The 72,089-nt window shown below is 36.7% G+C and overlaps 2 pseudogenes; both read right to left on the minus strand.

The window, feature by feature from the left end:
• Positions 1-31,621: 31,621 nt before the first annotated feature.
• Positions 31,622-32,353, minus strand: LOC131076448 (ferrochelatase-2, chloroplastic-like; annotated as a pseudogene).
• A 295-nt stretch (positions 32,354-32,648) lies between these two features.
• LOC131076449 (ferrochelatase-2, chloroplastic-like) lies at positions 32,649-40,084 on the minus strand (annotated as a pseudogene).
• Between the last annotated feature and the right edge of the window lie 32,005 nt (positions 40,085-72,089).

Genomic DNA, 72,089 nt, shown 5'->3' on the forward strand with positions numbered 1-72,089 from the left:
ACAAATGCCAATCCTTCCCAGATTTGTTCACTGTTCTGTGTAAGATAGTCAATAGGTATTTGTTAGATGCCTCTGCTTGTCCATTACCTTGTGGGTAATATACTGATGACCAGTGTTGTTTTATTTTGAACTTCTCACAAAGTTTATTTAGATCTTTGTTCTTGAACTATCCTCCATTGTTAGTGATAATGGATGAAGGTATACCATACCTGCAGATGGTATAATTAAGAATAAACAGAGCTACTTGTTTATCAGTTGCCTTGATGAGAAGAACCACTTCTACCCACTTAGTGAAGTACTCAGTGGAAGTGATAATAAATTTGTGTCCATTAGATGATGCAGGATATATTTGGCCAATTAGATCAAACACCCACTATTGAAAGGGCCAGTGTGTCACAAAGGGTATGAGATCCCTTATTGGAGCATGGATAAGGTGCCCATGGAGTTGGCACTTTTCATAGGTTTTAACAAATTTTATAGCTTCTTTCTCTATATCTAGCTAGTAGTAGCCAACCCTTAGTAGTTTTCGTGCTAAAGTTAGACCGTTCAAATGGGATCCACAAACACCTTCATGAACTTCAGATAATGTGTGTTGGGACTCCTCGGTCTCTAGACATCTAAGCAAAGTATTATCTAAACCTCGCCTAAATAGGTCGTTAGCAATGATGACGTACCGTGACACATTTCGAATTAGGTTCCCTTTTTCATTTCAGGAAAAATTAGTAGGGACAACTTGGTCACGCAGGTAAGAGTAAATGTGGCTATAACAAGATGAGTCATGTCCAATAATAGAACAGACCATCTGAGACTTGAGGGAATCATAGGTAGGATAATGTAACTCTTCCACCAGGAATTCAAAGAAAAAATTAGATTCATGTAGCTGTGGTATAGATGCCAAGGTGGCCATTGCATCCGCTGCTCTATTTGATGTTTTGGGGATCTGCTGAAATGATACGAAGTTAAAGTATTTCTTGAGATCATCCACCATTCTCTTATAAGGCATCAGTTTCTCATCTCTTGTCTGATATAAGTCATTGATTTGAATGATGGTGAGTTGAGAATCTCCATAGATGTGTATTTCAATAATCTTCCACTTGATGGCCAGCTTGATCCCGTTTACCAAAGCTTCATATTCTGCAATGTTGTTTGTGCAAGGGAAGATAATCTTGTAAGATTTCGGAATTGAATATTTTTGAGAAGAAATAAAAAGTATTCCAGCACTAGAACCATGTTGAGTGAAAGACCCATCAAAGAACATATTCCATGATTGTTCAGTAAGGTGCATGATTGATTCATCTGGCAATTCTATATGTAGAGGTTGACTGTCTTCAAGTGGAGCATCAACAAGTTGGTCTACAATAACCTATCCTTTGATGGCTTTATGTTCCACATATTTGATATCAAATTTTGTAAGAACCATAACCCATTTGGCTAGTCTCCCTATAAGCGTTGCTTTACTAAGAAGATATTTGAGCGGATCAATCTTAGCTACTAGCTTAATAGAGTGTGCCAACATATAGTGCCTTAATTTTTGTGATGCAAAGACTAATGCCAAGAATGCTTTCTCTATTATAGTGTAGTTTATTTCATATGACACCAATGTTCTGCTGATATAATAGATAGCTTGTTCCTTTTTATTGTCATCATGTTGTGCCAGAAGTGCCCCTAGTGAAGTATCTATAGCTGATATGTCTAGGATCAGTGACTTACCTTGAATCGGTGGCATTAATATGGGTGGATTAGAAAGATATTCTTTGATTTTTTGTAGATGTTGTTCACAATATTTATCTCAATTGTATTGAACTCCTTTCCTTAATACCTTTATGAAGGGTTGCACTTTGTCTGCTAGTTGGGATATAAAATGCCTTATTGACTGAAGATGGCCCTATAAACTTCTCATTTGACTGATATTCTTGGGTGGAGGCATTTCCATTATAGCTTGGACCTTTTCAGGGTCAACCTCAATTCCTTTTTTTTGAAATTATGTAACCAAGCAATTTTCCTCATGTTACCCCAAATGCACACTTTTTAGGATTTAATTGGAGCTTGAATCTTTCCATTCTATCTAGTATGAGGCCTAGTTCTTGAATATGCATAGATCTCTTCATGGTTTTTACCAAGGTGTCATCAACATAATCTTCCATGTTTTTATGCATCATATCATGGAGATAGTGGTTATTGCTCTTTGGTAAGTTGCTCCAGCGTTCTTTAGCCCAAACGGCATAACATTCCAACAGAAGGTTCCCCATGCACACGTGAAAGTTGTATTTTCTTGATATTTAGGTGCTATCTTGATCTGATTGTAACCTGAGAATCCATCCATTAATAAATACATCTCATATCCAATAGTCTTATCTACTATCATGTCAATGTTGGGCAATGGAAAATCATCTTTCAGACATGCCTTGTTGAGATCCCTGAAGTCTGTGCAAACTCTAATAGATTTGTTTTCCTTTGATACAAGTACAATATTTGATATCCATTCTACGTATTCTATAGCTCTGATAAATCCAACTTTTAGCAATTTCTCTAATTCATCTTTGACTAGCAGTGCCACATGAGGATGCATCTTATGGAGTTTTTGCTTGACTAGGTTAACTCTTGGCGTAATAGAGAGATGATGCATGATGAGATCAGGATCTAGTCCTGACATATCTGAGTATGTCCATGCAAAGTTGTTCTTCTTTTCTAAAAAAAGGTTGCTGAAATCTTTTAACTCTTTTGTTGATAGTGATTGGGCTAAATGAATGATGTGTGGTGTCTCTTGACTCCCAATGTTCACTGACTGAGTTGGTTCAATCAATATGGAAGATCTCTCCTAGAAATGATTTGGTAGTATATCAAGTATCTCACCTTTGGGTGCCTCAGAGAGGTTTTCACCTCTACGTACGTCCTTTAGTTTCTCTTTTTTAGATTCTGATACCACCACAATATGGTTCTCACCATCAGGTCTTTTATTTTTTATTTTTCTTATTTTTGTGACTAAGATACTTGATATCTATTTCAATCCTATTTTCACTTTGTTCACTAGTGGAAGAGTTCATGGGTTCAACTGCATTGAGATAATAGGCTAATGTATAGTCATTGGCAAAAGCAGGTACATTCAAGGGTTGGTTATAAAGAGTACAATAAATCAGTTCAGGATTTATTATGGATAAGGTTGGAATAGGCTCAAGGAAGTTCACAGTACTATCATCATGGCTTCAGACTGACACTCAAGTTCCAGAAGACTACCTTGCATGTGTGTCTCGAGACCAGGAAGAGTTATGACATGATTATCAAAATTTATGTTAGTATTTATTGGACCTAACCTAACCAACCTACTTCTTGTGTCGTCACCTACTTCAGAATGGACTACATACCGCGGTGTGACAGTAACAGGGTCAACGGACAACATCTCAACATTCATAATAGAGTAGTCATAATGTGTTGTTGAATAATTATTGTTATAAATAGAGATCCTGTCTGAGTTATCAGAGTCATAAGATGAAGTTTTTGACTTGTCTTCAAGTGGCTTAGTAAAAGTATATATAGTATCAATACCCACATCTTTGATGCTACAAGTTCCTTCATGATTTGGTTCATTGATTGCTTGTATTTGACACACTTGTGGAAATAACTTTGATGGTTCTCTTAATCCCTATCATCTGTTCCATTCAGCTTCCTCTGGACTGATGACTCGTTCTGTTTCTATAGCTTCTAATTCTTCTTTCATAGTTCTGTACCTAATTTGTCCTATCTCATTAGAGAGAGTTAGTAGGTGAAGAAATTGCTTGTGTCCTTTCTTCCTCCAACTGTCATTTATATTCTTCTTGTCTTTTTAGTCTGATTTCTTTCATTTCCTTTTGCATTTTTAGGCGTATCAGCTCTTGTGTATCATCTGTGATATCACTGGATTCTTTAGGGGTTTCTGTAGTAGATGTATCTGAGAGATGGTCAGGACCCCATTCATATTCATTTGAATCAGTTTCTGAATCATCTACTTCTTGTCTGCCAGTATATGTGACCAGAATGTGTAGTGGTGCAAACAATTCTTCGATTTTGTATACTTCGTCTCTCATATCCTCTGGGACTTCTACTTCCTATGGTATTATAGCTGATATAATTGGAATTTGATTACCATCTGTTTCCTCTCTCTGGGTGGGCAATTCTTTTTGTTCATCGTCACACTCTTCTTGAGTTTGTTGAGTATTAATTTCTTGTGTTGTTAAAGGTAGTAACTTTTTCTTCCACTTAAATTTATGGTGGGACATGTGCTTCTGATCTGATGTCTTTCTTGGATCATATTCCAGTCCAGCTTTATCATTGACAGACATAGTTTGTAACTGAATAGGTTCAACAATACCTTTTTGACGTTTCCCTAGAGGACCGGTACCTGAATATCCCATGCGTTGAAGAATCTTATAGCCTGGACCATACTGTGTCGGGGAAATCTCATAATGTTGTATTTCTTTATTTTCACTATCTTCTTTGAAAAGCGATTTGAGAACATCATCCTCTTCTATTTCACCTACAAGAGAAGTAGAGGACTGTATAAAGAGACCATCATACATGACTTTTGGAGTTGAAGTTTATGGCTTCATAACCTCTGATAGTTTTCTCGACTGTCTTGGTGATGGAGGAAGAGACATTAGTTTTAGTATAGGCTCTATTTTGTAGCCATCTATGCCAGTGTTTGTGATTTTCAATTTCTTTTGTAAATATTTCAGCAAAGATTCCAAACTTTTAGCTGTTGGGGCTGCCCTATTATGAGGAACAAAAGCATTAGCACTTTGTGTTAATGCATTGCAGGTATAACTTGTATCAACAAGAATACTAACTTCAACTCCATTATAAGGAAATTTCAAGCATTGATGATACGTAGATGGTACTGCTTTCATTTCATGAATCCATGGCCTACTCAGTAAGATGTTGTATGAAAGATGAAGATCCAGGACCTAAAAAAATGTCATGTCTTTCTACAGGTCCTACCTTGATTGGTAATAGTACCAGACCCTTAGAAGTTCTTTCTTCTTCATTATAAACCTTGATTGTTATCTTCTTTGTTGGATCAATAATGTTTGTAGAAAATTCCAACTCTGTCAGTAGATTGTAGGTACAAATATTCAACCCAGCGCTTCCATCTATCAAAGCACATTTAACTCATCATTTATGGATCATGTCTTCAATGTCTAATGACTGGTTATGTGGGTGACTCAGTGAGTTATCATCTTCTTTAGAGAAAGTGAGGTAATGGGGTGAGGTCAGGTGACCTACCATAGATTGAAACCAATCTATGTCTAAATCTTTAGGGACACTAGTGGTAAGTAGAGCCTTGTCTAGGACCTCTCTATGAGCATAAGAGATCTTAAGTAGTTCCAAAATGGAGATTTGAGCATTGGTTCTCTTTAATTGTTTGACAATACTATAACCAGGAGAAGATGATGAATCCAGTTGTTTTGACTTGGACATGATTGTGTCTATTTGTCTATTTGGTAGATTTGATGTTGTTTGATCGAAAGTTGAGGAACTAGCTTCTAGGAGAGTGATCTTCCTTTGAGCACGAGTCACGGCATTAGCAGTTTGTGCTTGACTTTGGTGATCCTGGACTTTGATCAAATTACAATATTCAAGTTGAGCAGATTCAATCATGTTGATCACATTATCATTGTTACTATAGGTATAATTGACTCTAGTTCCTCCCTTGGATTTTGAGGAATCTCCTTGTTCATAAGTCAGTAAGGGATCTTTAAAGGCCTTATGATCAGCATTTGTCACGTGATTTTCAACAACAATCTTGCTTGCGTCAATGAGATCTTCGATTTCATGTTGGAGTTTCATGCAGTTGTTTATGTTATGTCCCTTGTTCCGATGGTAGTCACAGTATTCGTTTTCTCTCCACCATTTGGGTCTAATTTCTGGGTCATATGGTCTAGAATTGTCTAGCAATGTTATTAGATTATTTTCCAATAAAGTTTTAAAAGCCAATTCATATGATTCATCTAGAGGAGTAAAATCACGCTTAGGTTTTGAAATCCAAGGCTTTTCTTTAAACCATTCTCTTGTTTTCTTTGGAGGATTTTCTGCAACAATTTTAGCTACCTTGAGTGCTTGCGTGCCATTGGCCAAGTTAAATATTGTGGATTTTGTTTTTGCTTGGACAGTATCTACCACTCCATCACTAACAATGTTCATGTTGTTATCTTTTCCGTATTTCTAGTACTTTCTCTTTTCTTTAGAGCTAGAACCTTGCAATGTTTCTTTCCAAAGCGATATATCACCATTTTTTATAAGCACATCTTCCATTCTGAGGGCATTATCTACCATTTTGTTGAATGAAGGATGTACTTGCATTTGGACACTGTATTTTAATTCAGGGACTAGGTTATTGACAAAGATAGTCATTTTCTCAAGATCTAGGATAGTTCATGAATATCTAGAGAACATCTTTCTCCATCATTGGAGAAAAGTGAGAAAGGGTTCTCCTATCTTTTGTTTGGTATTGCAAAGCTCTATCATGGTGATCGGGTGATGAACATTGTAGGAGAATTGTTGTAGGAGGAGTTGGATTAATTCTTTGAAAGTTTTTATTCCCATGGGTAGACTTGAGAACCATTCCATAACTTGCCCCCCTAAACTTCTCGAGAAAAGGTGCATGAGATACGTTTGGTTATGCATGAACTCCATACATAAAGCACAAAATTCTCTAATATGATCTTGGGGGTCTATATTCCCATCATATTTGTCAAACTTAGGAATTTCTACTCTTGAGGGAAATGGAGGCATGTAAAGGTTTTTGTCAAATGGGAATGGACATATTGTGTCCAGAGAATATTGTTTTGGTGTTTTATCTTTGTTTTTTAGTTTTGTGACCTCTCTTTCTAATGTTTGCATTTGTTTTCTTATCTTTTCCCATGGTGTCTCTTCCTCTTTAGTGACGAGGCCCTCCACATTATAACCAGTAGGGAGTTTGGCGCCTTGCTTTGCTAATTCTAGGAAATAGTCTTTTTTTTCCCTAGCCATGATGACCTTCATCATTTTTCAGAACTCTTTATCATTCTGACATCTATGTACATTGGCCTCAAGAGGTTTAGGAAGCTCAGATTCAGTTGATGAGGAATCACTGTCAGTAGCATGATTGCTGAAGTCATCGTGAGTGTCTCATTTACTAGCTTCTCTTTCTTGTCTTTCCCCAGACATGGTGGGAGATAGGAGCTAAGCAAAGATTGGTAGATCATAAACTGGTATTTGTGATGAGGATGGTTTATTTGGAAAGAGATTTTCTACGAAGAATGGATTGTCGTTTGACAAAAAAGGTGTTTCTTTTCCTTTGTCTATTTTGTTGTGAGAGTTTCTGGTTTGAGCAGGCATTTTCAACCGATAGGACTGAGAGCTAGATGTGTTGCAGAAGTCAAGATCAAATTGTAGCTAGTAATTTGTTTAACGTAGTGATTGAGAGAAGTTACTAAGATCTGGTCTGGTTTTAGCAATGATATATCCTTTGTAAGACGTTATCTAAGTTAACTTAGGTTTGATAAGATGTTGTTTGAACTAGGTGAGAGATAATCGACAAAATCATGCAATGCAATGGCAAGGGTACACTATCAAGGTTGTTTATGCTCATGAGGATGATAACTAGTTTTAGGCTTGTTGTAGACTGTTTTAGACAAGTTTGACTATTCTGGACTGGCAAAATCAAAGACTTGTATGATAGAATTTCTAAGACCGTACGACATTATAATAGCTTTAGGATGAAAACAGTTCTATTTCATACGAGTTGCTACCTAGTACTGTACGACAAATGGATAGGTCCCGAATGACAAAGGATTCAATGTAGTTTTGTCTCGTATGACATAGGATTTAGCTTAAAGGATAGACTGTCGGGTCTCGTACGACAGAGGATTGAGCTTAGGATGACTAATTAGTAGACTCATACGACATAGGATATGGTGTAGGATGACAAATGATAAGGTTCGTACGACTGTTAATAGGACAAAGACAAAAATTTTGAGTTTTTCAATAGTTGAGTATGACAACTGGGTATGACCAATTTTGAGGTGGACTGATTTTTGACCAGGATAGACTAGTTTTGACATAGATAGAGTTTTATCACTGAGTTGTTGATTTGTTTGATTTGTTTTCTCTAGTTTCAGTATTTCAATTTCAGTTTCAAGGATGAAAACACAAAAAACATGCAGTATAAATAATGACTCTAATCACAGCATGCAAACCCTATGGAAGTTGGCTTAGAGAAGAAAACCTTTGCTTGTTGACCTAGGTACACACCCAATAGCTAATCAGAGTACGTCCGTTGAGTCTCATGCAATGGATTCTTAATGCCATATTATCCGACTCCAAACGCTAATGGGGGCATGATATGGCAAGTGTCATTGGAGAGTTACTATCTCTCTTGCACAAAGGTTATCAACCTTTCAGAGGTGAACTGGGTAGCTTCTAATTTTAATTGGATCTAGTAAGGGTTCCATTTGGCACGTCAAGGTATAAACTCAATTAAGAGGTCTCCTAGCCTTGAAAACCAAGGTTCAATATACCCGAAGGTACTGAGGAGAGCTATTCCCGAGCACTGTCGTTGACTTGATTTTCATCAAATCATGTTTATTTTACAGTGGGTTGGAGTACTTGGCGTTTAGTTGTTCCCACTTAGGTCGTTCCCCTCACACTAGCTGTAACAGATTTAAGAGTTTTTCAACCCCTCGGGAGGGCAAGCCTGCTAAAGATGTACAAATCTCAAATAAAGAAAATGCCTCAAGGGTCTAGATTTCTGATTATCTGAAAAAAGATAAGAGCATACTCTCCTACCTCTCAGAATTTTCTAAAAACACGAAAGATAGATTTGTTCATTAACCAGATAGCAAGTTAAGTGCCTAAAAAATTAAAGAATACACAATGTTTGATTGATTCTCTTTAGGCAACCTACAAAAACAACGTATCAGTAATCATGTTGTTTTTATTCTTTGACAAGTGTATGTTTGATTGATAGATTCTTTAACAAGCATCCTGCAAGAAACTGGTTAGGCTATTAAAATACTAGGCAGACAGAAGACAATTCAGGGTTAGCGTTAGCGTAATCAAAATTTAATTCAAGAAAAACCCTGAAAAGTGAAATTTGCTTTAATCCAATAGAAAAAAAAATCATATGACAATTCTCATAGAATGAAATGACAAAAGGATTTTGTCATACGAGTTAGAACTAGGCATAGGATGACAGAAGACAAAATCAAATTTTCAAAAACAAAATGTCGTATGACACCATCCTCTGATTTGTACGACAAATAACATAATTCAATATAATGTCATACGATGTAGTGAAATTACTCGTACGATATTTCGTAGAGATTGTACAGACGAAACCTGTAGGATAAAAAAAATGATTTTGAGCCCGAAAAAGTAGTCTTCTGCCCCACAGTGGGTGCCAAAAATGTGTGTGTGAAAAGTGGACCTAGGATCTGTATCCGCAAGACACAACACTTCAATTAAGTCATTACATATATGGTTAGACAGATATAAGTATGAATATGAAAACCATAACAAATCAACCCATTGCCTTCTAAAAGATGCGAGTATAAGATTGCTCTCAGATTTGTATAAGCAATACTAGTGACTAGACTACACCAAGATGAAGGATTTTAATCTATATGAGCATGATATTAAGCTAGATGGATGCAAGATTAATCTAACAAGATTTAAGCAATATTAAGCTAAATGATTTAAATATGTATGCAATAACTTAATATGTGAATATCTAAATGCACAAATATCAATTAACCTAGAGCAAAAATAGCATGATAACAATATATTCTCCAGGATTTTTTGGATGAGAGATGAGAGCCTGAATTTATAGAAAATTCATAAAGAAACCAAAGGCTGAGATCAAATGATGATGTGCAGTCAAGATTTTCCAAGAGGAAGCACAATCTAGGTGAATTGATGTGATTGGATGCTTTTTCCAGTTTTAAAGGAAATTGAACTAAAAATAAGATAAAATCAGAAAAAAACTGATTTATTCTTTATTTCATTCAATTTTAATATTTAATTGTTTTAATTCCTTTCTTTGAGATTATTTATCAAACTTTAATTTGTTTTTCAAGATTATCTCTGATTGATTTCTTTTCTCAAATTTTTAATTCTTTTTTGGTCAATTAATTCCTTTTTTGATTTATTTCCTTTTTTGAAGATTTGTGCTCATAATTTCCAATTCCTCTTTCTTGATTTGTTTCCATTTTTGAAGATTTATGGAAAATTGATTTATTTAATTAAATATGCTAGGATATTTAATAAAATAAATAAGATAATTGTTTGAAAATGATTTACTTGGAATGATTTAATTAATTAAATAAATATTTAATTAATATTGGTTGATTAATTTTGCCATGTGACATTGATGACTAAAGAAGTAATTGTGTGCTCAAGATTTATTTAATTGCCTTTGGTTAGGACCTTGGTGACGTTGTCGAGATTAGGGGATCATGGTTTAGATGACCATTTTTAGGGTATTAAATGAAGTACTTTTGGATTCAATAAAGAAAATAATAGACTGTAATGCATTGGCGTATAAGGCAATTGATGACACAATTTCTATTCTTAATTTTATTGCACCCAAATGCAATGTAGACAATAAGGATTATTTGAGTCAGTTAGACACATTGTCTAAATATATTACTGGCAATATACTGACTGTTGATCAAATAAATGAGGAAACATTTAAGGAGAAAATGGAAAAGGAAAAAAAGAAATTCTTTGAGGAAACAATAAAGAAGTGCACAGAACACATCAATACACTTTTACTGACATTGAGCACTGTGTGGGGGAAAAAGTGACACTAAGCAAACATGCCCTAATCTCACTTTCAACCACACACACTTGTGGAATACGAAAGAGCCTAGAGGTATCACACAATTGGCTACTTCTTTCTGTGGAAGAGAGAGCCACGGGCTACCTATTAGGATTTCTATTCCTTTGTTGTAATTGAAAGATAAAGTGATGCAAGTTCAATTCCTAACCCCAAAGTGCAAGTACGAACTAATAACAAGATTGCAGAATTGAACTTAAGCAATGGAAAGCTGTAAACACAAGGACAAGACAAGAATGCAAATGCATACCCGGAGTTAAAATATGAGTGACAATGTTCGGGACGGGGGTGTGGGCGCCACTGTCCTGATTCTGCACCTGAAACTGCTCTGGAAACTGCTATTTTGCAACCTGGAAAGCTGTCAAAAATGCTGAAAACTGCTGTCTGTCAGGAGGACCAGGGTGCCCAGCACCCCTGTCCCAGAGACCAGGGCGCCCAACGCCCCTGTCCTGGCAGGACCAGGGCGCCCCACGCCCCTGTCCTGGTCTTTTGCTCTGAAACTTGGTGTGAAGTTCTGTCTCGGTCTGCTTCTCCCGGATCTGCAACCTGCGACGTCGTCCGAGTCTCGAAACCTACACTTATATCTGAAAAGGTGTTTGGGTGGCTATATAGGGTTTTGCCTTAGTCAAACCCCCACTTCGGTGATTTCCACCTCCATGAATAGCCAAGTTGTATTGTAAAAGTAATGTGTGTGCAGACCTTGTGTGTGTGCAAGATCCTAAAATGCAAGTAAGCAAACTAGAGCAACCTAGAAAGTAAACCCTAATTGCTTGTAAATGATAATGTAAATGCTCTAAATCAAGATGCAAAGTGATCTAAAGCATGAATACAAATGATATAATGAAGCTCATGCAAAGACATGAAAACAACATGAAATCATACCCAACCCCAAGGGAGGGGTACAAGCCAATCTTCAGTCGGTAATCTCCTATTGTTCTTCAATGTCTTCAAAGCCCTGAATGGATGAATGAAATTGATAAATACTTGATAGATGGATGTTGAATGTTGTTGAAGTCTTCAAAGATCTACTCTTTCACTACATATGAGGTCCTTGAAAGCTAAAATTCCTGGATCCTTTCAAATGAAGAAAGAGAGCTCTTATATATGAAACCCTAGGTCTTAATTTCAACTTTTGGCCGACCTAGAGATTGAATCTCCCGCCAATTTCTTGGGGTTAAGCTTTATTTTATGATTGGATCGCGCTCCTAAAATTTTGGGAAAAATGTCCAGGACCATGTGCATGCCGGGCGCCATGGTCCCAACAACTTTTCACCAAATTTTCAGGGCCGTCGGATATGATGATTTTAGAGCGAATCCCGAAGTTACAGCTGATTTCAAGATGTTTTGACCCCCGAAATCAAGCCCCCAAGTTCAAAATGGGACCTAATCAGGGTTTTTGATTAAATGATGTATTGGAGGAATAAAATGAAAGGGGCACACTTTAATGAAAGGGCCCAACTTTATGATGTGGACGATGATGAAATAGAACCTTAGACCTAATTAATTTAATTAATTAAGTGCTAAAGGGGAAATGTAATGCAAAATGCAAAATGCGCCAAGGTGGGTGCTAAACTAGGTGTGAAATTGTATCACCCTAGCAAGTGCGTACAATTTACGACGCTACATTTAGCCCCCACTTTAGCGGTCATATGAACACTACGTGCATATGCAAGCTAAAGTACAGAAAAGTAAACATTATTTGAAAAAGGATATATCCATAAGTCTGTCGAACGAAGCCCCCAGCGGTATCTATAGTACACAGTTAGGAACCGCACCCTACAAAACACACGTTAGATCACAAAATCACCTAATGCTTACTAAGGAAGGTGATGAAAATTCAAGGGTAGCTATATGCCCCCCCCCCTGTTTCAGCTTGCTAATTTTAGTGAGTTGAAACAGGGTATCATGTTTACCACTTCGAATTGTTAAAGAATATTGATGACAAATGCTCACAAGAAGATTTGATATGAGATCAAAAACTAATGGAGAATCATTTGGTAAGAAAGAGGACTAAATCTGAATTCCAACACAACAAAGAGTGTGAGGATTTGAGAGTTCTCTAACACAAGATGAAGGATGTAAATGGAAACAAAATGCAAAGAGAAGAAAAGAAAGGAAAAAAAGCATGAATACACACATTGGTGATCCATGAGAAGAATAGTGAGAGAGAAAACATGGACTTCTCGCCCCTAGATCTTGTCTAGGTGATCCATGGGAAAAAGGACATGGAAAACTAGCCCCTAGAGTCTGTCTAGGTGATCCATGTAAGGGAGGAGAGTGAGAAAGTCTAGCCTTATGCCGCTAGTTCCACTCAACCTCGTGCATGTGTGTGTAAGGGAGGTTAGAAGCACCTCATAGGAGTCTATGCCCGAGTATGCTACAACCTGTATATGTATAGTACAAAAGCATGACATCTCGCTCTAAGAGTGTGCTCTGGTTCCGAGAATAATCACCTTGCATAAAAGAAAAATGGAGACATCTCGCTCTAAGAGTCTGTGCTCTGGTTCTGAGAATGACCCATTGCTCAAAAAGTGTAATGTTTATGTCATAAGTAAAGTAGAACAAGGATACCTACCTTCATCACAAAAGAAGATACCCCAAAAATGCAACAATGTCATAGATCCAAGCAAGAGAGTTTTGCACTCTTTAAGCAAGGATAAGATAGTTGAAAAGGGATATCATGTAGTATGTGTAAAGGAGATCCTTAGAGGAGAAGTGATCTGTGTACAAAAGACACCTATCCTCGAGAGGAATTGTCTTAGACAAATATAACATTTTCTAGAATAAGACAAAGAAGAGAATAAGAATGCAATACTTCCTTCTTTTGCGAGGTGAAAGTGATTCTTAATGAAGGATGACGCTTTATTTAACCTAATTGGGAGAGTGAATTTATTATGGATGTATTTTACCAAGTGCAAAAGAGGTTGTAGTCAAGGACTTACACCTCTTGTAAGAGAGAATCCTTGAACAAACAACAACCAATGCATACAAGGAATAACATCAAGTAATAAAGTTCACACCATCCACGAAATAGGAAAAAGTGGATCCTTAGATAAAAATAAGGAAAGATCATTGCCTCCCAAGGATAAGGACAATGAGAAGGACTTACACAATCTTCTAGGGAGAGATTTAGACATAAGCAAAATGCAAGCAAGACATTAGTGTATGTAAAATGCTCCTCACAAGAAGTGGGTAGGATAAGAAAGAGAATACACATCTTCTCCCATATCTAGGAAAAGAGGATTCTAAAGAAAAGATGATCAATATTTCCACATTATCACCCCAAAGGGAAATATTAACCATAAAAAGAAGAGATGTATGAAATTGTACCATCATGAATGACAATGAGCCCCCAGTAAATGAGCTACCAATGTCACATAATGATGAGCAACATAATAGCCATTAATGTTATTTAAAGACATGATAGATTGAATGAGGTATTTGAATATGACATGCTAAATGATCAACTATAAGTGAGATCAAAAACATGTATAAAGTGATAAAAATTGAAGAAGGACAGTTACGAGAAATCTTAGAAGAAAGATGAGTGTAATTTATTAGAGCCTTATCCCTGGAGGAAAGGACTTTATGATGAATAGGAGATAAAGATTCATAAGTGGATTTAGAAATTTGAGGGGAGTCATAAAGAGATTTGTTCATCGCCAAGATTTCATTATGAGGGGAATGAGAGTTGATAGAAGTAGAAGATGATTTAGTTGAAGTGAGATCATCATCGCTACTAAATATAGCATTCACATTGAGAGATGGTCTTTTAGATGCTTTGGTGGGCTTAAAAAGATTATATCCAAGTCCAAATGAATATTCATGCATGTTATGTTCTAAAGGAACTTTAATTCCTTGTTCATTTGTGCCACAACCATTTCCACTATAGCCACTCTTAGCCAAAATGTGAAAACCACGACCATAATGATTAGCCATTTCAGAAAGAGAAGGTGATTTTTCATAAGACAAAGAATCAAATTCTTCAGAATTAGAGGTGTGAGGAGAAGAAGTTTGAGAAGCGGCCACAAAATTATTGCTCATAGGTTTAGGTAAGACTAATTGATCTCTAGTTTCTTCCTTCTTTTTAACTTTAAGCTCTCTAGGAGGAACCCTATACTCACCTACAAAGGTGGGATTAAAATCAAGAGATCCCCAATCGTCTTCTATGAGAACCTTCTCAGGATCAAAAGCCTTCTCATGTGTAGATTCAAGTTGAGAAGAATCTTCTTCAGGAACTTCAGACTCATCCAAAGAATTTTGATTATCAGAGGGTGATGATCCATCCATAGGTATCTTGTTTAACGATTCATCACTAGAAGAGGAAGGCTTAGAAGAACTCCCTTTGGAAGTAGATGTTTGCAAACAAGCCTGAAGATTAGTATCACCTATCAAGGTATATGTCTTATTGTTATAAATAAATTTAACTTGTCTATGCAATGTAGAGGGGATAGCTTGCATACTGTGAATCCAAGGTCTCCCTAATAACAAGTTGTATGTTAGATTTCCCGACATAGCATGGATAGGAGTAGGCAAAGTAACAGGTCCCACTGTGATGGGTAAGGTGATAATACCTAATGAAGACTTAGCCACATTATCAAAGCCTCGAATGGGATGAGAATCAGGCTCAATAAGGGATGTATCCACATTCATCTTATGCAATAGATTAATGCTACACACATTAAGGCCAGAACCATTATCTACCAGTGTTCGTCTTATAGCAGTGTCATTTACGATAACCACAATCATCAAGGGATCATATTGATGTTGAATTTCACTAGTAGGCAACTCATCTTGAGTAAACACAATTTGAGCTTTAGGATTCATCACAGAGTTAACCAAAGACACTATATTACTAGGTGTATTAGGTGGAGGAACATTCAAATCTTTCAAGGCATCTTGTAACATTCCACGATGAGCGGAAGAAGTTTGGATCAAATCCCAAAGGGATATCTTAGCAGGGGTAGCTTTAAGTTGTTCTATGAGATCATATTCTTTACTGAGAACTTGTGAAATACGTGGAGCTTGCGAAAGAATTGGTTGAGAAGGAGGAAGTGAAGTTGGGATAACTGGAGGAGGATTAGGTTGCCTATTGTTTCTTGTGTTATAGGTATGAGCAACCGCATTATAACTTTCTCTAGTCAGTTGCTTAGCATACTCATAAGGGCTCTTAGTAGAGTAACCTCCTTGCATAGTAATAATAGGTTTCTTAGGAGTGCAAAAAGAATCATTAGCATAACCACCTTGTACCACTAAGATAGGCTTATTTAAAGGTTGAGAATTTTGAGAAGGACAAGCACCTTGGACAGTGAAGAGAGGTTTGTTAGGTGTTTCATTCACATGTATCAAATTGATTGAGGATGGTTTAGAGGAATGAACAAAAGTGTTGGAAGAATTATTGATAGTCTTCTCTTGCACTAAAATCTCATCACGAAATAAATCAATTTTAGGAGAGAGACAAGGGGTAGGCATTGATGTTCTAGTAGGAAGAGTAATACTAGGAAAGGTCATATCATCCTCTATCATCAAAGGATCTACATGGGGAATAAACTCTCTAGGAGAAGGATCAACATTACTCTCTAAATTCTCACTTTTGAGAGGGAGATCTTTGAAAGAGATGTTAACCATCTTGCTTTGAACTAGGGTTTCCTTATGAGTAGAACCAAGTTGAGGAGAGGGAGAATAATTGAGATTCAAGGAAGGTGAGAAACTATCAAGGGAGTTTTCAATCTTGATTTCATCCCCTTTGGCTAGGGTTTTCTCATGGGATAGAGAATAATCTACACCTTCTTCTAATGGTTCATCCCAAATAGTGAGGTTGTTGAAAGGAATGTTTGAAGTATTGTCAATTTCGGGAGAGGAGATAACATTGTTTATTAATTCCTCATTCTTAGGAGGGAGAGCATCAATAGATGTGTTAAACTCATCCTCTATCCTCAAAATATGTTCAATATGATCTTTAGGGGAGAGAGAATTAAGTAAATTGCTTATTATTTCATCTTCTTTCTCTAAGGGATGCTTATGGGTAAGACAAACTTTAGGAGAAGGATAAGCATTTATCATTAATTCATCATCTCTAGTGGGAATTTTGTTGGAAAAGGAAATGCCATCACTAGGAAATGTAGGGATAATTTCATCTTCTTGCACAAAAGGATCTTCATGAAGGGAGTGTTTTTTAGGAGGAACATGAACATATTTCTCCAAAGATTCATGCTTAGGAAGGAGATCTTTGAAAGAAGTGTTCATAACCTCTTGTTGCACTAACATGCCCCCATTGGAAGGACCAACTTTAGGAGAAAATAAGTCAATGTCAATCAATACGTTTTCACTTAGAGAAGCATCATGTAGGGAAGGTGAAGTAACATTAAGAAATGTGTTTATGATATCATTCTCTTCCTCTAGGATAGATAAATAGGAAGGGCACATTTTAGGAGAATTGTCAAGATCACTCTTAAAGTCTTCATCCTTAGAGAATGGGAGAGTCTCAAAGGGATTGGTAGCAACTCTTTTAGGCACTAAAATGTTGTTATAGATAGGGGGAGGTTCTTTAGGAGAAGGAAAAATTGAAACAAGGGAAGCTAACCCATTATCACATCTATGAAATGAATGCATCATGACAACAATTTTCCTCTTTCGAATGATAACACATGCAAAATAGAAGGAAATGTTCCATGCAAGCACTTAGAATGTAGATTAGAAAATGAAATTTATGATTCAAATGAGTTCCTAAATGAGATTTGAAATTATTGATCCCAATTAAGCTATCCACAAGTTCAAATTTTGAATTGAAAAATTAGGGTTTTAGCAAAAATTTCCTCTAATAATTTTTTTTTTTTTAATCTTGCAAGAAATTAAAACTTGTAAATACAAATTTGAATTTGAAATAGCATAAACACTCAAATTTGAAAACATAAATCAGAATTCGAGAAGATTGGAGTTCACGTCGAGTTCACCAAAATGTGTGGGGGAAAAAGTGACACTAAGCAAACATGCCCTAATCTCACTTTCAACCACACACACTTGTGGAATACGAAAGAGCCTAGAGGTATCACACAATTGGCTACTTCTTTTTGTGGAAGAGAGAGCCATGGGCTACCTATTAGGATTTCTATTCCTTTGTTGTAATTGAAAGATAAAGTGATGCAAGCTCAATTCCTAACCCCAAAGTGCAAGTACGAACTAATAACAAGATTGCAGAATTGAACTTAAGCAATGGAAAGATGTAAACACAAGGACAAGACAAGAATGGAAATGCATACCTAGAGTTAAAATCTAAGTGAAAATGTTCGAGACAGGGGCGCAGGCGCCACTGTCCTGATTCTGCACCTGAAACTGCTCTAGAAACTGCTATTTTGCAACCTGGAAAGCTGTCAAAAATGCTGAAAACTGTTGTCTGTCAGGAGGACCAGGGCACCCAGCGCCCCTGTCCCAGAGACCAGGGCACCCAGCGCCCCTGTCTTGGCAGGACCAGGGTACCCCACGCCCCTGTCCTGGTCTTTTGCTCTGAAACTTGGTGTGAAGTTCTATCTCGGTCTGCTTCTCCCGGATCTGCAACCTGCGGCGTTGTCCGAGTCCCGAAACCTGCACTTATATCTGAAAAGGTGTTTGGGCGGCTATATAGGGTTTTGCCTTAGTCAAACCCCCACTTCAGTGATTTCCACCTCCACGAATAGCCAAGTTGTATTGTAAAAGTAATGTGTGTGCAGACCTTGTGTGTGTGCAAGATCCTAAAATGCAAGTAAGCAAACTAGAGCAACCTAGAAAGTAAACCCTAATTGCTTGTAAATGATAATGTAAATGCTCTAAATCAAGATGAAAAGTGATCTAAAGCATGAATACAAATGATATAATGAAGCTCATGCAAAGACATGAAAACAACATGAAATCATACCCAACCCCAAGGGAGGGGTACAAGCCAATCTTCAGTCGGTAATCTCCTATTGTTCTTCAATGTCTTCAAAGCCCTAAATAGATGAATGAAATTGATAAATGCTTGATAGATGGATGTTGAATGTTGTTGAAGTCTTCAAAGATCTACTCTTTCACTGCATATGAGGTCCTTGAAAGCCAAAATTCCTGGATCCTTTCAAATGAAGAAAGAGAGCTCTTATATATGAAACCCTAGGTCTTAATTTCAACTTTTGGCCGACCTAGAGATTGAATCTCCTGCCAATTTCTTGGGGTTAAGCTTTATTTTATGATTGGATCGCGCTCCTAAAATTTTAGGAAAAATGTCCGGGACCATGTGCACGCCGGGCGCCATGGTCCCGACAACTTTTCACCAAATTTTCAGGGCCATCGGATATGATGATTTTAGAGCGAATCCTGAAGTTACAGCTGATTTTGAGATGTTTTGACCCCCGAAATCAAGCCCCCAAGTTCAAAATGGGACCTAATCAGGGTTTTTGATTAAATGATGTATTGGAGGAATAAAATGAAAGGGGCACACTTTAATGAAAGGGCCCAACTTTATGATGTGGACGATGATGAAATAGAACCTTAGACCTAATTAATTTAATTAATTAAGTGCTAAAGGGGAAATGCAATGCAAAATGCAAAATGCGCCAAGGTGGGTGCTAAACTAGGTGTGAAATTGTATCACCCTAGCAAGTGCGTACAATTTACGACGCTACAAGCACAACAATTACGGAGTTTAAGACAGAGATACTTGTAAGACAAATTTGTTGACAGTGGATATTGATAAAGAAATCAACAAAGTTCAAAAGGAGATTAATGACATAGCTGATAATATCATTGGTTCATCTAAACCTATGTCAGTTATTGAACAGGAAATTGCTGGATTTGAAGAAAAATTGGAGAATTTAGAGAAAGAGAAGGAAAGGTTAAAGGGAAAAGCCAAAGAGCTTAAGTTCAAATTAATTCCTAAGTTAGATAACCTTATCTCTCTAAGGAAAGAAATCTCTGAGGCACTAATTCTAGGTCAAAAGACACCAGAAGAACAAATGCATCATCTCACCAGTACAATTCAGAGAATTGAGGCAGCTATGAAGGATAGTAACAGGTTTATTCAGAGCTTGAATTTGGTTTTAGCAAACTTATTCCATATTGTAACCAACCGGTTACAAAGTTCAAGCTGAAAAATGCACTCATTGACAATTTTGACAACCTTTGTCATTGATGTCAAAGGGGGAGTAGTAGGACAGAGAAAAATGGTTATCATAGGAGATCATCTGCTCAGGGGGAGCACACATTTTGGAGCACATATTTTTTGTAAAATTTTGGACTTCATTTTTGGATACAGTTTTTGGACTTTTCTCATGAGTGTTGCCATCAATGCCAAAGGGGGAGATAGTTGGCATTGCACACTCCAATGAGAATTGAAGGTGTTGTCATTGTGTTATCATTGTTTAGAAAATTAGGTATTCTTGTCCCATAATCAGCTAAGAATTTGCAAAGATGTGTTTGGCATAGCCTTGTTGCCTCTGTGTTTTGAGTCAAAGAGGGTTTAAGGTTTTGGAAAAATTAACCCTTCCTATGTTTTCAAAACCCTTGCATTCTATTCTTGCATTACTTTTTCCACTTAAGTGGAAGGGTTGCTCTATCATGAAAGTGTCCCCCCCTTCAGGTTTTCCCTAGGTGGTCCTTTAAATATTTTCAATTTTTATGCCTTTGCCTATGTCTTGTTTTAATCTTTGTCAAGCTTCTTAACTATCATGCAGGTCAAGGTTCATCCTGCAGTGTGTGTTGGTTCACTAGGAGAAGATGCCCATAGTTTACCGTATGCGAAGCAGCGAAAAGGGTAAGCGGGCCCGACCAAAGGATTGTTAGTTAGGTAAAAGGAATGCATCTTGTATTGAATCCAATGGCTCGCGTTTCTTTGCTAGGCGAAGATGCTTGTGATTTACCCTCTACAAAATAGCGAAGGAGTTGGCAGGTCCCAGAGGTAAGTGGTTCCTTTGGTTAAAGGACTATCAATGTGGAATTGAGCCGATGGTGCACGTAGATTCACAGCCAAAAGATGTCCGTGTTTTACTTTTCGTGAAGTAGCGAAAAGGTGGAGGGCCTGGGCAAGGTGGTCACAAAAAGGTTAACAGGTGAGTGGTTTCCAAAGAGCTAACCATTGTCATTGCTTCGCAAAGAAGAGTTGCTTGAGGTTTAGTGTTCACAAAATAGAGAAAGTGTTGGTGGGTCCGAAAGATAGGCAAGTCATGATTTTAAAGATCGATCAACTTGGACTTGATCAGACAGCCTGTGTGGATTCATAGCCCCAAATCAAATGGAGTTTACCATTCACAAAATAGCAAAATGACATGGCAGTTACACGATGGATGACATGGCAGGACAGGTAGGTCGCTTGGTTGAGGGAAATAATAAATTGTCAGATGCACGTGGCTCCAAAGGATTGCTTTGGGACTGCTTTGATCTAACCGACGATGGTGTTGAAACCCATGGTGAAATATAACACATGGAGGTTCTAGAATGGAGCCCGCTGGAGTTCTTGAGTGAATAGGAGACTAACATGTAAGATTCATTCGTCGGTGATGAAACAAAGCACATGATTTCCAAGCCAAGGGCCCACTTTAAAGGTTTGAGTCTGTTAAATGGTGTACATCTCAAGGTGGATCCAATGATGGGCATTGTTTTGCAGCCCAAAGATGTAGGGTAGTTAGTTATCACAAAGTGGCAAAGACTGCTAGCAGTAATGGTGGTGCGTGGATGGCAAAAAAGATTGGCGGTCACCATGAGCGGTAAAGATTGGGAAAGTGAAAAATGATCAGATGACCAGCGTGGTTTCGTGCGATTAAAGTGCACAATGTTTACCTTTTGTGAAGTCATGAAAAGAAGGTAGGGCCCATTACTAATGCAAAAGGATCGGAAGAAGTAAAGGCAGTGCAAGTTTCCAAGGATCTGATGAATGTCGTTGCTTCGCGAAGGAAAAGTGTGGGGGTTTTAAACTCCATGAAATGGCGAAACAATGAAACAGGGAAATACTTAGAAAACTTGTGATCCGTTGGAGCCTATTTTTTTAATTCGATTTGCGAATTCAATTCCAAATTGATAGCCGAAGCATGCGAGGTTAATGTCTCAATCCAATGCTAAGTTGTCATATTAAGGTCTGCATCAATTGAATATTGGCACCATTTCGATGAGTTTGTTGCAGAGGAGCTAGTGCAGAGCCAATTTCTTTTGGAGAGTAATAGGTTTTTTATGTCTTACTTGCTAATTATAGTTTGATAATAAGGTTTTCTATGTGCTTTCCTTATCAGAGTCCTTTTTGAATCTCAATTGATATAATTGCATTAACAGGATGGCACCAAGAAGGGAGTTCAAAGGGAAGGTAAATTATCAAGATAGGAATATATGTGATGACTTCCTAGAACAATTGACCATGTCCTCAAATGTTGCGGCCAAAATCAAAGAACTAGTTCCTAAAGCCCCCTGTCTAAGGATTGGAGACGGTTTATATGACAAGGGTAGATGGTTAAGGGATTCACAAATAGGGATTTCATGGTTGGGTCTTTTTAAAGTGGGATTCAGTCAAAGACATACCAATGCCCCAATGAATAGCATATGTGAACTAGACGTGGGGAAGCTCATAGTCCCTGGGCTTTTTATGGATGTAGACTTGCTAACCGAAATCACAAACAATTATGATCCTGTTGCTAGATGTGTGAGGAATGTCAATGGAGGAGCCCTAATACAGATCAATGATGATGAATTCAAAAATGTTTTTTAAGCTCAGTGAGACATCAAATTTATTAGAGCCTATTGATTTTGAAACATTGGCCCAAGTTTATGATGTGCAGAAAGATCACCTTAGGAGTGGCCCTTTGAAGGAGTTTTTTGTTAAAATAGGAGGGTTAATTGTAGTGGGCCCTTGCTCCATGGAAACCTTCTCCCTAAATTTTTTCACTTTAAGGGCAAAAGGCATGTATTGGTCATTATGTCAGATCCTTGGAGATGATGCTGAAACAACCATGCCAACCCATTATATGCTAGTGATGGCACAGATTCTGAACCCCTCTCTAGCAGTGACATTTGATTATGTACCTTACCTCACTAATGCAATTCATGTAGGGCTTGTAGGGATAAAAAATGGTAAGGTGGATAGACCTTTTGGATGGTATTCTCTTCTAATGCACATTTTTTTTTTCAAAGGAGTTGATTTTTTTGCTAAAGAAATGGATTTGGTCAGAGAAAAGGAAGGTGAGAAGATGCCTATGTAACTGTGGAGCATAATTCTATCTTGGGACAGAGAGGATGCCAGTTATTTGAAGTTTGATAGATGCTTTGCATCTAGACTTAGGATTCTTCTATGCCCACAGAACCCTAGGATCCCAAAGGCTATTTTGGAGTTCCTTAGGCCTAAGGAGTTTGTTAAAGGTATTAAGATTGCTCATAATTGGGGTGATATGTATTTGTACCTTGTCTCTACAATTTTTAGAGTTTATGGTTTCAGAGGCACTCCATTCTTATTGCCTTATCAAGTCCCATTGAAGATAGGAATTGCAGAGATCTTAAGGCAAATTGGAGGTGTGCAAGAGGCAGAGCTGACAAATAGGGGTAAAGGGACTATTTTCCCAACTGTTACCATGGCCCATCAATTTGTGATCACCAAAGGTGGTTGGAAATTCTTTGATGACTTTTTTCAACCATATATGTTGTCTATTGCAGTAACCAGGTTTGTTGACCTTGAGGAATTTTTCAACGACATGTTCAAGAAGAGAGCAGTATGCAAAGGTAGGCCACACCAATTTCATTTCCCCAAGGATCTAATTAGAAATGAATTCAGTTTGGATGAGCAAGAATTGAGGAAAGAAAAGTGAGCAACATACAAAAAGGGTCTGGATTTAATTCATCAATTTGATAGCAGTTATATAAATATATATATTGTGAAAGTTGACCCTCTGTCTAGCTTCAACCCCTTTGAGGAAAAGGTCAAATTCTTAATTCTTTACTTTGAAGATTTAATGCAAACTCTGAAAGAGAAGAGGGAGGCTACAATAAGAGATAACCCTAACAAGGCTAAGTTAGTTCTAGCTAAGCCTGCCTTTGCTAAGGCCATCCCTCTCAGTGATTATGTGATGCACAAAAGGTCAAAATATAGTGTATTGATGCCAGTAACAGGTAAGCCTTCCACTTCAAGAGGGAAGAGAACAATTGAAGATGTCATTGACATACAAAAATCCCCTAAAAGGAAAAGGGTGGGGAAAGAAGTGCAAACAGGTGGACTTCTGTACTCACCATCTCAATCCCCTATCCATATAGGAGATGAGCATGAAGTAGCAAAAGAATTGTTGCAGTTAGGAAGCCTCAGAGAGATAGCTTACACTTATGAAGAGACCCAAGAGGGAATGCAAGAAGAACCACCTAGTGCCAAGATGAGCTTAACTGAAGATGAGTTCAAAGGTAAAGAGTTAGACCTGGTAGTCAAGCAAGCTAGTGAAGAGTTCCAAGCTAACAACAATTTTGTCACAACAGGGGCTTTCATGCAGCCTCACAAAGACACTACCTTAGTGGAGGAAGAAGTTAAACAAGAAATGATGGTTGAATTCAAAGCCATCACTCCTGAAGCTGGAAGAGAGATGGTGTCAAAGGCTGGTGTTCTACTCCTCCTTGAATGGGATATAGTAGATGCTTTGGTTGTTGAAGCAGTCAAGAAAGAGACCAAGCCTATGGAGGGAGTGACATTCAACAAAGATAATGTTGCTCTGGTCATGTGGTCCCTAAAGAGGGATGAAAGTAGAAGAGGGAAGGATACCTCAGGATCTAATTTTCTAGGAGGCATGATAGTAAGAAGAGTTCAGGATATAGGGGTGGTAGAGGCTACTAGCATAGTTTTAGAAACTGCAAAATTCCATGTAGCAATGGCAAAAAAGGAGGCAAAGGAAAAGGCTAATCTCTAGTTGAAATTAGAAACAATCTTGAAGGCTTATAATGAGGCCAAAGAAGGAATAGCTAACCGAGATAACATCATTGCTGAATTGAAATGTCAATTGGTAGGGAAGTACCATCAAGGTGAGTCCTCTACTCTAATGATAGCTTCTTCTCCTGCACAACCTCCATCCACTATTCCTATCATCGAATTTCCCCCTTCTCCTATGCCTTCTAGTTTTCAACCATTTGAGACCATTCAACATGAATTAGAGAAGTTAAAACAGGCTTAGGTCTTGTTTGCTAATAAATATGAGGAAATGGTAAAGCCATTATTTTGAGCTTTGCTGACACAATAGGGTATTCCATGGTGCACAGTAGCATGAAAAAGGTTTCTGATATTTGGAATGAATTGAATGAAGACAAAGCTATTCTTGAGCCAATTTTGGATAAATGGATGCCTAGGGAAGTGGATCTAGAACTTATGTGTGCATCATATGATGAGGTAGGATCCGATGCCATTATTAAATCCACTTGTGAAATGGCAAAAGGCATGATAAAGCTGATAGAAGGAAGAGCTAGTGTAGAGAGGAAAATCAACTTGTATAAGAAAGAATATACTGAGCACAAGTTTGAATTATAGATGACACATCCCTATTTGTCAAGACAGTTGAAGAAATAGAAAAGATAAAATCACATTATGGCTTTCTGAATTTAGAGGTTAATAGAGTGATAAACTCTTGGAAAAGGTTGGTTAAGTTGAAAGAAAAAATTGTTAGCTTCTCATGGCTTGCTGATGACATATTCCAAGAGTGGACCAAAAAGTATGCGGTGCAAGAAGAAGGAATCCCAGAGCAGTTAGAAGATGTTACTGAGGAGCAATAAACTAAAGAGGTCATTGATACCGAAAAGGAGTTGTAACTATTTCTTGGAGGACATTGCAGTTTGTAACAAACTTTTCTTAGGAATGTCCGAAGCTTGTATGCATCCATAATGTTATAAATGGATACCAGGACTAATAGAAAAGGGATCACAAGAAATTTTGTAAAGAAACTCTGTACAAATATATATCTGGGTTTTTTCTAGCTATCATAGAGAATACTTTGAATCATGTAAGATTATTTTTCAAACATGAATATAAAGATACAGATCGACACTTTTCTGGCCTAAATCTATGTTGTCTTCTGGTGTGCACTCGTTAATTTGCTATCTTCATTTGAATAATCTAGGGTTATTTGATTAAACATGGATTGTAAGATAGTCATATGGATATGTTTGTAGCTTTTCTCTTCAAGGGAGAGGAATTAAATATGCTTGAAATATCTCTATCAGTAAATCAATTGTTTGCTCATTTTGAATTGGATGAATGGTTTTAATTTTTAGAGGATAAAACTCATGTATATGTTAGGCATGTATGGGGTTAGCTAAGGCCGGGGTGGTGAAATGTATGGGATTGTTCAATTTTGGAATTCTAATTTGATTTGGGTGACTCTATAGCCTGAATAAGGCACCGGTATCCAATTGTGGGATTCTTTTTATCTTTCTTGAAAATTAATACTGAAAATGAACACGAGTTTTTCTTTTAATGTTTCAGTTTCATTGAGGTGATGAAATCCATGGGTTTTTAGCACTGGTTTACTGTGGAACTCAATCTTAAAGTGTGAAAATATTCATAGAAGGTATATACCCACCTGGACTTTGGATAAGTTCAAAGTGTAGATGGTTTTGAAACCTTGTTATATGTTATTCTTGAGTTTTGTTTCCTTGATCTCTTCATATGCAAATAGAGTTACTTAATTTATTACAAGAAGGATAAAAGGGAAATCAAAATTTGAGAACAACAAAAGTGGTGACTCTGCTAGGGAATAGTCATAGTGTGTATCTATGTTACAGATTGGTATCTGAATTAGTTCTGAAGTTTGTTTGGATATCTATGTGTTGTGGAAGATTGTTTGATCTCTCATTTGTGTTATCTTTCTATTTGAAAATCTTCTTGATTTTGTTAAATCTTTGCAAGTTATTTGTTTAAGCTTGTTTTCTTATTTCGCACAGTCTTTGTGGGTGGCGACTCTGACAAGTGTAACCAGTGCTTTTGAAATAAGTATAATTCTTTTATGAAAAACAAGTATAATGCAGAGAGGAAGGAACACCAATTCATTCATGAGGAAGCATCCTCAAGAGACATTGCAAGAGAGATTACCAGAACAGGCACGAAGAGGCCAAAAATGATTAGTTGTACATGAGCCATCTAATGTTGCTTGGGTTCAAAAGAGCATTAATACGGGTATGTCATCTGATAGACCCATATATGCAAATTCAAATTCTTCCTCCCATGATCCCGATCAGGACATTTTAGGTTTCCATTCTGGGTTATTTGGTAACAATGAGGATGTCCAAATTTTAAATCAGAAGATCTCTAATGCTAGTTTTTCTGGGAAGGATAGGAATAGTTCAAATATTAAAATGGATTCTATGCCTAGAACAATAGATGGAAATATTAGTTTAATAGATATCGATCAAGTCAATATATCTGATTCTAAAGAAATGCTCCCTGATGAAGATAAGGTGTCCCAAGAAATTGAGGCCCTTAATAGAAGAGTCCATCACTTAGTATCTTTGAGAGCACAGAAGGAAGCAAATAAAGAAAAGGAAGTAAAAGCTAAATTGATTGAGAGGGATAGGCTTCTAAGGCAGATTGTTGATCTTGAGTTATTCACCCAAGAGAAAGCTAAAAGTGAGGATGAAGGTCTAGTCATTAGAGAAAATTTAGTTCCCAAAATCAACCCTGTATACAAATCTATTGTGCAACCAAATAGAGAGGTCTTAAGTGATCCACAACCTGTTAGGAATAACATTGACAAAGGAAAATAGAAGTGTATGGAAGATGGGTCTGGGTCTAAAACTACATCAGAAATCTCTTCTATGTTGTTTGCACATGAGAAAGAGATAGATAGGATGAGGAAAGAGAAGGAAGATCTGCAAAGGGAATTGGAGAAAGCTGAATTAGAGGCAGCCAATCAAGAGGTTAAACAAAAAATTAGTTATCTAAAGGCTCCCCCTATAATTTTTCCTTCTAAAGACCCAAGTAAACCTTTACTTTATCCTACCCCACTCCCTCCAGTAAAAGTCCAATCAACCCCACCTACTATTATTGTTCCTGTTAATCAAATCCCCATTACAAATCAAAATAGCCAAGCTCTTCCAATTCAGAACCCTAATATTAGAATGAACATGGGTAACAACTTTATTGGTAACCAATTCTAGAGAAGACCCATTAATCTGGAATTGCATAGGCAGCTCTTCTTTGATGGAATCCCAAGGTACCCCAACCATGTTCCTACAAAATTAAGGGATAGACTCCACAAGTTTGCTGGCAACAATGCAATCAATGCAGAAGAGCACCTAAAATATTTTGGTGACTTAATCAATGATTATGAAATAGTAGATGAAGATGTCATCATGAAATTATTTGTACAATCCTTAGTAGATGATGCAAGGGACTAGTATAGAGGTCTCCTTGTGAATAGCATTGGGTCTTGGGAAGATTTTAAAAATTGTTTTCAAGAACAATATGGTGACAAAACAAATGTGAGCTTCATGCTCAATGAGTTTAATAATATTAGAAAGTCTGATAATGAAATTGTCACAGATTTCAATGCTAGATTTCAGAAAGCAATACATAGGCTATATCAAGTAATGAGATTAGATGATAATATTTGTCTCAATACTTATTATAATGTTTTTGATTCCAAAATGGCCTATATTCTGAGGGACAAAAATCCACACAGTTTGAGGGATGCTTTTAGAATTGCTATAAATATGGAAAGTAATAGGAAAGTGTCTGGAAAGGTTGGAAGGAGAATTGATGGGAGGTTGTGGCAAGAATCAAAACACTAACCTAATAAAGTTGCTAAAGAAGATGACAAAATAGAGAAATTAGTGATTTCCATGAAAGATCTTACTGCCAAGGCGAGTAAAAATGATAAGCCTCATTACAATTGGCAAGATAAGCCTCCTAGATTGCATGACATGCCTTACAATACAACTTGGAAAGATGGAAAACCTCAAAATGAGAAGCCAAAGAACACTCAGAACCAAGATACCCCAGATCCTTTGAAAGGAGGGAATGTTCATAATATGGAGAATACTCCTTGGTGCATGGCTTGTGATGGACCAGATCTCCTCATCAATTTGTTATAGCTCAAGCCCTTGAAGAATCCATGAGAAAGGAGGCTGAGCCTAATATTAATATGTTCAAAACTATTATTGAAAGTGATGATGAGTCACTACAAAGTGAATTCAATGAATTTTATGTGCTAAATAGTTATAGATCTTACCAAGGACAGTTGACACTTGATTGGAATCCCACTTTGAATGTGGTGACTATTGAAGATGAAGAAGTTCATCTCCAAAGACTCAGTGATGAAGTAAGAAATCTTACTAAGGCTGCCATATCCAAAGCCAAGCATAATTACAACTTGAGAAGTAGTAAGAAGGATGGGGATCAAGGGGAACCTGGTTCAATGTTCATAAAAGAAATATCTCAGAAGAAAGCAACAAGTAATGGCACATTTCCTCAAGATGGTCAAAAAAGGAATGACCAATTGAAAGATATAGCCAAAGGTATGGATAATAATGCTACTAGTGATATACCGAGTATCACCACAATGAAGAAGGCAAGCTAGCCTAAGATAGAGAAAGTTAAGACTAATATTGAGTTGATTAATAGTTCCACTTTTGATATGACTCAAACTCTTACCCAGATGAAGGTCACAATCCTGTTAGTCTCAAATTTTGATTTCCCTTCTATCCTTCCTGTAATAAATAAATCAACTCTGTCTGCATATGAAAATATTAGGGAAATGGAACTCAAGAGTAACATATAACAAGGTTTTGAGACCTTCTACACTTTGAACTTATCCAAAGTTTAGGTGGGTATACCTTCTGTGAATATCTTCACACTTTAAAACTAAGATCCATAGTAAACCAGTGCTAAAAAATCTGTGGACTTCATCACCTCAATGAAACTGAAACACTAAAGGAAAAAATTGCGTTCATTTTCAGTATTGATCTTCAAGAAAAGATAGAAAGAGATCCTACAATCTGATACCAGTGCCTTATTTGGGCTACAAAGTCACCTAAATCAAACAATAATTCTCAAAACGGAATACTCATATACATCTCATCATTTTGGCTTTTATGAATCTCATACATGCCTAACATATATATAGATCCTCTCCCATTCAACTAAAACAATTCATCAGATTCATAGCAACAAACAATAGACTTGCTGACAGAATTATTTCATGCACATTTAATCCCTCTCCTAAAGAGAAAAGCTAGAAATAACATCTACAAGATTTCCTTACAATCCATGTTCATTCGAACAATCCTAGATTATCCAAATGAAACCAACAAACTAAAGAATGCACACCAGAAGACAAAGGAATTTTAGGCCTAAAACTTTGATCTGTATATTTATATTCATTCCTGAAAATATTACATAACTCAGAGTGATCTTCCAAAAATCAGAAAAGGCCCTCAATATATTTTGCTAGAGTTCTTTTACAAAATTCTTGAGATATCTCTAAAATGAGAAGAATAAAGACTAAGAAGAAGAGGGAAAAGATTAGGTCTGCAACCGAAATTGCCAGATGCCTTCTTCCCTAACTGAAAAGTATTCCATTCTCCTTTCTATGTAAATTTCTCTTAGCATGTCGGAGATCTGTTGAAACAAACTTCATGACTAGATTCCTCGTCTCGAGGGCTTTCCAACGGTATACAATACTTACCATTTTGGGCAATAATTAGCCTCTGAGCGAATTAATCACTCATGTGCCTCTGTCATTTAAATTTTTCAATTTTTTATATAGTTTCAACTATATATTTAATCTGATTTTAACTTTGATTTTTCTCTAATTTTGGCCTCATTTTTTCATTTGACGCCCTACCACGTGGCAGCTTGTGTTTCGATCGCAGGGTCTACTAGTCACCACTTGTTTGTCAGGTCTGCCACGTGTCCGCCACCTGATCAATCTGGTCTCAGTCTATTGATGTAATTTATTCTTTGGCGAGTGGTCTATAGGTCTCATTGAATAGGAACTTTCATCAAAATCATTAGGCCCACCATGGACTGCCACTTGAGTGCCATGTCACTGCCAGGTCTGCCATGTGTCCGCCACCTCAACAGTCTAGTCTTAGTATTTCAATGGAATTTATTCTTCGGCGAGCAGTCTATAGGTCTCATCAAACAGGAACTTTCATCAAAATCTACCACCTCGAGCGCCATGTCACTGCTCCATCATCACCACCTAGACCTACCACTAGATTGCCACCGGACCTGCCACGTCACCTTTCACCATTTCATGATAAGTAACTTTCATTCATCTTCCCTTTGCGAAGTCACGACAGTCGTTGGATCTCCTACAACTTTCTCGCTAGTTAATCTGCTCTTTCTCTGCAAAATTCACCTACCTCAGGATCCGTGCCTATGTGGGGTCCACTTGTCGGCCTCCTCGATCAACTCGAGAAGCACACCTGCATGTGTGGGGTCCTCCTTGGGCACCCATTAGCACCATCCGTCAAAAGCCTCTTGAGGCTTTGACATATTAGATAAGTGGAGTGTTACTTTTAAATATCAATAATTTTCATTGCCCAATGAATGTGGGATAAAACCTTATGCCTGAAACTGCATTTTTTGAAGGTTTTCTCTACAACTTTAATGGCGCATCTTCCTCATCCACCACACATAGAAGGTTTAGCATTGCCCCCTTCACACTCCACCTCACACGCAGCTGAGTCAAATTGCATTTGTCTAAAGCTTTCTGCATTTTACATGCCATGCTAAGGATCACTTTCAGAACTATGTTGCCACTCCATTGCATTGGCTTGGGGTTTCTAATGGCCTCCAAACTCAACCTTCTATGCCATTTACCTCTACAACTTTTTCTCAATTAAATTTGCCATAGCTTTAATATATCCTTCTCGCTGATACCAGGAAGGTATTACTATGTGTTGCATCCTCACCAGATACTCATCTTCCTTGAAAATTCTTTCTGGAAGACAAAGACTTGAGCCACTAGTGGAAATTGAAAATTGAGGATAGAGTGGAAGGACAACAAGTTTAGTGATTCCATCACTCTTGATCTACTCAATTGCTTCTTTTGTAAATGGATGTCAGTAACGCATTCCTACATACAGTTTGGTAGGTACTTGCTTCTCTTCAAGAGCTTTCTCCAATGCAATGGACTATTCATCTATTATCCTTCGAAGAGGTGAACCCCCACCAATGGAAGCATATACTTCCATGCTCTTGGGAGCTCTACTCATAGAAATTAACTGTGCCAAAGGCTTTTTAAGAAAACTGAATGATCTAGGTAGATGTATAATGTCTGGGTTTGCAAATAAGTTGAACAAGAATGGTTGCACATCCTGAAGCGTCTCTGGTCCTCCGAGATTTAACAACAAAACAGCTACTTTTTCTTGCTCAACAAGCAGATCATGAACTAAAGTGGGATTTTTTCTATCATAAAAGTCTTTAAAGAGCATGAAATCTGGGTTACAAAACCTGTCTTTTTAATCACCAAAGGTAAACTCTTTTCCCACTGGGAATGAATTCCATCATGAAAATTAGTTTTTGATGAATTCAATCTACAAAGAGCTCCCTTTGTAATAATTCTTTTGTCAAATAGATACTTCATGTTTAGTCCATTAAAAATGAGTTGTGCCTTGAGTTGAAGTGAGTGCCCTGCTTATTGGTCTTAAATTGCTAGCAAATCTAGAAGGCTTAAACTCTAAGGTTCCAAGATCAATTCTTCCCCTTGTGCTAGCCTGAAGTGATGATGATAACCTTTCACCTAAATTCCTTCGCTGCCACTCCATATGCTTTGCACGTAAGGGGGAGGTTAGAAAATTTAACACCTGTGAAATGCATTTGTGGGAGAGTTTCATATGTTTCTCTTTTCTACACATTGTTGGCATTCTCCACCTTGTCTGCCACGTAAGGTTTGGTGTTAATCCTTTCTTTGCAACATTCAATCCCCTTTTCAGCATGCTTTGCACAACCAAATTTCACGCACAGGGGTGGAGGCTGGGCTCTGCACATGCCACATTGTATTAATTTGAGAGTTCTATTAACATAAAGCCACTCTCACGCTGCCTTCACTGGCGAAGAAATCTTTCACTGATTTGTCCAACCATACCAACCCAAACATAAAGGATCATGAAATAAACCAAGATAGCATTGATATAGATCGGCATGCATGAAGAACACTTTTCCTTTAAAATTAACACTGCAAGGGCATGAGCCAAGCCGGGCCCCAAAGTGGGTCTGACTAAAAACAATTTCGTTTTCATGCCACTGACCTCTGAAATGTCTCATGGACCTTAAACATACCTTTGGAAATGATCAAAACCATTTTCAGATCATCAAACTAAGTTTTACAACTTTCAGGCACTTACGCCACATTTTCTCATTTAATCGCGAAGATGTAATTTTTAAACCAGTCAAAACACCTTTTTGGACCTCGCCATCTGATAGGCCTGTACCATGATATACAACCATGAACTCTACCAAATGGTTTTCCAAGATGAATCTCGAGCGAAGAGATATTAATTGTCGAAAATGACCAACTGGCTTTGTCGACACTACAGACCTGATGAAGTCAATGTTCAGGCAACACATGATGCCTTTCTTAAAAATATCAAACGACCTCCATAGAACCTCAAATATGAGACATAGGTACTTTGAAGTATATATCAAATCTTAGAACACCCAGTTCGACCAAAAGAATGACTAGGTGGGAGTGGCGCGCTTATGAAAATAACAATTTTAATTGATACGACAATGAAAGTACAGATCACTGAAATAGATGGCTCAAGAAATCCTTCTGAAAACCGATCAAATGGATTGGCAGGAGTGTGAAACTAGAAAATTAGCTTTTCATTTATACCAAAAATAGCCCAGAACAAACATTCCAGCATGACGTTCACCGGGGCAACTTTTACACTTATGCAAAACAGGGCTCCGACTAGCAGCTAAAACAGGGACTTGTCAAACCACACCAACTGCAAACAGATTTGGCTTTGAAAACTAAGCAAATGAATTCATAATGACTTGAAATTTTGCAATATAAATCACATTTATGCATAAAATCCAAACCATTTTGGATTTCATCATGATGATCAACAGGGCAAAAGATATAAGCACTCAAAGTAGACTACTCAATAAAATCTGCATTTGTGCCTAAAATGCACTTTTAGCTCACCCCTCGAAATGGGTACCTGGTAAACTTATCCAAACTGAATTTTGAAAGTTGCACATCACTGCATTGGCAAAATGAAAGGTGTAGGACATAATTCCCAAGCCTTACCCTTTGAAAATCAACCGGCTCCATTTTACCCTCTCTCTAACTAGACCATTCAAACTGACTCATTTGGAAAAGCAGAGCAAAATTTTGAAATGGGCCTCTAAACTTGACTCAATTTTAATGAGTCCCAATAGTGGCTCTAACTGGGAATGGTTGATTGCAAGATTGACACAAGAATCCAGATATCTATGGTTAAGCAGACCACCCAAAAACGGATCACTCTCTTCTCTTCTCAAAAATAGGGCTTCCTTATTCTACCCAAACAGCAGGGCATTTTATTGAAAACCACACAACTAAAGCAAAGAAACTGTACAAAATATACAAACATACTTATAAAATGGCTCCTAGCCACTAAAGTCTAAACCAACTCTTTCCCTTATCAAAAATCTGATTCTCATCACTTAATAATGTAAACAATCTGAAGCAAACACTGATCATCAGAGAAATGTTTCTATTATGAAACACATCTTTCAGCATGCTTTTCCAATCAACATTATATGCATACTCATCATGAACATAATTTTGAACCTTACTTTCATGATCAACTACTGAAACATATCCATTATTTTCATCATCTACTAAGTGAAATAAATCAGCATCTTTAACATCCCACTCTTGAAAAAATGAACATACCTCTGGCTGAAGCATATAATCTGAAGTAAGATTTGCACATTCACTCATCTGCGCATGAAAAACTTCAAAATGGAGTTCAAACACACTAGCAAGCAACCCATTACAAAAATCTCCATCTTGACACATGTCACTGTTGCATGGAATGGTATCAACATCATGGACTGGTTCATCATTTACAACATCTGGCTAATCAATTATTTCTTCATACAAAGGGTTAGAAACCAAATGAAGAATCCCCTTATGAACATTATGACAATGAAGTGGTTGGTCCATATCTATATCAACATTGAATAAAACATTAGAAAAATTGCTAAAGATACCATCTGCCCTATCATCATAATCATGTTCATCAGACAAAGAAGAAATTGAAACTAGGCTGGAACTATCCTCATTATTCCATGCTTCATAACCACAAAATTTTATTCTATGACCACCATTCTGAGAATCAAAATAGTCATACTTATCTTACCACAACTGATCCCTTTTACCAATAGAACACTCATCATCAACCAAAGAATGAAAATGAATATCACTGCCATTTACTTCATCTGATGAGTTTTCAGCATGTTCACTTAAATTTTCTCTCATAAAACCATCTGTTAGATCAGCATGTTGTTCATCAAATGTATAAGCATCCAGTTCACAGTCCTTTTCTAGAGAATCCTCTTCACCATATTGCAGAAGGTCTCTATCAATAACTCTAAGGCTCTCCAAAATTTGAACCTTCTTATCCACAACTCCAAGAGCTTTCCTAAGTTCTGCAATCTTTTGGAATTGCATTGCACTTTGTTGTTCCATGTGAGATTCTATAAAAAATTGTTCATCAATGCATGCCATATTTTCATTGCAATCATGTGTACCATTGAGATTTTCTGAATTAACTTTATGCATAACTTTCAAATTAGAAAGATCATCAAGATGATTATAAGAAGTGAAATCTGAAGTGAAATCTGAAAATACTTTTACTTCATCCTCAACGCAAGTGACATTATTAATATCTAAGTGAGGATCAACCATTGTTTGCACCAAACAACTCTGATTTTCAAAGGGAATTAAATTATCATGGTTGACAACACAAGTATGAACACCAAAACTTAGAACATTATTCCTCACTTCACACTTAGTTGCAGCATTACAAACACCATGACATCAGACACTGGTGGATACAAGTCTTTTAGGAATACCATATCTTAAGTTTTTCTTTATGTCCATGGTTGTCTCAAATGCTTGATGCAATGTCTTTGGCTCTTTATCCCTCAACTTGTAACTCATCTTACTTCCAAAGGCATCCAAATAAATCACTAAAGACACTTCGTCATTTAGTTTATACCCTTGTGGGATCTCAGCCCATGCTTTGGAGAATCTGACATTGAAGGCCGACACTAACTCACCTTCCTCAATTCTAATCTCCATCAATTTCCTCAGTGCATCATTAAAGTTTATTCTCTTAGCAAATTGCTCAAGAAAAGATGCAACTAATTCTCCCCATGAGGGAATATAATCTTCCTATAAAAATGAAAATCAAATCCTCGCATCCCCTTTCAAGCTCTACACAAACAACTTCATGCAAACATCCTCATGAAAAATTTCATAGTCATTCATTAAATCAATAAAGTTTTGCACATGAATTCTTGTTGATTGTAACTGGTCCCCATTAAACAATGGTAAATGCTTCTTAATGTCACTTGGAATCTGATTCGGGTAACCAGGTATGCCATCAAAACAAAATGGCACATAACCTTTAATAGAGAAATTTCTATAGAAATCCATTACTAGCTACAATCTCTATTACTCAAAATACTTCACCCATGCTTTAACTGAAAATTTTCAAAATAGAAATATGTGAAGTATGAATTTCTTTTCCTTTTTATGGTGACCTTTTCACCTAATAAGGAACAAATAACTACCTCAACAATGAGGAATACCTGGAGTCAATTTGCTAATGTTGTTCACTTCACTTGTGACTGGAAATTTGAAGAAGTCCTCCAAATCTCAAGTTCGTTCTTACAGAGTCGCCACCTCCCTAAAGAGGAAAAATTTTAAGCACTGATCTACACTTTGAAACACTTTTAGATTTTTGGGTCTCACCACACATAGCAGAGTCACATAATAATTCTCAAGTTTCATAGCAACAAAATTTTCCAGAATACACACTTTCAAATTTGAAAATAACTTTCAGATTTGTAAACTTCTAAGACTCTTTCCTCAAATTGGATAGGCACAACTCTGGGTTTCACTTGACAGAATTTTTTTTTACATCATTATCCCTAGCAGAGTCGCCATTTTTGTTAGTCTCAAATTTTGATTTCCCTTCTATCCTTCCTATAAGAAATAAATCAACTCTGTCTGCATATGAAAAGATCAGGTAAATGGAACTCAAGAGTAACATATAACAAGGTTTTGAGACCTTCTACACTTTGAAATTATACAAAGTTCAGGTGGGTATACCTTCTATGAATATCTTCACACTTTAAAACTGAGATCCATAGTAAATCAGTGCTAAAAAACCTGTGGACTTCATCACCTCAATGAAACTGAAACACTAAAGGAAAAACTTGCATTCATTTTCAGTATTGATCTTTGAGAAAAGATAGAAAGATATCCTACAATCTGATACCAGTGCCTTATCTGGGCTACAAAGTCACCTAAATCAAACAATAATTCCCAAAATGGAACACTCATATACATCTCATCATTTTGGCTTTTATGAATCCCATACATGCCTAACATATATATAGATCCTCTCCCATTCAACTAAAACAATTCATCAGATTCGTAGCAACAAACAATAGACTTGTTGACAGAAGTATTTCATGCACATTTAATCCCTCTCCTGAAGAGAAAAGCCAGAAATAACATATAAAAGATTGCCTTACAATCCATGTTCATCTGAACAACCCTAGATTATCCAAATGAAACTAGAAAACTAAAGAATGCACAGCAGAAGACAAAGGAATTTTAGGCCTAAACCTTTGATCTGTATATTTATATTCATTTCTGAAAATATTACATAACTCAGAGTGATCTTCCAAAAATCAGAAAAGGCCCTCAATATATTTTGCCAATGTTCTTTTACAAAATTCTTGAGATCTCTCTAAAATGAGAAGAATAGAGACTAAGAAGAAGAGGGAAAAGATTAGGTGTGCAACCAAAATTGCCAGATGCCTTCTTCCCTAACTGAAAAGTATTTCGTTCTCCTTTCCATGGAAACTGCTCTCAGAATGTCAGAGATCTATTGAAACAAACTTCATGATTGGATTCCTCGTCTCGAGGGCTTTCCAATTGTATACAATACTTCCCGTTTCGATCAAAAATTAGCCTCTGAGCGAATTAATCACTCATGTGCCTCTGTCATTTAAATTTTTCAATTTTTTATATAGTTTCAACTATATATTTAATCTGATTTTAACTTTGATTTTTCTCTGATTTTGGCCTTGTTTTTTCATCTTAAACCTTGCCACGTGGCAACCTGTGATTCATTTGCAGAGTCTACTAGTTGCCACCTATCTGTCGGGTCTACCACGTGTCCTCCACCTGAGCAATCTGGTCTCAGTCTATCGGTGGAATTTCTTCTTTGGTGAGCAGTCTATAGGTCTTATCAAACAAGAACTTTCATCAAAATCGTCGGGCCCACTGCAAACCACCACTTGAGCGCCATGTCACTATCGGGTCTGCCACGTGTTTGCCACCTCAGCAGTCTGGTCTCAGTCTTTCAGTGGAATTTCTTCTTCGACGAGCGGTCTATAGGTCTCATCGAATAGGCACTTTCATCGAAATTCACCACCTCGAGCGCCATGTCACTGCTCCATCATCACCACCTGGACCTACCACTGGACTACCACCGGACCCACCATGTCACCTTTCGCCATTTCACGATAGGTAACTCTCGATCATCTTCCCTTCACAATGTCAGGACAGCCGTTGGATCTCCTGCAACTTGTTCGCTAGTTAATCTGCTCTTTCTCTGCAAAATTCATCTACCTCGGGATCCATGCCTATGTGGGGTCCACTTGTCACCACTTGTTGGCCTCCTCAGTTGACTCAGGAAGCGCGCCCATGCGTGTGGGGTCCGCCTTGGGCACCCATCAGCACCATCTATCAAAAGCCTCTTGAGGCTTTGACATATTAGATATGTGGAGTATTACTTTTAAATATCAATAATTTTCATTATCCAGTGAATGTGGGATAAAACCTTATGCCTAAAACTACATTTTTTGAAGGTTTTCTCTACAACTTTAATGGCGCATCTTCCTCATCCACCATGCACATAAGGTTTAGCATTGACCCCTTCATACTCCACCTCACACATAGCTAAGTCAAATTGCATTTGTTTGAAGCTTTCTGCATTTTACATGCCATGCTAAGGATCACTTTCAGAACCACACTGTCACTCCATTGCATTGGCTTGGGGTTTCTAATGGCCTCCAAACTCATCCTTCTACGCCATTTACCTCTGCAACTTTTTCTCAATTAAATTTGCCATAGCTTTAATATATCCTTCTCGCTGATACCAGGAAGGTATTACTGTGTGTTGCATCCTCACCAGATACTCATCTTCCCTGAAAAATGCTTTCTAGAAGACGGAGACTTGAGCTACTAGTGGAAATTGAAAATTGAGGATAGAGTGGAAGGACAACGAGTTTAGTGATTCCATCACTCTTGATCTACTCAATTAATTTTTCCATAAATGGATGCCAGTAATGCATTCCTACATACAGTTTGGTAGGTACTTGCTTCTCTTCAAGAGCTTTCTCCAATGCAATGGCCTATTCATCTGTTATCCTTCGAAGAGGTGAACCGCCACCAATGGCAGCATATTCTTCCATGCTCTTGGGACCTCTACTCATAGAAATTAACTGTGCCAAAGGATTTTGAAGAAAACAGAATGATCTAGGTAGACATATAATGTCTGGGTCTGTAAATAAGTTGAACAAGAATGGTTGCACATCTTGAAGCATCTCTGGTCCTTTGAGATTTAACAACAAAACACCTACTTTTTCCTACTCAACAAGTAGATCATGAACTAAAGTGGGATTATTTTTGTCATAAAAGTCTTTAAAGAGCATGAAATCTGGGTTACAAAACCTGTCTTTTTCATCACCGAAGGTAAACTCTTTTCCCACTGGGAATGAATTGCATCATAAAAATCAGTTTTTGATGAATTCAATCTACAAAGAGCTCCCTTTGTAATAATTCTTTTATCAAATGGATACTTTATGTTTAGTCCATTAAAATGAGTTGTGCCTTGTGTTGAAGCAAGTGCCCTGCTTATTGGTCTTAAATTGCTAGCAAATCTAGAAGGCTTAAACTCTAAGGTTCCAAGAACAATTCCTCCCCTTGTGCTAGTGTGAAGTGATGATGATAACCTTTCACCTAAATTCCTATGCTGCCACTCCATATGCTTTGTCACATAAGGGGGAGGTTAGAAAATTTAACACCTACAAAATGCATTTGTGGGAGAGTTTCATATGTTTCTCTTTTCTACACATTGCTGGCATTCTCCACCTTGTCTGCCACGTAAGGTTTGGTGTTAATCCTTTCTTTGCAACATTCAATCTCCTTTTCAACATGCTTTGCACAACCATAGTTAACGCACAGGGGTGGAGGCTGGGCTCTGCACATGCCACATTGCATTAATTTCAGAGTTTTATTGACATAAAGCCACTCTCACGCTGCCTTCACTGGTGAAGAAATCTTTCACTGATTTATCCAGCCATACTAACAAAAACATAAAGGATCATGAAATGAACCAAGATAGCACTGATATGCATTGGCATGCATGAAGAACACTTTTCCTTTAAAATTAACACTACAAGGGCATGAGCCAGGTCAGGCCCCCAAAGTGGGCCCAACTAAAAAAAAAATCGTTTTCATGCCACTGACCTCTGAAATGCCTCACAGACCTTAAACATACCTTTGGAAATGATTGATGCCATTTTTGGATCATCAAACTGAGTTTTACAACTTTCAGGCACTTACGCTACATTTTCGCATTTAATTGCAAAGAGGTAATTTTCAAACCGGTCAAAATACCTTTCTGGACCTCGCCATCTGACAGGCTTGTACTCTGATATATAAGCATGAACTCTACGAAACAGTTTTCCAAGATGAATCCCGATCGAGAGATATTAATTGTCGAAAATGACCAACTGGTTTTGTCGACACTGCAGACCTAATGAAGTCAATGTTCAGGCAACACATGATGCCTTTCTTAAAAATATCAAACAACCTCCGTAGAACCTCAAATCTGATAGATAGGTACCTTGAAGTATATATCAAATCTTAGAACACTCAGTTCAATCAAAAGAAGTACTGGGTACGAGTGGCGTGCTCATGAAAATAGCAACTTTAACTAATACGGCAATGAAAGTATGGATCACTGAAATAGATGGCTCAAGAAACCCTTCTGAAAACCGATCAAATGGATTGGCAGGAGCTTGAAACCAGACCCTTATCTTATCATTTATACCAACAATATCCTAGAACAAACATTCTAGCATGATGTTCACCGGGGCAACTTTTACACTTATGCAAAATAGGGCTCCGACTAGCAGCTGAAACAGGGACTTGTCAAACCACACCAACTGCAAACTTATTTGGCTTTGAAAACTGAGCAAATGGATTCATAAGGACTTGAAATTTTGTAATATAACTCAAATTTATGCATAAAATTCAATCCATTTTTAATTTCATCATGACGATCAATAGGGAAAAAGATATAAGCACTCAAAGTATGCTACTCAATAAAATCTGCATTTGTGCCTAAAATGCACTTTCAGCTCACCCCTCGAAATGGGTACCTGGTAAACTTATCCAAACTGAATTTTGAAAGTTGCACATCACTGCATAGATCAAATGAAAGGTGTAGGACACAATTCCCAACCTTACCCTTTGAAAATCAACTGGCTCCATTTTACCCTCTCTCTGACTAGGCCATTCAAACTAACTCATTTGGAAACGCAGAGCAAAATTTTGAAATGGGCCTTTAAACTTGACTCAATTTTAATGAGTCCCAACAAGTCCCTTTGATAGAATTATTGAAAACAAAGGAACATACAGAAGCTGCTTTATCTTTATTTTCTAAGATATCTGACAGTAGCACAACTTTGCCTTCAGGTTCAATCAAGGATGAAAAGGATCATGAGTTGCAAACCCCAGAGGTATATGTTGGAACAACTATTACACAAGAGCCTTCATAGGTTGATCCTTTCTATGTTACTTTGTTAGTGAATAACTGATTAATTAAGAACTGTATGATAGATTCTGGTGTGGCTACAAATGTAATGCCATATGGTGTCATGAAAGAATTAGGATTGTAAGTAAGTATAGTGTATGGGAAGTGTTATACTATGGATAACATAGAAGTGCCAGTGATAGGTACAATGAAAGATGTTGAAGTAAAAATAGCAGCATTCCCTAAAGCAACATATAAGATGGATGTCATTGTAACTAACACAAAACCTCACTATGATATGCTTTTATCTAGATAGTGGGATGCAGCAATAGGTAGAAATGTTCAGTTGGATCTATCATATGCTACAATCCCCATCAATGGGAACCAGGTTAAGTTGTATAGAGAGCCACGTGCCCCTAGGGTAATTGAAAAGATAGACCCTAGTATGTTAAACTGTATGATTGATGTGGATCTTGACAATTTTAGAACACAACTGATTTTGCCTCAATTAAAAAATACTAAATCTATTGTGATTGAATTGGAATCTCAACAGCATGGTTTGTGGCACATGTATTTTGATGGAGCTTTCTCTAAAGAAGGATCTAGAGTAGGAGTTCTTTTTGTGTCCCCATCAGGTATGACCTTCAAATATTCTTTTCTGCTAGCCTTCCAATGCACAAATAACACTGTTGAATATGAAGCCTTGTTATTGGGGCTTGAGGTTGCAAAAAGGCATGGGGTTTAGTTGTTGAGAGTATTAGGGGATTTAGAGTTGGTTGTTTCTCAGGTTAGATCCAAGTATGCATCTAAAAATGATCGTTTGAAAAGATACAAGCATGCATTTTGGGATGTGATTGAACATTTTAGTGCATTCTCTATTAATTGGATAGAAAGGTCAAAGAATATCATGGCTGTTTTCCTAGAAAATGTTGCATTAAAGAATGATGATATAACACTAACCGGTGTATCCATAATTGAGATAAAAGCTAGGCCTGCCATTCCTGATAATGTATATAATTGGCACGTGTTTGCTGATGATGAAGACATTCTTAGATTCATACAATGCATTGATGACTATGATGGACAGTAAATTGATTGCAATGCCCTGGTAGAAGTGGTTGAAGATAGATAAACTGTGTTTGGAAATGATCTAGTTCAGTTGGAAACTAATGAAATACCTAAAGGGTTAGTAGAAATGAAAGGTATGTTCAGTTACAGTGATAGTCATTTGCATCAGTAGTCAACCACTAAGTTAGATGAACTAGAGGAAGTAAACTTGGGGACATAATCATCCCCTAAGCTGGTGTATATTGGAAAAAATTTGCCTCCTCATGTCAGAGTTAACCTTATTAATTTATTGAAGAAATATAAGCATGCTTTTGCTTGGTCTTATGAAGATCTAAAGGCATATAGACAAGATCTATTTTAGCATGAAGTCCCTTTGCTTCCAGATGCTAAGCCTTTTAGACAGAAACAAAGACCTATCAACCCCTTACTGGAATCTAAAATGCAGCAAGAATTAACCAAGTTAAGGGAAGGGGGAATCATTAAGCCTATAAGGCATTCATCATGGGTGTCTAATTTGGTCCTAGTTAGGAAGAAAAATGGGGACATAAGACTCTATGTTGATTTTAGGAGCCTAAATGTTGCTTCTTTGAAAGACAATTACTCTTCTCCTAATATGGAAGCAATGTTGCAAAGAGTAACTAGTTGTGACCTATTGTCTATGATGGATGGGTTCTCGGGATATAACCAGGTGTTAGTAAAAGAATCTGAACAATTCAAGACTGCTTTTACCACCCCTTGGGGAACATATGTATATGTAAGAATGCCTTTTGGTTTGAAAAATGATGGAGCTACTTTTCAGAGAGCAATGGATGTAGCTTTCAAGGAATTCATTAATATTATCATGGTAGTGTATCAAGATGATTTAACATGTTTCTCTAAAAGGGCAGATGACCACTATGGGCACTTGGAAAAGGTTTTCAATAAAGCTTTGGAACTTGGTGTCTCCTTAAATCCAAAAAAGTGTCATTTTGTTGTCACTGAAGCGAAGCAGCTCGGGCATATTGTCTCCAAAGAAGGGGTCAGAATAGACCCTGAAAGAATTGAATCTATAAACAATGTACCTAAGCCAAAGAGTGTTAAAGGTATCCAATATTTCTTGGGCAAGGTAAATTTTGTTAGAAGATTTATTGCAAATTTTGCAGAGATAGTCAAGCCCATTGTTAAATTGCTAAAGAAGGATACAAAGTTCTGCTGGGATGAAGAAGCTTCAAAGGCTTTTGATGAAATAAAAAGGTCTATTTAGGAGGCACTAGTGTTGAAGTCCCCTAACTACAGTAAGCCTTTCTCTCTATTTTATTTTGCTTCATATCGTACAGTAGCTGCAGTTCTGTTACAAGAGGCAAATTGGAGGTGTGCAAGAGGTAGAGATGAAAAATAGGGGTAAAGGGACTATTTTACCAACTATTACCATGGCCCATCAATTCGTAATCACCAAAGGTGGTTGGAAATTATTTGATGACTTTTTTCAACCATATATGTTGTCTACTGCAGTAACTAGGTTTGCTGACCTTGGGGAATTTTTCAACAACATGTTTAGGAAGAGAGCAGTATGCAAAGGTAGGCCACACCAATTTCATTTCCTTGAGGACCTAATTAGAAATGAATTCAGTTTGGATGAGCAAGAACTGAGGAAAGAAAAGTGGGTGGCATATAAAAAGTGTCTGGATTTCATTCATCAATTTGATAGCAGTTATGACCCTCTATCTAGCTTCAACCCCTTTGACGAAAAGGTTAAATTCTTAATTCTTTACTTTGAAGATTTAATGCAAACTCTAAAAGAGAAGAGGGAGGCTATAATAAGAGATAACCCTGACAAAGCTAAGTTAGTTCTAGCTAAGCCTACCTTTGCTAAGGCCATCCCTCCCAGTGATTTTGTGTTGCACAAAAGGTCAAAATATAGTGTATTGATGCCAGTAATAGGTGAGCCTTCCACTTCAAGAGGGAAGAGAATAATTGAAGATGTCATTGACATCCAAGAATCCCCTAAAAGGCAAAGGGTGGGGAAAGAAGTGCAAACAAGTGGACTTCTCTACTCTCCATCTCAATCCCCTATCCATATAGGAGATGAACATGCAGTAACAGAACAATTGTTGCAATTAGGAAGCCTCAGAGAGATAGCTTACACCTATGAAGAGACCCAAGAGGGAACTCCAGAAGAACCACATAGTACCAAGATGAACTTAACTGAAGATGAGTTCAAAGGTAAAGAGTTAGACCTGGTTGTCAAGCAAGCTAGTGAAGAGTTCCTAGCTGACAACAATTTTGTCACAATAGGGGCTTTCATGCAATTTTGATGGAAACAAAACATTGAACAATTCAAGGCAAGATGTGAAAAGAGAATGAGTGAGCAGCCTCACAAAGACACTACCTTAGTGGAGGAAGAAGTTAAACAAGAAATGATGGTTGAATTCAAAGCCATCACTCCTGAAGTTGGAAGAGAGATGGTGTCAAAGGCTGGTGTTCTACTCCTCCCTGAATGGGATATAGCAGATGCTTTGGTTCTTGAAGCAATCAGGAAGAGACCAAACCTATGGAGGGAGTGACATTCAGCAAAGATAATGTTGCTTTGGTCATGTGGTCCCTAAAGATGGATGCAAGTAGAAGAAGGAAGGATACCTCAGGATCTAATTTTCTAGGAGGCATGATAGTAAGAAGAGTTCAGGATATAGGGGTGGTAGAGGCTACTAGCACAATTTTAGAAATTGCCAAATTCCATGTAGCAGTGGCAGAAAAGGAGGCAAAGGAATAGGCTAATCTCTAGTTGAAATTAGAAACAATCTTGAAGGCTTATAATGAGGCCAAAGAAGGAATAGCTAGCCGAGATAACATCATTTCTGAATTGAAACATCAATTGGCGGGGCAGTACCATCAAGGTGAGTCCTCTACTCTAATGATAGCTTCTTCTCCTGCACAACCTCCATCCACTAGTCCTATCATCGAATTTCCCCCTTCTCCTATGCCTTCTTGTTTTCAACCAGCTGATACCATTCAGCATGAAAAAACAGGCTCAGGTCTTGTTTGCTAATAAATATGAGGAAAAGGTAAAAGCCACAATTTTGAGCTTTGCTGACACAATAGGGTCTTCCATGGTGCACAATAGCATGAAAAATAGTTTTGATATTTGGAATGAGTTGAATGAAGACAAAGCTATTCTTGAGCCAATTTTGGATAAATGGATGCCTAGGGAAGTGGATCTAGAACTTATGTGTGCATCCTATGATGAGGCAGGATCTGATGCCATTATTAAATCCACTTGTGAAATGGCAAAAGGAATGATAAAGATGACAAAAGGAAGAGCTTGTATAGAGAGGAAAATCAACTTGTATAATAAAGAATATACTGAGCACAAGTTTGAATTATTTCCTGGGGGTTTTGTTAATCCAAATCAGCTAAAAGACAAACAAGCATGGCTTAATGAATTAGGAGCTAACTTGTCCCTAAGGGTGAATGAAATCATTAATACAGATGACACATCCCTATTTGTCAAGACAATTGAAGAAATAGAAAAGATAAAATCACGTTATGGCTTTTTGAATTCAGAGGTTAATAAACTGATAAACTCTTGGAAAAGGTTGGTTAAGTTGAAAGAAAAAATTGTTAGCTTCTCATGGCCTGCTGATGACATATTCCAAGAGTGGACCAAAAAGTATGTGGTGCAAGAAGAAGGAATCCTAGAGCAGTTAGAAGATGTTACTGAGGAGCAACAAACTGAAGAGGTCACTGATACCGAAAAGGACTTGTAACTATTTCTTAGGAATTTCCAAAGCTTGTATGCATCCATAATGTTATAAATGGATACTAGGACTAATAGAAAAGGGATCACAAGAAATTTTGTAAAGAAACTCTATAGAAATATATATCTGGGTTTTTTCTAGCTATCACAGAGAATACTTTGAATCATGTAAGATTATTTTTCAAAAATGAATATAAAGATACAAATCGACACTTTTCTGGCCTAAATTTGTGTTGTCTTCTGGTGTGCACTCGTTAATTTGCTAGTTTCATTTGAATAATCTAGGGTTATTTGATCGAACATGGATTATAAGACAGTCATATGGATATGTTTCTAGCTTTTCTCTTCAAGGGAGAGGAATTAAATATGCTTGAAATATCTCTATTAGTAAATCAATTGTTTTCTCATTTTGAATTGGATGAATGATTTTAGTTTTTAGAGGATAAAACTCATGTATATGTTAGGCATGTATGGGGTTAGCTAAGGCCAGGGTGGTAAAATGTATGGGATTGTTTAGTTTTGGAACCCTAATTTGATTTGGGTGACTCTGTAGCTTGAATAAGGAACCTGTATCCAATTGTGGGATTCTTTTTATCTTTCTTGAAGATCAATACTGAAAATGAAGATGAGTTTTTCTTTTAATGTTTCAGTTTCATTGAGGTGATGAAATCCATGGGTTTTTAGCACTGGTTTACTATGGATCTCAATCTTAAAGTGTGAAAATATTCACAAAAGGTACACCCACCTAAACTTTGGATAAGTTCAAAGTGTTGAAGGTTTTGAAACCTTGTTATATGTTATTCTTGAGTTCTGTTTCCTTGATCTCTTCATATGCAAACAGAGTTACTTAATTTCTTACAGGAAGGATAAAAGAAAAATCAAATTTGAGAAAAACACATTGATGAAAACTTAATGGCAACCTTGTGGATATCTTTAGGCACCGGCACTCCAGCCCACATGAATAAAGTTTTGTTTATTGTATATAATTGTAAATATCTTTTGTAAGTCGACATGGCATATTGTAATAGATTCATATATGTATGAGGTCTTGTAAATCATTTTGACATAGATGAGGAATAAGGTAGCATGATGGTAGAAGTGATGAGCAAATATTTTGTATAAGGTTTATGGTTATTGTATGAGCTTAAACCGGTACTGAACTTGGCATAGAGGATGCTGAATTATAGTAGTACCTTATATTGGATTTTCACAATCCATTTTGTAAGTTAGTGAGACTTACTTTTGTAATTGAGCAGTGAGCTCTAGGCAGTTGGCCTTCCTGCATGTGCAAGCCCCTCTTGTAAGTAATATCCATTCATTGGCCAGTGAGTGAATATTGTGGGTCACAAATCCCACTGAGGTTTTTCCCACACTGGGTTTCCTTATTAAACATATTGTGTTATGGTGTGCTTTCTATGTTGTCTTTACTGTTCATATTTACTGCATTAATTATTGTTTACCGGTACACTACTTTGGAATGCAAAGTACTAAATAAGGTTAAATATTTTGTTAACCGGTTAGATACTAATTCACCCCCCCCTCTCAGTATCTTTGGGACTATCATCAATCCTAACATTATGTCACCCCTTGTTAATTTTTCCTAAGTCTTGTGTGCTTTATTTTTAAGCCCTTTGGGCAGGTCCCCCATTTATTTTTGAAGGTTATGTCTACTCCTATCATCCTTGGTGGGTCCCCTTTAAATTTTATTTAGCATGCACATTAATATTCCTAAGTCTAAACCTTATGTTTTTTTTGCTAGTGTCCTTATCCTAAAGGTCAAGCTACTAAAGACTTTTCAATCTGCACATGTATTAAATAGATGGTGATGTCTTAGTTGTGGTCGAAAAGGTGCTCGATGGTTAAGCAGATAAGGCTGGTGGGCACCGTGGCTAGAGGATAAAGGTCAAGTAGATTGGACAGTTCTCGCGACCCTGCGGTCAAAGATGTGAGGAAGATAATCATCATGGCATCGTGAGATGATGCCACGTGTCCAAGGTGGGCCAAAGTAAGCCGATGGTGGGACCACGAACCATGGTGAGATGGTGGTGAGACAGAGGTGAGGTGGCGGTGAGTTGGATATGCTAGCCTGCTTGTCACATGTGATGGTCAATGTTAGATTGACCAATATTGTTCATGTGATTTGCCAACGTGGAACTAATGAACAGTGGAGTTTCAAATTTGATTCAAATTCAAATAGAGTCATTTTCTACACTTGCACGAGAAGTAATGGCAGATAGGTTAGTGCCACTTCATTTGAGAGAGTAATTAAAGGCATTTTTTGAGTCATTTGGACTCACCAGAGAATTCAAAGGAGACTAAAAAGCGATTCCAGAGCTAAAGGAGATTGTGCAGGATTTTGAAGTGTAGAGTTAGGGTTCACAGAGTGGAAGAAAGTTTTTGGCATCTTGCAGCGATTGTTACCTTGGGAAGCGAATCCAGTGTGCCATGAGCCTACACCAACATCATCTTCCATCAAAGTATCAAGGATGACAAAGCACATAGAATATATTTTTGAAGCAGTTACAGATATTTGGTGTTGGTTGTTACATTACCCAAGAGGAATATTCTATAATAGAATTATGTATGTCTGGTCATTTTATTGACAAGTGTCTCCTTTGGCCTATTATTTTTTTACTCCCTTTATTTCTATAAAATGGAATTCAAGGCCAAGAGATAGGGTTCCATTTTTGGTTCTGAGTTTTGCTAAGTTAGAGTCATAGGTTCCTATAGTAGGTTTTAGGTGAAAATGAGCAAATTGTAAAGATTTTGGAGAGCAATAGATAAGAATCTTGTGTCAAGTTTTTTGCAAGTTCTTGAAGGAGTTATGTAAATTATTTTATTAGAGAAATAGCAATTTTATTTAATAGAAATACAATTATGATGTATTTCTCTCTGTTGTACAATTCTATCATCTTTTGAATGAAATATAATCAAGAGTTTCTTTCATTCAGTACATTGTTGTGATGTATGTAGTCTATATTTATACCTTGATCTAAGGGAATAATTAAATGCTAAAATAAGATTGCAGAATGGTAGGGCTTGTTCAGGGATTTTATAAGTAGTCTAGGTTGGGATTGCAGATATAAAATATTGTAAGGCAATATTATATTAGATCTTAATTCTATTAGATAGAATAATGTTATAATTCATTTTATCTTCCGAATTCAAGTTCCCATTTGAATAAGGCACTGGTTATAGATGGCCTTAGTCTTTACAATCATTTACGTGCTCAAATTTCATCTGTATTTGTTACAAATTATTGATTATCATAATACATTTTAATTCATGTTCATTGTTACATGTTTTATTCATCTCATGCACCAATAAGGTTGAGGAGCACTGAAGAATTTGCCATTCTTGAGTATTCTCCCTATTGTTCAGCCTGTATATGAGATTATCTATTTGGTTTTGGTGTAATTTGTGATTATGGTACAGAGATTATAGATTCACCAAGGGATCACCCTCTTGGGTCTTGCAGAGCCCAAAGTGTAGAAGGGTTTGCAGAATCCTTGTCATAGTTGGTTGAAGTTCTACATGATATTAATAGTTGGAGTTGGATTCTCCATAGATATTTGAAGAATCAACTTGGTTCATGCCCTATTGCAGTATAAACCCTTTGGGGAACCAGAACCAATAGTATGCGAGCAAGAGGTGATCAAGAATCTATTTTGGCGTAGTTTCACATGCACATTCTTGATCCGATGGCTGATTGAGACAAAGAACAAGGTAGAATAGAGTAGAATAGAGAAGGTGATCTAGTCAATGTATTCAGTATTCAACCAGAACTCATCCAATCATTATAGATGTTATTTCAGAGTTCATACATTGTAATTCATCACTGTAACAACTTTGTAAGTCAGTGCGACTTCCATGAGGGTTATAGCCTTCTGGGTTATTGTAATTGAGTAGTGATCTCTAGGCAGTTTTCCTGAATGCCTATGCATTCCCATTTTCTAATATTGTTTTTCTACTGGCCATAATGGAATAATATTATGGGTTCAAATCCCACAGTGGTTATTCCTATTTGGGTTTCCACATAAACATATCAGTGTTATGTATTGGCAATTTGGAGGAATTGATGATGTGTTGCATTGATGTCAAAACTAGCTTGTTTGATTGTCTACTAGGTTCTGGTAGAGTGGTTGGATCGTGATGTTGATCTAGAGATCATCTCCGGTATTATCCAGTACATTTAGTTTGGTGGGATTCATTTGGTTTGGCCATTCATGTGCGTGTCACATTTAGTTAGTTCAAGATTTGGTGATCCAGAAGCTATCATATGTTCTAGTAAGCCTTTTGGTTACTGATAAGGGTTTTACCAATAGAGCTTTGTTGAAGATATTTTGATGGATTCAATAAGTGGTGTTGGTGCGGCTTCTAAAAGGTTCTTGGGATGTTGATGGTTATCATGTTCATGTTCCAATTTATCATTGGTGTTGCATTTGGCTTATGGCAACCTATTTTAGGTCTGGTGCGATTCTATGTTATTCTCCTAGGTTATGGACCAGTTTATGTAACATGTTGGGTGATGCTCCTGATGCTTTAACATTTGGATTTCTTGTTTGGTTAATGTTGTTTCAGTCTCTAGCTGACTTGGGTTATCATTGGTTTGTGGGTTTATGTAATGGATTTATTGTATTATCTTTTAGGTGGTCGACCTAATTGTTTAGGTCTAGGGTTTGTATAAATATGATGTAAGCTCTCTCTGTAGATCATGGGTTCTGGGTTATGAGATTATCTATGTGAAAATAAAGTTGTAATAATATGCATAAGTTTTAGTCAATCATAGGTGATCGAATTGGGTTTGAGTAAGAGGTTTAAGACCTCTGGTATTGAGCTTAATTGGAGCTATACTTAGGCATAGGAGATGCTAATCTTCTTTCCAGATTGCACTCCAAAGATTTTTGTAGTCAATAAGGCTCTTTTGTGATGAGAAATGCACTCTAGAAAGTGTGCCTTCCTGCATGTGCAGGTCCCTTTACTGTAATAAGATATTTACTATAGAAGTATCATCTAACTATGGGTAGGGTTTCCCTCCATGGTTTTTCTCTTTACTGGGTTTTCCCCATACAAATATTGGTGTTATGTGTTGTGGATGCATGGTATTTGGTTTATGATTTATGTTTGTGCTTAATTGATATATCTTCTATTCCGGTAAAAGGTTTTGTATGCTTAAAGTTTCATAATCTATTGACAATTGATTCACCCCCCCCCACTCTCAGTTATCCACCAATTATCCTAATAACTGGTATCAGAGCCTAGTCCTATCTATAGAAGCTTAACCACTTGAGGAAGATCCTATGGTGAGTAATCATTCAACTCCAATTGCTTACTAGAAGGAAAACCCTAGGCTTGAAGGAACAAATTACAAAGTATGGAAGCTTCAGATAGAGACTCATCTAAGATGTCTTAGCAAAGATATTTGGGAGATCACTGAGAAAGGCTATACTCCTTATGATCCAGCATCTGGTAATCCTCCTCTGCCAGAATTGGATAAGAACATTTAAAATGACAGCAGAGCTAGAGAATCCATTTTGAGTGCCCTTTTAGATAAGAAAGTAATGAGATTAACTGACAAATCATCTGCAAAAGCTATATGGGATAAGTTGGAGACTTTGAATGAAGATGACCCTACTATTAAAATTGCTAAAATTGATGGTTACCAGGTGAGATATGAGAACCTAAGAATGGAGGAAGATGAAATAATTGTTTCTTTTATGGAAAGAGTCAATGAAATTGTCTTGGGAATTCAATGTTGTGGTGGATCTCTGAGCAAAGATGAGATTGTTTCTAAAGTATTGAGAGCTTTTCCACCAGCTTACAAAATGAAGGCTACTGCAATCAATGAGATGAGAATAATGTCTAACTCTTCTGTCAATAGGGATATTTTGGTTGGAAATTTATTTGCTTTTGAGCTTGAAGAATTTGGTCCTCAAGGAGCTGCAAAGACTGTATCTGCTTTCAATGCATCTACATCATCAAATGACAAGAAGGATTAGAAAGAATTATATGCAAAGGAACTAGAGGATATGAAGAAAGAAGATGAAGATCTTGAGAAAATTGAAGCCCTCTTTGCTAGAAGGGTACCTAAAGGTCTAACAGGAAGTAAGTATGAAGGAAAATCTCCTTTCAAATGTTTCACATGTAATAAGATAGGTCATTTTGCATCTAGATGTCCTGAGAGGAATTCAAGATTTGAAAAAAAATCTAGAAGATCTTTTAAGCCTAACCATGAATATAAGAACAAGTATAAGTACATGAGGAACAAAGACAAATCATGCTACTATGTTGATGAGGAAGGTGTAACTGATGATTCTGATGATGAACTGACAAAAAATTCAGCTCGTGGATCCAACAATGGAAACAAATGGGTAATATTATCTATCAAGGAAGATGCTCTGGAACCTATCACTCAAAATGAAGAGAGGCCCTTGCTAATAAAGTTGAAGACAAGGATGAATGGGTGATAGATGATGGATGTACACATCATATGACTAGAGATAAAAGGAAGTTTCTATCTTTGCAAGAATTTGATGTAGGTCTGGTCTGATGTGGAGACGACAAGGCATGCATGATCAGAGGAAGAGGAACTATATCATTGGATGGTAAGTGATAAGTTGATACTTTGACATGTTTTTTATCAAAACTCTTAGGTTATTGGCATCTTTTGGGTTGCATTTTGATACTAAAGGATTGTGAATTGACTATATGTCATCCATGTGTTAAACCTGAACTTATGAAATCATGTTTGACCTTTGTCGGTTAATTCTTGTAGTCATACCAATTTATTCTTGCAGCCAAGTGATTTGTCCCTATTGATATGCGGATTATTTAGGATAATGTCATATGTGATTTAATGAATGTATTAATTGAGTAAGATACGTATGCATGCCCTTGTATGTTGTTCTTGTTTAGTGCAGATAATAAATGATGCTGCGGTGGATGATTTCCTTTCGCACCCAAAGACTAAAGAATCACGTACAGATAACTATAGATCAAACTAAAGGGGATCTGAGTAGGCACAATGTATGGCATAATCGGAGTAGCCATACTTCACTATGGGAGTTTAACTCTAGTGCATATTGAATTCACAAAATATCACTATGGCATGCAAAGATTGTGGTTCGGTTTAGATCCACGCAGCCAAGCTCTAGTTATCTCCTTCATCTAACAATCATCTGCCTCTTCTTCTGGGCGTGATTTGAGTTTTCCATTGTAGTTTATCTTTTCTTTATAATAAGCTCTTCCTTTTTCTTAGAGGTTAGACAAGATAGAAAGTAATTGAGCAATGAGTTTTTGAAAGCATTCTAGAGTTTTCTTTTAGAACATGTAATCAATTTCAGAATGAAATAAAGCAAAGATATGTTGTTCTAATCTGTTAAAAGTATTTTGCTGGAAGTTTGATATCACTCATCCAAGGGGGCCCACTAGGTGAGTGATCCTATGTTTATGTTCATTGAAGTTAATTTTTACCTAGTTGCAGTAGAAGTTCATGACTGGATTGTTCCTGCAGCCACTAGAAATAGATCCACTAACTGTTCCTGCAACCAAGACAAAACAGTGTGATTTCTGTTATTTACATTAGATCATTCCAGCATTGTTTTATAAAGCTTTCATGTAGCCTTTTATGATTTCCATTCTTGCCTTTCCTTTCTGCGTAATGTTAGTTACTATAGCAATGCAGAATAACCATTTAAGGAGCATAGTGCATATATATTGCAGACCCATTTCAAGTTTTATGTTACTGGATTGATAACTAAATGAACACCAACCATGAAAATAGTAAACTCTACCAGATGAGTGTCCAAAATTTGGATTGAGATTTCAATTAGAGTAATTATTATCATTATAGTTGGGGTAGACATTTTTGGCGCAGCTATCAGGGATGGTATCAAACTGAGAACCTTTTATGGTTATTTTAGTTTCCAATTAATTGTTTGAAATTTCATGAATCTGCATGCATAGCAGAAGAAGAGATACCAGAGGTAGATTTCTACCCACTCATCCTAATCATGCAAAAGATATTTTCCCAGATATAAACCCTTTTGCTGAACTTTATCAAGCCCCATAGAATTTGAATCACCCTGAATCTGAATTTCTAGAAGGTAGTCTTCAGTTTCTTTTTCATCCACAAGAAGAAGAATTTCCTATAGTAACAACCCCCACAAGTCCAATGCAAAGGAACCCTCCTCCTGTTGGGAATAATCCACCACCACCACCACCAAGTCCAACGTTTGAGTTTCCCATCTCTGACCAGCATGATAATGCTAACCTCAAGAACATTCTAGCTTCTTCACTTCCAAAATTCTATGGGTTGGTGACAGAGGATCTGGATACATTTCTGTTTGAGTTTGATGTTCTCTGTAGGAGTTTTGACTATACTACAGATGCCCATAGACTCAAAATTTTTCCTACCACTTTGAAGGAGTCATCTTTGAGATGGTTTATGAGCTCGGGTAGTAGCACAATAAATATATGGGATGAGATGAAATGATTGTTTCTTGCAAAATACAAAGACTATTGTAGAGGCACTAATCATCATGGGGATGATATCTTTAGAATGACACAAACTGAAGATGAGAGTCTTGAGGATTATCTAGAAAGGTTTTTGTTTAGTGTCAAGAAGTCCAAGCATAGTACTTTGAATGAAGATTCCCTCAAATTGATATTTTTGAGGGGTATCAGTGATGAATGCACTGATTCCTTAGATCTCATGGGAGGAGGTGACATTACACAATCTACTTGGGCTGAAATAGGGAAAATTTGCAAAAAGTATTCCAAATCTACATCTAAGAAGAACATGAGATTTAAGCCAGGGGCACCATTATCAGCATCTGGAACTGGAGTTTCTAGATTGGAACTTAGTCATCTGTTAAAAGACTTCAAGGAGGACATAATAAACAATATGGCTACCTAGTTGGATACATTGGCAGCTAAGAAGAAGCATGAGGAAACTGATGCATTCCTTGTAGAATTTTGTCCTCATTGTAAACAATAGAAGAAAGATTGCAGATGTAAGATGGTTGCAAACATGGAAGTACCTGACTTCAAACCAATTCAAGGTGAGCACGAGAAAGTCTTCTATGTTTCTCAAAGAAGACCAAATTTTCAAAGACAAGGTATACCACCCGATCCACTTTCTTTTTCTGGTTATAGTGGTAATTCTTATGCACCAAACAACCAATGGCAACCACAATATTCTCAAAATTTTGGTAACTATCCACATTGGTATGGGTCCCAAGGCCAAGCGCAGCAATTTGTTAATCAAGTTCCACAATGGTAGCAACCACAGGGGAACTGGTATCCATCTCAAGGTCAAGGGAACCAGTTTCAAGGGAATTGGAAACCTACCTCTCAATGGAGGGGGAACCAATCATGGCCAACATAATCTTCTAGATATCAGCCTCCTGTTCAGCAGCCACAACCTCCTTCATTAATGCCTCCTCCTGTAGCTATAGCTACACCACCTAAGTCAATGCAGTTGCCTCCTCAACCGATGCCTAATCCAAATATCAAATCTCAGCAACAACAACAAGCTTATTCAACCGATGCTAATCAATACCCAACCTATTTTTTATCACTAGATGATATTCACCTTTGATCTGGGACAACTCTACCTAATCCCTCTCATCTAGTTATTACTGAGGTACAGGAAGAGGAGCCAATCTCTGACCCGAAAGATACAATACCTTAGAATCAAATATTACCACCATTTCCCCATAGACTGCAAGACAAAGAAGTTCCCATTGAACAATAGCAAAGCTTTGATATTCTTGATCAACTGAAGCACATTTGTGTTAAAATTACATTGTTGCAAGCAATAAAGGATGTCCCTATATATGGTAAGGCATTGATAGAAGCATGCCTAAAGAAACCTGATAGAAAGAAAAAGGATCCACAAACAATTCATGTTATGGGTCAATTGGCTGATATCATGTAAGGTAAAATTGTAATTCCAAAGTATTCTAATCCAGGTAGTCCTGTTGTGAGTATGGTCATTAATGGCAGTCAAATAAGGAATGTTTTGATTGATTTAAGGGCAGCCATTAATGTAATGACAAGAGAAGTAATGAAACATCTATAGATCAATAGTTTAAGGACTACACCCACAGTTCTACAACTTGTTCATGGCTCTACAGTGAGACCTGATGGTATCATAGAAAATGTCATAGTTATTCTAGATTCCTGGAAATATCCTCCAAACTTTATGATTCTATCTCCAAAAGAAACATTGGGAGGATATCCAGTCATTTTGGGTAGACCTTGGCTTGCCACAACTGATGCATATATAGGGTGTAGATTAGGAGACATGACTATTTCAGATGGAAGTTCTACGAAAACATTAGCCTTGTATTCTCCAGCACAACCATAGCTTGAGCAGCAACAAGTTGTTTGGCCTATCTTGGGAGAGGAATCTAATGAAATTGACTCTATTAATCACCTTGTGATGATTAATCGAGGACTACTCAAGCAGTTATATGATGAGGAATCAATTCTTTATAAAATACTGATAAATGAATTTATAGAAGATCAAAAATTGCAAGAATTGGTTGCGAATATTGCAGGTCTGGACTTTCCATCAGCCACTGATATTTTGCATACTCTGTTGCCACAGGAATTATCTTTTTCTCATTTTTTTGATATAAACCAAATTGATCTTACTATTAAGATAGAGGTGGAATTGAATAAATATTTGAATATCAATAGAGATCTATTAGATACTCAAAAGGAGGTCCTTGTAGACTTGCTGAAACTCCATAAAAATGCTTTTGCATGGGATTACAAGGATATGATTGCGATTGATCCAGCAGTTTGTACTCACTGTATTTACATAAAGGATGATTGTTGCCCACTTAGACAACCTCAAAGAAGAGTCAATCCTACCTTAAAGGAGATAGTTAAAGAAGAATTACAGAAATTGTTAAAAGTTGGGTTTATCTATCCTATCTCTGATAGTCAATGGGTATCACCTCTGGTGATAGTACCTAAAAAAGGAGGTAAATGGAGAGTATGTGTTGATTATAGAGCTCTGAATTTGGCAATAAGAAAAGACCATTTCCTATTGCCATTTGTGGATCAGGTATTAGATTCTCTTGCTGGTAAGAGATATTTTTCATTCCTTGATGGATTTAGTGTTTACAATCAGATACAGATAGCCCCAGAGGATCAATAGAAGACAACATTTACTTTCCCATGGGGCACGTATGCATATTCTGTTCTTCCTTTTGGGTTGTGTAATGCTCTAGCCACTTTTCAAAGAGCAGTGATTAGTATTTTTTTTGATATTTCTCAAGATATTATGAAAATTTACATGGATAACTTCACAACTTATGGTTCTGAATTTGATCAAGCATTGGGTAATTTGAAGAAAGTGTTGCAGTGATGTGAAGATTACAATTTGTCTTTGAATAGTGAGAAGTGTTTTATTATGATGGAAGAAGGAATAGTCCTTGGGCATCATATATTTGTACAAGGCATAAAGGTAGATCTAGCAAAGATTGAGGTCATTCAGCATATTAATAACCCTGTAAAGAAAAACGATGTGAGAAGTTTTCTTGGTCATGCTAGATACTACAAAAGGTTTATCAAAGATTTCAGTAAAATTGCAAGTCCCTTATATTCACTACTTACCAAAGATGCAGAATTTAAATGGAACCCATCATGCAATGAAGCTTTCTCAAAGCTTAAGCATGCTTTGACTCAAGCACCAGTTCTTAAGGGGCCAAATTGGTCTGTACCATTCCAAATCCATACAGATGCATCTGATTATGTAATAGGAGCAGTGCTGGGACAAGTGACAAGTTGGAAAATGCAATATATTATATCAGCAAGAATTTGCAGGGACCTAAATTGAATTATACAGTTACTGAAAAGGAAATGCTAGCTGTCATTTATGCCCTTAACAAATTTAGACACTATATTACAGGGTATCCCATATTTGTGCATACAGATCATACTGCAATTAGATATCTCATGAATAAGCCATCAATCCCCGGTAGATTAGCTCGCTGGTTATTGTTGATGCAGGAATTTGATATCACAATTGTTGATAAGCCAGTAAAGTCTAATGTGGTTGTAGATTATCTTTCACGTCTTCAATTGCAAGAAGATTCTACAATGATAGATGACACTTTTCCAGATGAGCATTTGTTTCTCATACATGCTCACACTCCTTGATATGCTGATATTGTCAACTATTTAGCTACAACTAAGATGCCAATTTCTTTTTCTCCTAAGGAAAGAAGGTTGTTGGTTGAGAAAAGTTTTAACTTTTCATGGATTGTTGATTGTCTACTTTATACTAGACCTGACCAAGTCATGCGAAGATGTGTCACAGAAGATGAAACATGTGACATCCTGCATGCATGTCATGATGAACCATGTGGAGGTCATTTTGCTGCCAAAAAGACAACACTGAAAATACTAAATACCAGATACTGTTGGCCCACATTACACAAGGAAATGTGACAGATGTTAGCGAATGGGCAAACCTACAAAATATGATGAGATGCCACTATATCCTCAAATATCTGTTACACAATTTGACAAGTGGGGATTAGATTTTGTTGGCCCCATTCATCCACCTTCTAATGGAAAATCTTATATCTTGGTGTGTATAGACTATGTAACAAAATGGGTAGAAGCTAGAGCCATGATACATGCAAGAGATAATAAGGTGGCTGAGTTTCTCTATGAAGAGATATTTACAAGATATGGAGTACTAGGGGAAATTGTCTCAGATCAGGGACCTGAATTTACATCAACCTTGATAAAATCTTTGGTCAATGAATACAATATAAGACATAGGAAATCTACTCCATATCATCCATAGTCTAATGGACAAGTAGAAGTTACAAATAGAGAGCTTGAGTCTATTCTTACAAAAACAGTGTCTATTCATAGGAAAGATTGGTCTCATCAGCTTTTAGAAGCAATTTGGGCATATAGAACAACTTGGAAAACACTAATTGGTTTCACACCTTTTGAGATGGTTTATGGAAAAACAACAATGATGCCTATTGAATTTGAACATAAAACATTGAGAACAAATTTACAACTAAATATGACATTGTCTGAAGCATAGAAAAAACGCATTCAATAGTTAAATGCTCTTGATGAATGGAGGAAGATAGTTGTTCAACAAATAGAATTGATTCAAAATCAAAGAGCAAATTGACATGATAAATATATCAGAAAAAAAAAATTCAAAGTTGGTGACTAGGCACTCCTGTATGATTTCAGATATAAAGATGCTATGGGGAAACTTCAAACAAGGTGGTTAGGTCCTTATGAGATAGAAGAATTTTTCAGAATGGAGTAGTCTATTTGTCTACAATAGATCCTATTCAATTTAAACTCTTAGTGAATGGACACCACCTATGACTATATCACAAGCCAGCTACTAGATAGGAGTTCCTACAATAGTTTGTTCCACAAAGTGACATAAATGTTCCTCCAGCCACTGAAAAGGTTCCTGCAACATCTGATATGGATTCTACAGTAACTCATGAGCTTCCTGTTGCAATTAAGAAGGCTAATAAAGGTAATGTTCCTGCAGCCTCTGCAGTGGACATATTTGCTAGTTCATAATAAAATATTTCCATTTTATATGGGAATATTCTTCTCCGTACATAAAATTTCATCCACGTCATTCCATCCCACGCTCTTACCTATCATTTCATTTCATTTCACCTTCATTTTTGTGCAATTGCAGGTACGTGTATATTGCATTTTATTTTAATTATGCATTTATTAGTTCATTATGATTATATCCTGTTTAAATCCACTCCACTACCCGAAATCTTGTCAGCTTGTGTGGACACATGCTAGGTTAAGTTGGGGGGTACTTTATGGTTCATTTTCCAATATGATTAATTATTAGTCCTTTTTGGTACCCCAAATTGATATGCTTCCCATCATTGCCGATTATGTAATTATTTTACGCAAGTGAATAATAAAGTCTACCGCCAGAACTAAGATATGTAAAGAGATTTCATTTTTAGCAATACTATCAAATATTCTGGTTCAACTACAGAGAGAAAAATATCAAAGTAAAAGATGGGTGGTGATCTAATTCACCATGAGCCAATGGTCCATGAAGGGTTGCTACAGGATGGTCTTTGTAAGTAGTATTTCTGAAACCGCGGCTGGTTGGATTACTTCTTGAAAATTAGGGATTATAACGAAGAAATTACTGCAGAATTCATGCATTCCTTTCATGAAGGGGAAGCTATAGTTAAAGGTTTGAGGGTAATTGCTACAGAATAGTGAATAGAAGAAGTTACAGGGTTGCTGTAGGAAGGAGAACTCTTTCCAGAATCAAAAGATGCAAGGAGTGCCAGGGCAGAGTTCACAACTCCCACTAAAGGACCCTTAATGGTGGATAGACAAGGAACTAGAAGGGTTTCTTTACTAGAACATTGGCCTCAAGTAGCTTTGTATATCATGAAGTATATTACATGTGAAGGGCGGTATTCAAACCTACATTCACCTCATTTTAATTTACTTAGCCATCTGCAGCATGGCCGGCGAGTTAATGTACCTAATTTTTTATATCATCTCATCTCTAAAAGTGCTAAGGAGATGCGAAAAAATGGAAATCGCTCCCTTAGCTATCATGCACTGGTTAAGATACTTGTACAGTGGTCCCTGAGAGATGTTTCACAAATGGAATGGGGTGTATTTGAGGATATATAACAATTTCAAATTGAGGATGCCCCTATTGCAGATAACCCATTGGTTGAAGAAGAGAATGTTACAGAAGATCCTTCTGATGAATATGCGAGTTTGCTTGTTGCTGAAAGAGCCACAATTATGATAGAAGAAAATATTGAAGCAGAGTCAATTGAAGAACAACCCTCTACTTCTCTTCAAAGAGATTCACCTATTCTGGAAAGGAAAGGAAAGGAGTTAGAAAAGGATGAATCAGATGAAGAACTTGTTATCTGGCCGTAGGTAACTCAAATTCCTCTTGCAACCAAGAGGCGTAGGACAAAAACAAAAACTCCTGTAGCCATTCCAAAAGTGTATGTAAGGAGAACAAGAAGGAGGATACAAAAGGCTCAACCTGTGAGTAATCCAGTAGAGGTTATTGTAGTAGAAACTTCAGAAGAAGAAAACGTTGTGGAGGAAGAAATTCAAGAACACCCTGTGGAGGAAGAAATTTAAGAAAACCCTATAGAAGAAGAAATTCAAGAAGAGGTTGTTACAGATAAACTAGCAAATCTTGCTTCTATGGCGTTGCAATGTGAAGAAATTATTGAGGATGTTCTATAGCAACTTGAAGAAAATATGGGAGATATGCCAACCCAGAATCAGGAGTTTATTGAAGAAATCCCACGGTCTAAGGTAGGACCTATTAGACCTCCTTCATCCCTAAGTAGTTTATCTATTGCTTAAAATTTTTATAGGAAATGGGAAATAGAGAAGGATAGGTTGCAGGGGATAATTAATAAGCAGCAAAAAGAGATTGAAAAGAGAGATAATAGAATTGAGGAATTAGAAGCTAAGGTAGAAGTGATTTATGGTATGGTTCTTGAGTTGATGCAGTGTAGGGTACCCCCAAGAGTTTATGCAGTACATTTGAAAGAGTGGTATCTGAACCTCAGACTAAACCGCATTGTTAGGGACCTTAATCCATCCTTGGATACACCTGAGGAATTCTATTATGCTTATCAAAACTCTCCACCTATTGTGAAGAATTTGTTATGTGAATTATACTTACACAACTATGTTGTATCCCAAGACAGGGAATGTAATCCTTTATTGTATATTGGGGCCATCCATATCAGAGCTTTAATGTCATGGATCCAAAATGAGATTATCATAGGGCCATAAGCTAGGGAGTATGAAAAATTAGAGCTTGACTGTCCATTACCATTGAGAGGGGAATTAGAAGCACCAAGGGTTCTCTATTATGATTGGCAAAAGTTACTAATAAGAGATGACGTTAGTAAGATAGTACTTCCAATGAGAGAGGAAGTCTATCAAGCATATGAGCATTTGGTTCAAACTGGCAGGACAACTGCAATAGAAGGGTTAACTCAATGCTGGAATAGTCTACTAGAACATTTAAAATAGGGAGAACCTTACTCACTTCAGAATTTTCATGCAGCCATACAAAGAGCCCCCAGATAGATACAACTAGGCAAGGAGAAAGCCAACAACTGGCTTCCATTGATCTTTCAACCTCCGATCCTTATGTGGCCACTTTTGGCATGCCAACCAACAAAACAAAATTATGATGCAGTTGCAGAGGAAACAACTAGATGGTCCAGGTTGGAAAAAATGAAAGGATTTTATTGGAATTTAGCTTCCAAGGGAACAGGACAGGACATTGTTGGTGATTTCAGATTTTCAGCGAAAATTAAAAATTTTCCTTTTGCTGCAGGAGCAACAAACCCTTAAAGTTGGGGGGCATAATAAGTTGATACTTTGACATGTTTTTTATCAAAACTCTTAGGTTATTGGCATCTGTTGGGTTGCATTTTGATAGTAAATGATTGTGAATTGACTATATGTAATCCATGTGTTAAACCTGAACTTATGAAATCATGTTTGAACTTTGTCAGTTAATTCTTACAGCCATACCAATTTATTCCTACAACCAAGTGATTTGTCCTTGTTGATATGCAGATTATTTAGGATAATGTCATATGTGAGTTAATGAATGTATTAATTGAGTAAGATACGTATGCATGCCCTTGTATGTTGTTCTTGTTTAGTGTAGATAATAAATGATGCTATGGTGGATGATTTCCTTTTGCGCCCAAAGATAGAAGAATCACGTACAGATAACTAGAGATCAAACTAAAGGGGATCTGACTAGGTGCAATGTATGGCATAATCAGAGCAGCCATACTTCACTATGGGAGTTTAACTGTAGTGCGTATTGAATTCACAAAATATCACTATGGCGTGCAAAGACTGTGGTTCGGTTTAGATCCACTAACTGTTCCTATAGCCAAGCTCTAGTTATCTCCTTCATCTGACAATCATCCGCCTCTTCTTCTCGGATTGATTTGAGTTGTCCATTGTAGTTTATCTTTTCTTTATAATAAGCTCTTCCTTTTTCTTAGAGGTTAGACAAGATAGAAAGGAATTGAGAAATGAGTTTTTGAAAGCATTCTAGAGTTTTCTTTTAGAACATGTAATCAATTTCAGAATGAAATAAAGAAAAGATATGTTGTTCTGATCTGTTAAAAGTATTTTGTTGGAAGTTTGATATCACTCATCCAAGGGGGGCCACTTGGTGAGTGATCCTATGTTTATGTTCATTGAAATCGGTTTTTACATAGTTACAGTAGAAGTTCATGACTGGATTGTTCCTGCAGCCACTAGAAATAGATCCACTGACTGTTCCTACAACCAAGACAGAATGATGTGATTTCTATTATTTACATTAGATCATTCCAACATTGTTTTATAAAGCTTTCATGTAGCCTTTTATTATTTCCATTCTTGTCTTTCCTTTCTGCATAATGTTAGTTACTACAGCAATGCAGAATAACCATTTAAGGAGCTTAGTGCATATATATTTTAGACCCATTTCAAGTTTTACGTTCCTGGATTGATAACTAAATGAACACTAGCCATGAAAATAGTAAACTCTACCAGATGAATGTCCAAACTTCGGATTGAGATTTCAATTAGAGTAATTATTATCATTATAGTTGGGGTAGACAATAAGCATAACAATGATAATGTTTATTATGTAGAAGGCTTAAGGCATAATCTTTTGAGTGTAGGACAATTGGTGGATAAGGGATTTCAATTATAGTTCAAGGATGAAAAATGCAAAATCATCAACAGATCTGGATTGGAGATTGTAACCGGTACTCAGACTAGAGGTAACATCTTTCATTTTAACTCCAGTGAGAAGACATGTTTGATTGCACATGTTGATGAGAGTTGGCCATGACATAAGAGGTTGTGTCATGTGAATTTTGATTGTATTGTAAAGATCAGCTCAACTAAGGTAGTTATAGATACACTCAAGATTATTAAGCCTCATAATCGAGTATGTAAGAAATGTCAAATGGGTAAGCAAGTGAGAACATCTTTTAAGAGTATACAAGACAAATCTAATCATATGCTTGATCTTATTCATACTGATTTGTGTGGTCTTGCTAGAATAAGAATATTTCAAGGTGATAGATATTTCATGCTAATCATTGATGACTATTCTAGAATGATGTGGGTTACTTTTCTAAGGGACAAATCTAAATCCTTTGAAAAGTTCAAGATCTTTAAAGCTATGGTTGAGACAGAGACAAGGTTAAAAATTAAATTCTTAAGATCCGATCAGGGTGGTGAAATCACATCCAGTGAATTTAATTGTTATTGTGAGAAACATGGCATAAGGAGATAGTTGTCTACACACCAGACACCTCAATAGAATGGTGTTGTGGAAAGAAAGAGGAAAACAATCCTCAACGCAACTAGAACTATGATGATGGAAGCTAATTTGCCTCATATCTATTAGAGAGAAGCTGTGAGCATGATGGTATACACATTCAATAGAGTTCATATCAAAGGAGACACTGATAAGACAGCTGATGAGTTATGGTTTGGTCATACATCTATAGTTAAGTACTTAAAAATCTTTGGTAGTAAATTCTATATCAAAAGAGATGATTCTACTGGAAAGTGTGATCCTAGATGTGATGAAGGGTTATTTCTTGATTATTCAAATGAAAGAAACACATATAGATGTTGTAATAAAAGATTGCAGACAATTGTGGAGAGTGCTAATGTCAAGGTGGATGAGCAGTACATAGGTAAAATCAGAACTTATAAAAGAGAACTAGAAGTGGAAATGATCATAATTGATTCGATAATGCCTGCACTGGAACAAAATGTTGAACCAGTTATCCCGATAGTATCAGAAAACTCAATAGTTTCTAAAGATCAGAGCAAAGAAACAAAAAGTTAGAAGACTCCTAGGTATGTAAGGTTGAATCATTTAGAAAATCAGATCATTGGAGATGAGAGCAAAGGAATGATGACAACGAGAAGGTTGGTAGTTGAAGAGGTATGCTTAATTTCTTAAATTGAACTAGCATCAGTAGTTGAGGCATGTAAGGATGAATGTTGGATGAAAGCTATAGAAGAGGAATTGGATCATATAGAAAAGAACAAAACATGGACTTTAGTTCTCTGGCCTAAAAATAAGAATGTTATTGGAACTAAATGGGTTTTTAGGAATAAATTGAATGAAAATGGACAATTTGTGAGGAACAAACCTAGATTGGTCTACAAATGATATTTTCAAAAGGAAGGAATTTATTATGATGAATATTTTTATTTGATAGAAAGGCTTGAAGCTGTGAGATTATTTTTTGCTTATGATGCCCATAACAAATACAAGGTCTTTCAGATGAATGTTAAGTATGCATTTCTAAATGATGATCTTGGAGAGGAAGTATACATTGAGAAAACTAATGGATTTTCTCTTTTAGATGACAATAACATGGTTTGTAGATTGATGAAAGCTTTATATGGATTGAAGCAAGCCCCTATAGCTTGGTATGCCAGATTGGACAAATATCTTTTGAAGCTTGGTTGTACTAAAGGTAATGCTGATAGTAACTTGTATTATAAGATCACTAATGATGACATATTGATTGTTGAGGTCTTTGTGTTAGATAGTTCAAATAATTGGAAGACAACTAAGAGGGTGGGGGTGAATCAGTTGCCACAAATTACCAGAAAATTTAGGAATTAAAAATTTAATACCAGAACCCAAAACATTAATACCAGAATGCTTAAACAAAATACTAGAATAGAAGTTAAACCAATTAACAATAAACAATAATCATAGAATAAATACCAACCACATGACACCAAGATTTATATGTGGAAAACTTGGTATAGGGAAAAACCATGGTGGGAAGCCTACCCACAGTCATATAATACTTCTGTAGTAAGTATGTGAATTACAATTGAGAGGCCTGCACTTGTAGGAAGGCCAAAAGCCTAGAACACACTGCTCATCACAAAAGGAGTCTCACTGACTACATATAAATCTAGACTACAATCCAGAAGAAGTGTTTGAACTGCAAAGATAACATCTCCTATGTCTAAGTACAATTCCAGTTAAGCTCAATACCAAAGGAATAAATCCTCTTACATAAACCTAATTCGATCTCCAACGATTGACCAAATCCTCTACCTAAATGATATTACATTATTCGCACATTACATATCCATATCCATTCCCTGACCTTATACCTATTATGTAATTCCCATGATGATCTATAATGAGATCTTACATCATATTTATACAAACCTTTGACCATAAACATTTCGGTCGACCACCAGACAATAAACCAAATACATAATTACAAACCATGTCGGCCTTAGACCAAACAAATAATATCCAACACATAAGACATCCCAAAAGTATATCGAGAGGTCCAATCCACATGCTACACTAACCCAGTGTTAGATATGATGAAAGTCCCAAAGACACTGAGAGGGGGGTGAATCAGTGTCTAACCAGTGTGCAGAATATTTGAACTTATTTATAACTTTGCATCCCAAAATAGTGTACCAGTAAATAATAATTAATATAGTAAACAGGATTAATAGAGAAAACACAGTAAATAATAATTAATATAGTAAACAGGATTAATAGAGAAAACATAGAAACACACCATAACATAAGATATTTAATGAGGAAACCCGGTGTGGGAAAAACCTTGCTGGGATTTGTGACCCACAATATTTACTCACTAGCCATTGAATAAATACTACATACAATAAGGGGCCTGCACATGCAAGGAGGCCAATAGCCTAGAGCTCACTGCTCAATAAAGAGTCACACTGACTACAAAAATGGATTATCAAATCCAATAAAATGCACTGCTCAAAGTAGCATATCTAATGCTGGATTCAATACTGGTTAAGCTCTGATAATAACCTTCAAACCTTCCTTGAACCTTCTCTATGGTCTGCTCATATGATTTTGAATATTCGCACATACCATGTTACAATACCGCACTTCCACTCTACATATCACAAATGATATCTTACATATATACCAAAACCTAAGACCAGATGTGTAGGTCAACTAACTAAGAATAATACAATAAACTCAATTATAAATAAGTCAAGATGTGATGCATCATGTCAGCTCAATATATTTACAACAATATCCAATTAATAAATTATTTCCATAATGTGTCGTGCTGATCTGGAATAGATAATGCATGTCGGTCCATAACCTAGACCAATTTGCTGGTAATAGCAAATATGTCAACTCGATTAGATCAATAACTAGAATACCAAAACTAAGTATCCAAACCATTTCTTTTACATAACCAAGTGATCTCCAGATGATAACAAGTCATCCTAAGTGTCAGTGTGCAATATAACCTGTCAGTGAACAATATACCGGTGACTGTGCATATGTCACTGAACATGCTGGTGAATATAATGTGCCAGTTCAACATAACCAAAGATCTCCTGAAGGATAAGTGTTGAAATCAATGTTAAAAAAATACAACACATCCATAATACCAACAATCTCCCCCTTTGGCATTGATGGCAACACAAGATGGAAAAACATGTAAGTGCCAAAATAGAATGCCAAAAACCAAAAACCAACAATCTCCAGAATAGATCAATACCACAAATCAAAATACAAATGCAGAGAGTATATATCTCTCACCCAATGAAAAATATCTCCCCATAGGATAATGTTTTTCCATAGATATCTCTCCCCTTTGACATCAAATTCCAAAGCAATACAAATACCAGATCATACAACCAATTAGAATAACCAACTACTCCCCCTGAGAAGTAGCTTTCCTCCAAAAATGATGTCATCAATAATAACTTCAATAACCAAGATGTCTTCATTAGTCTTTTTGAAATATAAGTTGTTGTCAGCATCACCTTTAGTGTAACCAAGCTTCAAAATATATTTGTCCAATCTAGCATACCAAGCTCTAGGAGCTTGCTTCAATCCATACAATGCTTTCCATAATCTGCAAACCATATCTTTATCATTTGTTAATGAAAATCCATCAAGTTGTTCAATGTAAACTTCCTCTTCAAGATCACCATTTAGAAATGCACATTTTACATCCATTTGATATACTTTATAGTTCTTGTGAGCTACGAATGCAAGAAATAATCTGATTGCCTCAATTCTAGCTACTGGTGCAAAGGTTTCATTGTAATCAATTCTTTCTTTCTGTGAATATCCTTTACACACTAATCTTGCTTTATTTCTGATTACCTTACCATCTTCATTAAGTTTATTTCTGAATACCCATTTAGTTCCAATTATATTTTTTTTTTAGGCTGGGGAACCAATGTCCATGTAATGTTCTTTTCAAATTGTTCTAATTCATCTTCCATAGCTTTAATCCAATGTTTATCTTCACATGCCTCAATAACAGATGGTGGTTCAATTTGAGAAATTAAACATAACTTTTCATTTGCCAGTCTTCCTCTTGTCATAACACCTTGATACTTATTCCCAATTATCTGACTTTTAGAGCGATTTGGTCTTACATACCTGGGTGTGTTTACTTCCTACTGTTCTTCAGTCACTATGGAATTCTTTGATGATGCCGGTGTGACTGGAACCACACTCTATACCAGTGCACTCTGTATAGGTTCATTTATGATCATCTCAACTACCAGTTCAAAATCCATAGACCTTGAATTTCCTCTAAAGTGTTCATCTATCTTAGCATTTGCACTCTCAATGATTTTCTACATTCTTTTATTAAAACATCTATATGCTTTTCTCAATATACTCATCTCTCCTAATATAACATTTGCTTCTAAATATTCTAAAGTATTTAAGAGTAGGAGTTTTACTAAACCATAGTTCATAAGGGGTCTTACCGGTTTCACCTTTGATGTGAAATTTGTTAAAAGTGTAGAGCATTGTATTCACTGCTTCTCTATAGTACACATAAGGTAGATTTGTTTCTAATATCATTATTCTAGCTGCATCTAGAATAGTTTTGTTCTTCCTTTCCATAACTCCATTTTGCTGAGGTGTCTAAGGTGTTGATAGTTGTCTTCTGATTCCATTCACTTCACAAAATCTATTAAACTCCATACTCTCTTATTGTTTGAATGCTCGGTGAGTTTAGAATGAGGGTTCTCTGATATATAATGAAATATATTTCAACAACCGCATTAACTGCTTGTTGGTTAATTGAAAACTTAACACATCTGCTAGTGAAGAAGAAATGTATCTTCTCACCATAAACTGAGGGTAGAATGCATGTTTTTCAACTTGCTATAATACCCCCTAAGGATTATTCCTCAATTAGATGAAGAATCTCCTGCCTGTGGAGGATTACTTTGTCCTACCGGTGCAGAGATAGTTTCATAAACTTTCTAATCCACCTTCTTAATCCATTGTTTTGAAAATTCCTTCTTTACTTCATCTACCTTTTCTTTTCCCTTCAAACGAGATCCTTTATTGTTCGCCGATGTATTCTTGCTTTTGCAAAATTTTGCAATATGTCCAATTTTGTTGCATGCAAAACAAGCAACATTATTCCTCTCAATAGCCTTTCCATATCCTTCACCAGTTTGTGATCTGCATTGATTAGATAAATGCCCAAATCTTCCACAAACATAGCATTTCACATTCATTCTGCAATTTTCTTAATTATGACCAACTTTGTTGCATTTGGAACATTGACTGGTGGGTGAGTTTGTATTCTGATTATTAAATCTACATTGATTTTCTCTATGACCATATTTGTTGCAATTGAAACATTTCCCGTTAAATTTTAAAACCATTAGGTTGTCTTACTGGTTTGTTCTAATCTTGATTATTTGCAGTACCGAAACTTTCTCCATGTTCAAATCCAAGTCCATTTGTATCTCCATCAGATTTCTGTCTTTTAAGCATGTCATCAAGTTCTTCTAAACTTTTCTTAAATTTTTCTTTGTGTTTTTTTGTAGTAACCAACTCATTTACCAAAATTACAACTTTTCTCACAAGCTCACCTTTATCATGTTGCATGTGAATCAAATCTGTCTTTAGCATATCATTTTCATGACCAAGTCTCAGATTTTCATTTCCAGCATCATTATCATGACACTGAGAGGGGGGGTGAATAAATGTCTAACCGGTGTTTAGAATATTTAAACTTATTTATAACTTTGCATCCCAAAATAGTATACCAGTAAATAAGAATTAATGCAGTAAACATAAATAATAGAGATAGCATAGAAACACACCATAACATAAGATATTTAATGAGGAAACCCGGTGTGAAAAAAACCTTGTGGGATTTGTGACCCACAATATTTAATCACTGGCTAATGAATAAATACTAGTTACAATAAGGGGCCTGCACATGCAGGGAGGCCAACAAACTAGAGCTCACTGCTCAATAAAGAGTCACACTGACTACAAAAATGGATTATCAAATCCAATACAGTGTACTGCTCAAAGTAGCATCTCTAATGTTGGATTCAGTACCGGTTAAGCTCTGATAATCACCTTCAGACCTTCCTTGAACCTTCTCTATGGTCTTCTCATATGATTTTTAATATTCATACATACCATGTTATAATACCACACTTCCACTCTACATCTCACAAATGAGATCTTACATATATACCAAAACCTAAGACCAAATGTGTAGGTTGATTAACTAGGAATATTACAATAAAATCAATTACAAATAAGTCAAGATGCGATGTATCATGTCGGCTCAATATATTTACAAAAATATCCAATTAACAAATCATCTCCATAACATGTCGTGCTGATCTAGAATAGATAATGCATGTCAGTCCAGAGCCTAGACCAATTTGCTGGTAAGAACAAATATGTCAACCCGATTAGATCAATAAACAAAATACCAAAACTAAGTATCCAAACCATGTCTTCAACATAACCAAGTGATCTCTAGATGATAGCAAGTCATCCTAAGTGTCGGTGTGCAATATAACCTACCAGTGAACAATATATCGGTGACTGTGCATAAGTCACTAAACATGCCGGTGAACATAATGTATCGGTTCAACATAACCAAAGATCTCCTGAAGGATAAGTGTTGACATCAATGACAAAACAAATGCAACACATCCATAATAACCTCAGCCATTCTATAACCTAGATCAACTGAGATCCAATATAGGTCCACATGCTAAAGCAATGATCCCAATCAGCCAAGTCTCGAATATGATCACCATCAGCATCCTAAATCCATACTAGAAGCTGCATGAACACCACTTATGCATATCATCAAACATCTTCATCAAAATCTCTACTGGTGAAACCCTCGCCAGAACCGCATGCCAAGCTTCCAAGCAAGCAGGATAGCATCTGATCACCAGACCAAAACCAACTTACTAAATATGAACATGAGTATCATGAATAAGCCAATTCCATAACCAAACCATACCGGAGCCTACCAGATTATGTCGGATCCAAAC

The sequence above is a fragment of the Cryptomeria japonica genome, chromosome 3 (genome assembly GCF_030272615.1).
Source record: "Cryptomeria japonica chromosome 3, Sugi_1.0, whole genome shotgun sequence".
NCBI lineage: Eukaryota > Viridiplantae > Streptophyta > Pinopsida > Cupressales > Cupressaceae > Cryptomeria > Cryptomeria japonica.